The following is a 72,089-nucleotide window of genomic DNA, read 5'->3' as shown; positions in this document are numbered from 1 at the left end:
AAGGATACAAGAAAACTTGTTCAGATCATTGTGTATTCTTTTAGAAGTTCTCTGATGATGATTTTATTATCTTACTACTTTATGTGGATGATATGCTGATTGTTCGCAGAAATAAATCTAGAATTATATTCCTTAAGAAGGAGTTGAGCAAATCATTTGCAATGAAGGAGTTGGGGCCATCAAAGAAAATTTTAGGCATACAAATTAATTGAGACAGAAAGAAGAAGGAGTTATCATTATCCCAAAAGCAATACATTAAGAAGGTACTCAAGAGATTCAATATGACGGAAGCAAAAGTGGTTAGTACTCCTTTTGCTAAACATTTTAAGTTGAGTACGATCCAGAGTCCATCTACTAATGAAGAGAAGAAGGAGATGTCATGTATTTCATACTCTTCTGCAGTTGGTAGTCTGATGTATACTATGGTTTGCACTAGACCAAATATTGCACATGTTATTGGTACTGTTAGCAGATTTCTTTCTAATCTTGGAAAAGAACACTGGAATGCAGTGAAATGGATACTAAGATATTTGAAGGGCACTCCAGATATGGAGTTGTGCTTTGGTAGTAAAAAGCCTGAACTTGTATGCTACACAGACTCTGATTTGGGAGGCAATCTTGACAATTCAAAATCCACTTCTGGTTATTTGATCACTTTTGCAGGGGGAGCTATTTCCTGGAAATCTAGACTATAGAAGTGCATACCTCTATCCACCACAGAAGCCGAATATATTGCTATCACTGAAGGTGCTAAAGAATTACTTTGGATAAAGGAATTTATAAAAGATCTTGACTTTGAACAGTCAAGGTTCATCTTATTCTGTGATAATCAGAGTGCTATTTATCTCACCAAGCACTCCACCTTTCATTGTAAGTCCAAGCATATTAGTAGAAAGTATCATTGGATTAGAATGGCCGTGGAAGAGAAATTATTTGAGGTTGAGAAGATACACACTCATGAAAATCCTTCAGATATGCTTAATAAAGTGATGATCGCAGAAAAATAGGAGTTTTGTAGAACAGCGGCAGGCATGAAGCCTGTCAAGAGTTCCTCCACTTGAAGCCCATTTGGCCCCTTGGATGGAGGGGGAGTTTGTTGGGCTATGGCCCATGTTCTAGCCAAAAGCCCATGGCTTAATCCTATTTGTAAAAGGATTTGAATAATTCTCCTAATTTGGTTTTCAATTCTATTTGGAAAAGGATTGGAATTATAAACCTAATTGGAGTTGGTTTTGGCTTTAGAAAAAAGTACCACTCTATAAATAGGATGATTTGAGAGAATTATGGAATGGATCATTGGTAGTGTCTTTGAGAGACATTAGGCACATAAGAGAGGTTTTTGAGAGAGCTTTCAACAAGAGAGAAGAAAGAAGAAAAAAGTGTTTTCCGCAAGAGTTTTGCCTCTCCGATCAGCAACCTTCAAATTGCATTTTCTGATTCATTAACCGTTGGATCGGGCTGAAATTCTTACTGAGTGTTCCTACCATCGTATTGTTTGATTGGAATGGTGAAGATCGGAGTTGGAGGTCAGAAACATCCCATTTTAGGTCCTAAAATGTAGCTCTAGTTTGAGTGATTTTCTTCCTATTACTTTTGTTGGTATAACTATTGCTTCTCCTTACTTGGCAATTGTTGTGTAGCCATTTAGGAGAATATTTGTAACCCTCTTATTGTTATAGTAGATCAATTCAGATTTTGAAGATCCCGTGGCTGTTACCTTCGATTTGAAAGGTTTTTCCACGTTAAATTTGGTGTTATTTGTTTTCTTTGTTTTTGGGTTTGCGTCCTTCCATCATAACAAGAATTCCCAGCAACAAATCACTAGTTTGATATTCTTGAGATATTGTTACCAAAATATGGATGTCAAAGAGACTTGTGACTTTAGGATGATGGTACGCTTTTTTATCTAGAGTAGTCTTACCTACCCCCCCCTCCCCCGCCCAAAATTGAGATGATTTCTCGACCAGAAGGTGGCCCTGTTTGTCGCAAATCTCATCATCTTCCTCTTCATAAACTCAATCTTTTCTACAAGAGGTGGCAAGTCATAGCATAAAGGCAGGCGTGACAATCCAACTCTTGAGCAGTGCTCCAATAGATTATATTCATGTATCTTTAGTTCAATCACATTCTCTACGTTGTTCACTGCAATTCTAATCACTCTTTCCAACTCTTCAGAATTTTCAAAGACTTGTCTTTTCAAGAAAGTTTTGAAAATATCCAGCATTATCAAGGAGAGATTCCATCATTTTTCTAGTATCACCGATTATCCAACATGGTTTTTACTGCATAAGTTTCTTCAAATTTTGAATGAGAGAAACCACATTTCCATAAGCCATTTCTCACGCCAACTATAGGACAAAAAAGACTGCTTCACAAACTCAAAAACTTTTTACTAGTGAAGTTTGACAGAAACATTTTTGGCAAACTATTTTTCCCTACTTTTTTGAAGCAAACACCACCTATAACCCTCTTTTTCGACATGTTTATTTGATCAGACACAAAGAGGTACTAATCTATCAATTTAGAGAGAATAAAAAGCTGGTATTAAATAGTTTTGAACCTCAAATGCTTACATAGATTTTAATGTGTCTGCAGATTGACCCCTAAGACAGCTTGCAGGGAAATCTAAATTAACCCTGCTGTTTTTTTCTCTTTTAAAAGAGAATGTTAGAAATCATAAATATGATCTCCCAAAACAAAGAAGGAAAGAAGATGAAAGGTTGAAACTTGAAAGAGAAGTCTTTTTTCCTTATAATGCAAAGAAAATTATTACTTATACATTAACATGGATAAAAAGAAGATATTTCTAGGAGATGATAATATTCTAATGAATAGGGAGAAAAGGATATAACATTTCACTGTCAAAAATAATCATCTTCCCTTCATAGTTCATCAACTTGTCTGCAACTGATATTCTTCATACAAGTTACAGGAAGAGTTACATGACAGTTCAAACAAGTAGTTTTTTTTTATTAAAGAAGTTTAAGTAGTTGGCTAGTCCCTTTGGCTCCTCGTTCACATGCAATATTTTATGTTGAGCTGTATATTTTTGAAAATTTCCCACAAATATAATATATGGACAAACGGTGTTGAGAACAAAACTCTTTTACATGTTCTATCAAATTTTTCAATCATATAATAACAAAATTACAAATAAGTTTGTACTACAATCTTATAAAATGTTATTAGATTGCACGTCTTATATTGGCCATGAAAAGCTGATAAACTTCATTCTCATGCACATGCTCACCTCTCTTCCTAAGGAATATATTCACATTGACTGCTCTAACTAGACATAGGAATAACAACATGTTGTATGGGTTTTGAGTGTTCCCGGACTTTATCCCAACCTGGTGGAGATATAAATATTGTTTTTGAAAGACCCTTGGCTCAGGTAATGCATAATAAAATAGTTTAAAAAGTAGAATATATACAAAAGTAAAATAAGGCATAGAAAATAATAGGAAAAACATAGCATTCAGAGAAAAAATAAAAGGTTACTGAAATCAAAGGACAAATATAACTTATCATCTTCGTTTTAAATGAACAAGTAAACAAGGAAAACTCAGATTTTTGGATTTACATTACTCCTTAGCTTGTGTATTTTGATGTTATCTACAGAACATGCCCAATATTTTAAGCTTTCAACTCTTTAATAGCAACAAGGTGAGCATGATCTAACTATTTTACCCCAGAAAATATCTCTACTTTTGAGAGGTATATGTCCAAATGATTTTGATAAAGATAAGTTTGTGCTTAACATTTACTTCTTCACTTTCAAGAACTGCAATGGACTTGGAATTAGTTTGTAAACAAGAACAAACTTTGATTATGTGTAGAAATTGGCTATTGATTTCAAAGTGAGTTTCTACTGTGAATAGAAATCATAATTTACCAAGGACCTGTAACAGAATGTTTTTTGTTATAGTTGTTTGTTGGTCTGGGAAAGAACCAAGCCTACTCGATGATTGGTTCAGCTTGTTCAAATTTAGCTTTGGCCAATGAGTTTGCCACCTGATTGACTTCTCTGTAGAGGTATACTATTTTTCTTCTCCTTCCATGGCACTTTCCAGATTGTATATATACACCGTAGTGTTTCCTTGGTTCACGACAAGTTTAGTATCTATTTTGAACTCTTTCAAACTTTCACAGAAAAAATTTCTCTGCACTAATAGAGGTGGTCATATTTCATTTCTCAAAAAATACACATTTATAGAGATACAGGAGAATGTTTAGAAGGTCAATGATTCTTGTGAGATTAAGTATAAAAAATAGTTAGACTATATCATAGAGAGACTCTTAATAGTGATTGAGTAATGTTGTGGTGTTTACCATGCATTCAATTATTGTGATTGAGTGATTGATATGTTGTTGTGATTGCTCTACAATTCCAAAACCGTAAAATTTATAATCTTGAACTTGCTCTACTAAAAAGGATTCCTTGAAAAAGAAGGCTTCATGAAATATTATTAATGAAGAGAAAGTTAGAATGAAACCAATGAAATATCTATTTATGAACAATTGCATGTAATGAACCTGTTACTTGATCGTGTAAGTATGTGAACTATTCATTATGGACTGTGATTGTAGTTGTAATTTTGATATTGAATCGGGTGTCACATTCTAATATATATATATATAGAGAAAGAATCGGATGTGTCATGTTTTAAACTATATATTGGATCGGATGTCACATTTCGGTACATATATAGATTGGGTATGAATTCCATGAGAGAACCATTATGTGTCTATCATTTGTGAATTGATCTTGATTATATGGGTGATGATAAAGAAATTGACCCTAATATAATTGAACATGTCCATCCTGTGTAATAATTGATATGAAAAAATCGAAGATCCAAGTGTTACCATGTTGATTGTTGTATTTGAGATTTACCCCATGAAACTGTATATTGCTTCTGAAATTGTAAATTGATAATGTCTTCCTGTATATGTCTATTCGAATTATGTTATGGGTGCTAGATGCGTCTGCATCATAAGTATGAAGTCATAAGTAAACAAGTGGAGAGCCATTGATGTGTTATTTGGTGTGATTAGTGACTTAGAGTCATATATTGATGGGTTCCTATTAGTACATGTGTTGAATAGGGGAATTAGAAAGAATTTGGAGATTCTATCTCCGGGTAGGCCGCTTTGGTGAGAAGAATCCCATTGTAGCGAGGCTAATAGAGTGGATAGATCCCATCATGGTGGGCCAGTATGATTATAAGAGGAGCCGTAGTACACCTAAGTATTTTCCTCTTTCAAAAAATATGTTAATTATTCTAAGGTCAAGTGTTGATGTGAAAGCTAAAGATAATAGACTGGTTAAATAGAGTTAATATTGGCCCATAATTCAGAAACTCCTCTATATGATAAAAGAGCTAGTCTTTAATCTGTATTAGGGTTGGCAACAGATCAATTAAAAGGGATGAGAGTTAGGATTGAATGACTTTAATGAGGTTAATGATAATGATAAGAGATTATGTATAAAGGTTTGGCGGTGTACTTTCACAAGAGCATGTTTTCTTCTTGTCAATTTCTTTATGTTATATGGTGGGTATCGGATTGATTGATGATGCCTACCAGTATGTATTGTTTGTACTGATACTACTCTTGTTATGCCAATTAGCATAGTCTGGTTGCATGGTCAATGATGTTTCTTAGGTGAAGATAAAGATGATTCTCCAACAGTTTCTCCTCTTCCTTCCTTATGGTTGAAGTTGTGTCATTACTTTATTTATACTATATATCTTTAGAAGCTTTTGTACCTGCTTAGACTAGTATCCTTGGGGGTGTTAGATTATTTCTTATAATAACCTTAGAGTTTCCAAGTTAATATAAAGTGATTTCATAACTCTTTTCGCTTGTTATTATTTTGTGCAACTTCCGCATGTTATTTCTATTTATGTGAATGAAGGTTCTCCTACTTAGGTGTTACAGTAGGTGTGCGCACAACCCGCTACGTTGGGTCGTGATAAGTTGGTATCAGAGTCCAGGTTACCGGTCTCCCAGCATAAGAGCAAGTGTGAAATAGACTCCTGCGGATTGGTGTGTTGATGTCCACAGCTAATATTAGGAAAACTATGAAACATTCTAGGAAGTTGTTTCATTTCTTCTCTCCTTTCATGCGGTTTGTTTCTTGTGGTATGGATAGAGTTCAATTGGTATCTCCGAATTTTAATTGGTATCTTAACAAAGTAAACTTGATTTTGTTGTTGTGGCTAAGGGAACACAAGCAAGATAAATTGAAACTAAGAAGGTTCTAATTGGTATCTGTCCTTACAGGCTGAGTAAATATATAGATGATCAACTAATGGTCATCCAATAAGAGAATTAAGTTAAGAAATTTACTTGCTTGTGTGATATGGTTCCAAACTTGTGACTATGTGCGTAGTGTTGTCTGCCTAATTGGCAATGTGTAGGGTGAAATTAAGTAAATAATATGATGTGTGAATTGTGCTTGCATGGATAATACGATGTGTTGTAAATTTTATATTGCCTGGGATAAATATCTACGTGCTAAAGTTACTTGCCCGAATGGTTGAAATTATGTGAGATATGATTACTTGGGTTTATGTGAACTTGTTGTGAGAAAAAAGGTCATAACTTGGTGATTAATGAACGAATTTCTAACGTGTTAAATGATATACTTATGTGAGGAAATACAACTCTTGATTGTGTGTGGACTTATCGTTAATAAAGATGGTAAGGGAAAAGAATGATTTACGACTGTAGAAAAATTTTGATTTAAGGACAGTGGGGATTGGTTGAGAACTATGTGAGAAAAAGGACTATTGTTGCATAATAGTGAGATTTGCTGTAATGAAAGATTTCATTAACATGTTTCATAACTGGTTTTAAACAATATGATGCTAAATTATTGTCTATGCATTACTTGGGTTGATCTTGAAATTATGTTAAAGGTCTTAATACGATATTATGTGTTTATTAAGTCAAGACTTGAGATTGAGAGTCCAGGCTATGTTGTACTTATGATCATGATTGTTTTAACTATTGAATTGATTTTATGGAGACTCAATGCTTTAGTTGTTTCTAAATTATGTGTCTATCTCTCATAATTGTTTTAACTATTGGATTGAGTTTATGAGAACTCAATGCTTTAGTTATTTCTAAATAGTGTTTTTATTTATTACGATGTTATTGGTTTAAGGTGGTGATGAATAGATCCCTGTAGTATGCATGTTTGTTTATGATAAGACAATGGGGAAAATTCTTAAGTGTGTGACTGGTCATGGTTGTCTGGTGTTTTTAGAACCTAGTTAATAATAGGCATAAATGTTATTGATTTGATATGGGAATGTTGCCAGATTGAGGTGATAAGTTCTGTATTCATATGAGTTGATCTTAATAAATGAACGGAGTTAATAAAAAGACAATGTGTCATTATGATGCTGATTGAAAAGTATAAAATATTTGATATTGACGACATTGATGTAAATCTTATGACATGCCTTGTTAGTCCCATTGTGATTGTGAATTACTTGAATTTGTCATTTCCTCATTATTGTGTGAACATGCCAAATTGGATTTTATTTTTGGATACTATGATAAAATGAAGAGTGTGATACCAAGGTCATTTTTGGCGAGAGTGAGATACCGAGGTCATTTTCGATGACAGTATAATGTCGAGGTCATTACTGGTGAGAGTGTGTTGAGAGGTCATTTTTGGCGAGAGTGTGATGCCGAGGTCATTATCGGTGACTGTGACTGATGCTTATTTATTAATTGTAAATGAGCACCTTTGCATACTTAATTGTGGTGTATTGATTCTTGTGTTTGATTCGTGAGATACTTTGTGGTTGTTTCTCTTTGAGTGGGGATGATGTGCTCGTTATCGCATTGGTTAGGTTGTAAGTATCAGGATAAGGTTCTCCCTAGTATGAGAATGGACAAAAAACTAGGCTAGGATGGTCCCAATGAAATTTATAAGTTGTGTGGTTTAGAGGTATGTGATGTCTTGAGGTGTAGAGTTAGAGAAGATTAAGATGGTATCATGATATGCGAGGGACATTGTATCCTATAGAAATTTTTTGAAATGGAATTTGAATTAGTTGAACTCTAGATATAGTGTTTGATGTACAAGAGATTAGTATGGTATGTGATTTTTCCCTAAGTTATAATGGTGTCTCATCATTGGTTTCGAAAAACTTTTAGATCGGCTAGTGCCCTCTCATTCGTGTTGTCGTTCGTCAAGGTAAATTGATATCTATTGTAATGACTTAGCCCTTCATTACTAAAAATATATATGGTAAAGGTATAAGAATCTCATTTGTCATAATATTAGGATAAATTCCTTGGTATGAGAGTGCATTAGTTGTGAATTAAGGTCGTACTATGCTCCTATCTCAAAGTTAAGTTGAAAGTATTTTTTCGATTTGGTATGAGAGTGCATTAGTTATGAAAGAAGTGAAATAATTCCTAATGTCCTATAGCCTCCTGATTATAAGTGTGGTTCACGACACACCCATAAGCAAGGCTCTACTAGACACGGCTTCATAGACACCCTAGGACTCTTGAACTCTGTGCTCTGATACCAAGTTTCTCACGCCCTGAAAGGGTACCCTAGGCGTGACCGACACTCAGAAACCATCTCTGGCTTCCAAGAGAACCACTTGGTCTCATTACTCATTTGTTCATCAGCAGAAGACTTAAGAATACTAATGTGGGCTCGTCATCATCAACATCAAAGGAAAGATAGATAATTCTTAGAAGAAGTAGTTTCTAAGAAGAACTACTCCAATTACATTATCAAACTCTGTCTATGAAGCCTCTAATACTCTTAGATAGTTCCAATGACATGTCCATGGCTACCTTAAAAGAAATATAATACTCAAAAGTAATAAAAGGATAGAGAGTTCCTCCGAATACAAGAAGGACTCACCAAATAGCTGAAAAATAATGATTTTCAACGATGCATCTGTTCAGGATCTCTAACACATGTATCTGCATCATAAAACGATGCAGGTCGAATGACGTCAGTACGTTGAATATATGAGTATGTAAAATGGCAGGAAGGTAAGGACATATATCAAGAAATTCCTCTTAGGAAAACTCAGCTCAGAACTCAACATCATCTCAACATTAATATGTAATGCAAATTTAAAATAACAATAAGAAATGCTTACTCAGTTGGGAGTTTCTCTAACCGACAACCATCACTTATGATCTAGCGATGATACAATGAAGCGATGTCGTTGCCGCATTCATCCAATACCTTGCCAGGATAAAGGACATCACCATCTTGAATCCGCTCATCAAAGTCCTCTTTTTGGGACTTAAGAGGTATAGCCTCCATCCTACGTTGGTTACGTAGTTCTAGGGTTTGAATCAATTAAACTCTTATCCAACTCGATGCTCAATACTACTCCCAAAATATGTGCTCATATTAATCTCATCATCTAGTCTCATTGGACTTTAATTTAAATTATCAAACTCATCTCATTACCTCTTCATCAATCATTATACTTTAAAAACATCATTTATATTTCATCAAAACATCTTGCTCAAAACATCGTTCACTCAAATTCATTTAAACTCAACTCTTTTACTCTTTCAAAACTGAATAAAATTACATATATAGTATTAATTCATATCACTCTTTTTATCAATGAAAATATTAAAAAACCAACATCTTTACTCAAAATATGTGTAAAAATATTCATGAACATCAAATCAATTAGGATTCATGGGAAAGTAGTCATGAACAATAATTCCAATAATATGAGAGATAACAATAATAATATTAATACATAAATATATCTAACTCAATAGAAGAAGAATTAATTCATTTAGAATTCAAGATTTGGATAAAACTCAACTATAACTCAATTATAATAAATTTAAATATTGGGCGCATGGACAAACTCAATCCAATGCTATGAAAGTCTTACATACCTTAAATCCGAAGCTTTACTCCGAATTGGAACACTCTTGGACCCTTAGCCTTTTCTTCACGCCGGAGCATTTTGTGTACTACCCGGAGTATAAGAATCAACGGAGTAGTATTTTTATACTACTAAAACTAAAACTATATTTGAGAATGAGTAAAGAAGTATATAGAGAGAAGAGTTGCTTAAGAAAGCTTGATGAATAAAATGAGGAAATAAGGTGGGAATTTATAAGTGGGAAAGATGGTCCAAACAATAAATAAAATAATTATAAACAAAAATCTAAAAATTTGATGGAATATATTGATGTCATGGATGATGTCAAATGGATGGCAATTGATGTCATTAGTGATGTCAAATGTATCTAGATCTTTTTATGGTAGGTGAGATGAACTCTCGTTTAACGGAATATCCGTTTTTGAAACTGCATTTGAATAAGATACATTCCTTATTAGGATTTGGTGTCTTCATAAGAATTATAGATATAGAAATCTAATTTCATGTCAATCAAGAATCATCCAATTTTGGATCAACCTATAGTGAGATATGAATTTTCTTCTACAAACACTCAATTTCATCACAACACTATGTCTTTCAAAGATTAATTTATTTGATCTACTTACACTCTGAATATTAAGATATGGTTTTCATGAAAGTTGTAGGTAATGACATTGTGGTTACTCAAAAATTTGAATCAACTAATCTGGACAAACCTATGAAAGGTTATGCCCAAAATACAGAGGCTCTATCATTTTCATTGAGAATTGAAATACCTACATACAACGTTTTAGGGGGTGTTACAATATCTCCCCTTTGGGATCATTCGTCCTCGAATGAAGATGAAAATAGGAGACATCAAGAACGAATATCATTAATACATCAATTTCTCAAAACTCCGATACTCAAATGGTCAATGACTCAAACTCAAGAATGCACATCGACTCAAAGGTAGAAGTAAGGAATATTACCTTGAACATCGTCGTCGAAAGGCACAAATAGATGAGGATATTTAGACTTCATATCTTCTTCCGCTTCCCATGTAGCATCTTAACCAAATTGATTTTGCCATAGGACTTTGACAGATGCCACTTCCTGAGTTCTTAATTTGCGAACCTGACGATCAAGAATCTGAACTGGAATCTCTTCATAACTCAAACTCTCTTTCACCCCAATGCTCTCAGCTGGGACAACAAGTGAAGGATCTCCCAAACACTTCTTAAGAATAGAGATGTGAAACACGGGATGAATAACGGCTAATTCTGGGGGCAACTCTAATTAATAGGATATGTTACCTACCCTCCTCAATATCTGATAAGGACCAATGTAGCGGAGACTAAGCTTTCCTTTCTTTCCAAATCTCATGACACCCTTCATGGGTGAAACTTTCAAGTATACCCAATCGTATACTTCAAACTCTAAATCTCTCCTTCTAACATCAGTGAAGTTTTTGTGGTGACTCTGAGCAGTCCTCAACTTCTCTTGGATGGTTTTCACCTTCTCCATAGCTTGGTGAACCAAGTCTGGTCCAATCAACTCAGCTTTACTAACTTCGAACCAACCAATTGGTGATCTACATCTTCTCTCATACAGAGCTTCATAAGGAGCCATTTGAATACTCGAATGGAAGCTATTATTGTATGCACACTCAATAAGAGGTAAATGATCATCCCAGTTACCTTTGAAGTCAATGACACAGGATCTTAACATATCCTCCAAAGTCTGTATCGTACGCTCTGCCTGGCCATCTATTTGCGGATGAAAAGCAGAACTAAGGTTGACTCTTGAACCCAAACCCTTCTAAAATGACTTCCAAAATTGAGCAGTGAATTGAGCACCCCTATCTGAGATGATAGACAAAGGAACTTCATGCAGTCTAACAATCTCTCTAAGATATAGTTTGGCATAATTCTCTATAGTGTTTGCAGTCTTAACAGGTAAGAAATAGGCCGATTTGGTCATTCTATCCACAGTCACCCAAATAGAGTCATGTTGTTTGAGGGTTCGTGGTAAACCAGTAATAAAGTCCATATTGATCATTTTCCACTTCCATTCCAGGATCTCTATATTCTGAGCCACTCCATAAGGCCTTTGGTGCTCAACTTTAACTTGTTGGCAATTCGGGCACTTAGACACAAACTCTGCTATATCTCTCTTCATTCAACTCCACCAGTATACTTCTCTCAAGTCATGATACATCTTTGTTAAACCTAGATGGATGGAATACCTAGAATTATGGGCTTCTTTCATGATTCTCTCCCGAATGCCATCAACACTTGGAACATATAATCTTTTTTGATATTTCAACACTCCATCTCCCTCTTTGGTAAAAGCCATTACCGTCTGCTTGTGAACCTCATCCTTCAATTGAAAAAGAATGGGATCCTGATCTTGCTTTTTTTCACCTCTGCAACTAGAGATGATTCAGCTCCATTTCGGACTATTGTACCACCCTCACTAGAGTCAATAAGCTGAACTCCCAAACGTGCAAGTCTATGTACTTCCTTTGCCAACTCATTCTTTTCCTTTTCCACTTGGGTCGTACTCCCCATGGATAACCTACTAAGAGCATCGGCAACTACGTTTGCTTTATCTGGGTGGTAGAGAATGCTCATGTCATAATCCTTGAACAACTCTAGCCATCTCCTCTGCCTCAAGTTCAGCTCCTTCTGGCTGAATACATACTACAAGCTCTTATGGTCTATGAACACATCCACATGTACACCATAAAGATAGTGACGCCAGATCTTAAGAGCAAATACCACAGCTGCTAACTCAAGGTCATGAGTGGAGTAGTTTCTCTCATGAGTCTTAAGTTGTCTGGAGGCATAGGCAATGACCTTACCTTTTTGCATCAATACACGTCCTAACCCAACTCTGGAAGCATCACAATAGATTACAAAACCATCCATTCCTTCGGGTAGGGATAGTACTGGAGCAGTAGTTAATCTAGCTTTCAACTCTTGAAAACTTTTCTCACAAGCATCAGACCATTGAAACTTAGCCTTCTTCTGAGTCAGCTTAGTTAATGGTGAGGATATGGATGAAAATCCCTCAACAAACCTCCTGTAGTAACCAGCCAAACTTAAGAAACTCCTTATCTCGATTGGAGAGGTGGGTCTGGGCCAGTTCTTAACTGCCTCAATCTTTTGAGTATCAACTTGAATTCTATCACCAGATATAATATGGCCTAGGAAAGCTACAGACTCAAGACAAAACTCACACTTCAAAAACTTAGCATACAACTCCCTCTCCTTAAGAGTTTGAAGGATAATCCTAAGGTGATTAGCATGCTCACTCTTACTTCTAGAGTAGACCAAAATATCATCGATGAAGACAATTACAAATGTATCCAAGTATGGCTTGAATACTCGATTCATGAGGTCCATAAAAGATGCAGAAGTATTTGTCAATCCAAAGGACATAACAAGAAACTCAAATTGACCATAGCGGGTTTGTAAAGCCGTCTTCAAGATGTCATATTCTCTTACTTTCAACTGGTTATAGCCTGATTTAAGGTCTATCTTAGAGAAGCATGTGGCACCCTAAAGTTGGTCAAATAAATCATCTATTCTGGGGAGATGATACTTGTTCTTTATGGTGACCGTGTTTAGTTGCCGGTAATCAATGCACATTCTAAGGGACCAATCTTTCTTTAGCATGAATAGGACAGGAGCTCCCCAAGGTGAGACACTTGGCCTAATAAACCCCTTATCTAGGAGATCTTTTAGTTGTTCTTTCAACTCTTTCAACTCAGTGGGAGCCATCCTATAAGGAGGAATGGAGATAGGTTGTGTATCAGAAAGGACATCAATACCAAAGTCTATCTCTCTATCAGGAGAGATTTTGGGTAGATCCTCAGGAAAGACTTCAGGAAACTCATTCACAATGGGAACTAACTCAAGAGATTGAGCCTGATCATTAATATTTTTGACTCGTACTATATGATATATACATCCCTTAGAGATTAATTTTCTGGCCTTAAGGTAGGAAATAAATTTACCCCTAGGCACTACAGAAATCCCCTTCCACTCTAAGATAGGCTCATTTGGAAATTAAAACTTGACAATTCGAGTCCTACAATCAACTGAAGCATAACAAGAATAAAGCTAGTCCATACCAAGAATCACTTCAAAATCAACCATTTCCAACTCAACTAAGTCAGCCATGGTATCCCTGTGATAGATTGACACAGTATAATCTCTATAGACCCTCTCAGCTAAGATAGACTCACCAACAGGAGTAGACACGTTGAAAGGCTAAAGAAGACACTTAGAAAGGATCTCAAATTTACTAGCCAAGTAAGGAGTCACAAAAGATAACATAGCACCCGGATCAAGTAATGCATACACATCAAAAGAAAGGACTCGGAGCATACCAGTAACAACATCAGGTGCATTCTCTTGGTCTGGGCGACTACCCATAGCATACAAACGGTTAGTTCCCCCGCTTGCACTTGAAGCTGTACCTCTATGATTACGTCTATTCTGTGGAGCTGTAGAAGAAAACTGAGCTCTACTACTTCCATCTTCCTATCTCTTTGAAGGACACTCATTCTGGAAGTGACCTGTCTTTCCACATCCATAGCTAGCATTGGTGTCCATACGACACTCTTCCAAATGGAGCCTCCCACATCTAGCACATGGTGGTTTCCCTCTAGAACCTTGAGCCACACTTAATTGGGACTGAGAATCCTGAGTTCGGAAGTTTTGATGACTCAGCGACCTCTGATCATACCTGGTATTAGGTGTAAAAGCATTTGTTGAGGAAGGTACATAATTAGAAGACCTCTTCTGAAAGAAGGACTTGTTACCCTTTCCTTTCTTTTGCTCGTTCTCATGCCTAGCAGACTTAGACTTCTTGCTTAGGTGTTCCGCTCGGTCCCTTTTCTTGTCCTCCTCAACCTGCTGAGCATACACCATCAATCTAGAAAAATCTATGTCAGAAATCATTAGCACTGTCTTACATTTTTTCTTTACGTGTTTGCCCAGGCCAGAGACAAACTTCCTCATCTTGGCCCTCATATGAGGAATCATTTCTGGGGAATATTTGGAAAACTGAATAAACTTCAAACTATACTCTTTTACAGTCATACTCTCCTTCTTGAGGTTCACAAACTCCTCAATTTTTTCTTCACGTAGCTCTTGGGGAAAGAAGTTATCAAGGAATGCTCTTTCAAACTCATCCCAAAGAGCAGGCTCTGCATCCTCACCTCTATTTTCTTCCTATTGGTTATACCAAACATTTGCCACATCCTTGAGCTGATAAGACCCCAACTCAACCCCTTCGATCTCTGTAGCATGCATCGCTTTTAGTATCTTCCCTATCTCATCAATGAAATTTTGAGGGTCTTCATTAACCTTGGAACCCATGAAGATCGGCGGATTCATTCTCAGAAAATCTCTAATCTTCGTCTCAACAAATGACTCTTGATAACTAAAGTTAGGAGTTGGTAAATTTTGGCTACTATTTTGGGCAGCCACCAACTGGGTGAGCATAGCAATCGCTCCTCGAAAAGCTTCCTATAGAGTAGGAGTGGCCTGAGCAGTAAGTATTTGGGGTACCTCCATAGACCTTGTAGGTCGGCCCCTAGTTCTTCGTGAAGGCATCTCTGACTGTGGAACCTCAGTGCTGGCGGCATTCCTCTGACTGGTTGAACGTTTAGGAGGCATGTCTGTAATGTGTAAACGCACAAATTAGAAAGAAAGTTTTTATAGAGTGAAACTCTATCGCACGAACTCAGATTATGAAAGAAGTGAAATAATTCCTAATGTCCTACAGCCTCCTGATTATAAGTGTGGTGCACGACATACCCATAACCAAGGCTCTACTAGACACGGCTTCATAGACACCCTAGGACTCTTGAACTCTGTGCTCTGATACCAAGTTTGTCACGCTCCAAGAGGGTACCCTAGGCGTGGCCGACACTCAGAAACCATCTCTGGATTCCGATTGAACAACTTGGTCTCATTACTTATTTGTTCATCAGCGGAAGACTTAAGAATACTAATGTGGGCTTGTCATCATCAATATCAAAAGAAAGATAGATAATTCTTAGAAGAAGTAGTTTGTAAGGAAAACTACTCCGATTACATCATCAAACTCTGTCTATGAAGCCTCTAATACTCTTAGATGGTGTCAATGACATCTCCATCGCTACCTTAAAAGAAATATAATACTCAAAAGTAATAAAAGGCTAGAGAGTTCCTCCGAATACAAGAAGGACTCACCAAATAACTGAAAAATAATGATTTTCAATGATACATCTGTTGAGGATCTATAACACCTATATATACATCATAAAACGATGCAGGTCGAATGATGTCAGTACGTGGAATATACGAGTATATAAAATGGCAAAAAGGTAAGGAGATATATCAAGAAATTCCTCTTAGGAAAACTCAGCTCAGAACTCAACATCATCTCAACATTAATGTGTAATGCAAATTTAAAATAACAATAAGAAATGCTTACTCAGTTGGTAGTTTCTCTAACCGACAACCATCACTTATGAGCTAGCAATGATACAACGAAGCGATGTCGTTGCCACATCCATCCAATACCTTGCTAGGATAAAGGAAATCACCATCTTGGATCCACTCATCAAAGTCCTCTTTTTGGGACTTAAGAGGTATAGCCTTCATCCTACGCTGGTTACGTACTTCTGGATTTGAATTAATTAAACTCTTACCCAACTCGGTGCTCAATACTACTCCCAAAATATGTGCTCATATTAATCTCATCATCTAGTCTCATTGGACTTTAATTTAAATCATCAAACTCATCTCATTACCTCTTCATCAATCATTATACTTCAAAAACATCATTTATATTTCATCAAAACATCTTGCTCAAACCATCATTCACTCAAATTCATTTAAACTCAACTCTTTTACTCTTTCAAAACTGAATTAAATTACATATATAGTATTAATTTATATCACTCTTTTTATGAATGAAAATATTAAAAAGTCAACATATTTACTCAAAACATGTGTAAAAACATTCATGAACATCAAATCAATTAGGATTCATGGGAAAGTAGCCATGAACAATAATTCCAATAATATGAGAGATAACAATAATAATATTAATACATAAATATATCTAACTCAATAGAAGAAGAATTAATTCATTTAGAATTCAAGATTTGGATAAAACTCAACTATAACTCAATTATAATGAATTTAAATATTGGGCGCATGGACAAACTCAATCCAATGCTATGAAAGCCTTACATACCTTAAATCCGAAGCTTTACTTCGAATTGGAACACTGTTGGACCCCTAGACTTTTTTTCACGCCGGAGCATTTTGTGTACTACCCAGAGTATAAGAATCACCGGAGTAGTATTTTTATACTACTAAAACTAAAACTATGTTTGAGAATGAGTAAAAAAATATATAGAGAGAAGAGTTGCTTAAGAAAGCTTGATGAATAAAATGAGGAAATAAGGTTGGTATTTATAGGTGGAAAAAATAGACCAAACAATAAATAAAATAATTATAAACAAAAATCTAAAAATTTAGTGGAATATATTGATGTCATGGATAATGTCAAATGGAGGGAAATTGATGTCATTAGTGATGTCAAATGTATCTAGATCTTTCTGTGGTAGGTGAGATGAACTCTCATTTAACAGAATATCCATTTTCGAAACTGCGTTTGAATAAGATACATTCCTTATTAGGATTTGGTGTCTTCATATTTAGCCTTCATATCTTCTTCCGCTTCCCATGTAGCCTCTTCACCAAATTGATTTCGCCATAGGACTTTGACAGATGCCACTTCCTAAGTTCTTAATTTGCGAACCTAACGATCAAGAATCTGAACTGGAATCTCTTCATAACTCAAACTCTCTTTCACCCCAATGCTCTCAACTAGGATAACAAGTGAAGGATCTCCCAAACACTTCTTAAGAATAGAGATGTGAAACACGGGATGAATAGCGGCTAATTCTGGGGGCAACTCCAATTAATAGGCTACGTTACCTACCCTCCTCAATATCTGATAAAGACCAATGTAGCGGAGACTAAGCTTTCCTTTCTTTCCAAATTTCATCACACCCTTCATGGGTTAAACTTTCAAGTATACCCAATCGTATATTTCAAACTCTAAATCTCTCCTTCTAACATCAGTGTAGGATTTCTGGTGACTCTGAGCAGTCCTCAACTTCTCTTGGATGGTTTTCACCTTCTCCATAGCTTGGTGAACCAAGTCTGGTCCAATAAACTCAGCTTCACTAACTTCGAACCAACCAATTGGTGATCTACATCTCCTCCCATACAGAGCTTCATAAGGAGCCATTTGAATACTTGAATGGAAGCTATTATTGTATGCAAACTCAATAAGAGGTAAATGATCATCCCAATTACCTTTGAAGTTAATGACATAGGCTCTTAACATATCCTCCAAAGTCTGTATCGTATGCTCTGCCTGGCCGTCTATTTGCAGATGAAAAGTAGTACTAAGGTTCACTCTTGAACTCAAACCCTTCTGAAATGACTTCCAAAATTGAGCAGTGAATTGAGCTCCCCTATCTGAGATGATAAACAAAGGAACTCCATGCAGTCTAACAATCTCTCTAAGATATAGTTTGGCATAATTCCCTACAGTATTTGTAGTCTTAACAGGTAAAAAATGGGCCGATTTGGTCATCCTATCCACAATCACCCAAATAGAGTCATGTTGTTTGAGGGTTCGTGGTAAACCGGTAATAAAGTCCATATTGATCATTTCCCACTTCTATTCCGGGATCTCTATATTCTGAGCTACTCCATAAGGCCTTTGGTGCTCAACTTTAACTTGTTGGCAATTCGGGCACTTGGACACAAACTCTGCTATATCTCTTTTCATTCCAGTCCACCAGATACTTCTCTCAAGTCATGATACATCTTTGTTGAACCTGGATGGATGGAATACCTAGAATTATGGGCTTCTTTCATGATTCTCTCCCGAATGCCATCAACACTTGGAACACATAATCTTTTTTGATATCTCAACACTCCATCTCCCTCTTTGGTAAAAGCCATTACCTTCTGCTTGTGAACCTCATCCTTCAATTGAAGAAGAATGGGATCTTGATCTTGCTTTTCTTTCACCTCTGCAACTAGAGATGATTCAGCTCCATTTCGGACTATTGTACCACCCTCACTAGAGTCAATAAGATGAACTCCCAAACGTGCAAGTCTATGTACTTCCTTTGGCAACTCATTCTTTTCTTCTTCCACTTGGGTTGTACTCCCCATGGATAACCTACTAAGAGCATCGGCAAATACGTTTGCTTTACCTGGGTGGTAGAGAATGCTCATGTCATAATCCTTGAACAACTCTAGCCATCTCCTCTGCCTCAAGTTCAGCTCCTTCTGGCTGAATACATACTACAAGCTCTTATGGTCTATGAACACATCCACATGTACACCATAAAGATAGTGACGCCAGATCTTAAGAGCAAATACCACAGCTGCTAACTCAAGGTCATGAGTGGAGTAGTTTCTCTCATGAGTCTTAAGTTGTCTGGAGGCATAGGCAATGACCTTACCTTTCTGCATCAATACACATCCTAACCCAACTCTGGAAGCATCACAATAGATTACAAAACCATCCATTCCTTCGGGTAGGGATAGTACTGGAGCAGTAGTTAATCTAGCTTTCAACTCTTGAAAACTTTTCTCACAAGCATCAGACCATTGAAACTTAGCCTTCTTCTGAGTCAGCTTAGTTAATGGTGAGGATATGGATGAAAATCCCTCAACAAACCTCCTGTAGTAACCAGCCAAACTTAAGAAACTCCTTATCTCGGTTGGAGAGGTGGGTCTGGGCCAGTTCTTAACTGCCTCAATCTTTTGAGTATCAACTTGAATTCTATCACCAGATATAATATGGCCTAGGAAAGCTACAGACTCAAGCCAAAACTCACACTTTGAAAACTTAGCATACAACTCCCTCTCCTTAAGAGTTTGAAAGACAATCCTAAGGTGATTAGAATGCTCATTCTTACTTCTAGAGTAGACCAAAATATCATCGATGAAGACAATTACAAATGTATCCAAGTATGGCTTGAATACTCCATTCATGAGGTCTATAAAAGCTGCAGAAGCATTTGTTAATACAAAGGACATAACAAGAAACTCAAAATGACCATAGCGGGTTCGTAAAGCCATCTTCGGGATGTCATATTCTCACTTTCAATTGGTTATAGCCTGATTTGAGGTATATCTTAGAGAAGCATGTGGAACCCTGAAGTTGGTCAAATAAATCATCTATTCTGGGGAGATAATGCTTGTTTTTTATGGTGACCTTGTTTAGTTGCCGGTAATCAATGCACATTCTAAGGGACCAATCTTTCTTTCGCATGAATAGGACAAAAGCGCCCCAAGGTGAGACACTTAGCCTAATAAACCCCTTATCTAGGAGATCTTTTAGTTGTTCTTTCAACTTTTTCAACTCAGCGGGAACCATCCTATAAGGAGGAATAGAGATAGGTTGTGTATCAAAAAGGACATCAATACCAAAGTCTATCTCTCTATTAGGAGGTATTCTGGATAGATCCTCAGGAAAGACTTCAGGAAACTCATTCATAATGGGAACTGACTCAAGAGATGGAGCCTGATCATTAATATTTTTGACTCGGACTATATGATATATACATCCCTTAGAGATTAATTTTCTGGCCTTAAGGTAGGAAATAAATTTACCCCTAGGCACTACAGAACTCCCCTTCCACTCTAAGATAGGCTCATTTGGAAATTGAAACTTGACAATTCGAGTCCTACAATCAACTGAAGCATAACAAGAATAAAGTCAGTCCATGCCAAGAATCACATCAAAATCAACCATGTCCAACTCAACTAAGTCAGCCATGGTATTCCTGTGATAGATTGATACAGTATAATCTCTATAGACCCTCTTAGCTAAGATAGACTCACCAACAGGAGTAGACACGCTGAAAGGCTCAAGAAGACACTCAGGAAGGATCTTAAATTTACTAGCCAAGTAAGGAGTCACAAAAGATAACGTAGCACTCGGATCAAGTAATGCATACACATCAAAAGAAAGGACTCAGAGCATACCAGTAACAACATCAGGTGCATTCTCTTAGTCTTGGCGACTACCCATAGCATACAAATGGTTGGTTCCCCCGCCTGCACTTGAAGTTGTACCTCTATGATTACCTCTATTCTGTGGAGCTACAGAAGAAAACTGAGCTCTACTACTTCCATCTCCCTGTCTCTTTGAAGGACACTCATTCTGGAAGTGACCTATCTTTCCACATCCGTAGCAAGCATTGGTGCCCATACGACACTCTACCAAATTGAGCCTCCCACATCTAGCACATGGTGGTTTCCCTCTAGAACCTTGAGCCACACTTAATTGGGACTGAGAACCCTGAGTTCGGAAGTTTTGGTGACTCAGCGACCTCTGATCATACCTGGTATTAGGTGTAATAGCATTTGTTGAGGAAGGTACATAATTAAAAGACCTCTTCTAAAAGAAGGACTTGTTACCCTTCCCGTGATTCTGCTCGTTCTCATGCCCAGTAGACTTAGCCTTCTTGCTTAGGTGTTTCTCTCAGTCCCTTTTCTTTTCCTCCTCAACCTGCTAAGCATACACCATCAATCTAGAAAAATCTATGTCAGAAATCATTAGCATTGTCTTACATTCTTTCTTTAGATGTTTGCCCAGGCCAGAGACAAACTTCCTCATCTTGGCTCTCATATGAGGAATCATTTCTGGGGCATATTTGGACAATTGAATTAACTTCAAACTATACTCTTTTACAGTCATACTCTCCTGCTTGAGGTTCACAAACTCCTCAATTTTTGCTTTACGTAGATCTTGGGGAAAGAAGTTATCAAGGAATGCTCTTTCAAACTCATCCCAAAGAGAAGGCTCTGCATCTTCACCTCTACTTTCTTCCCATTGGTTATACCAAACATTTGCCACATCCTTGAGCTGATAAGACACTAACTCAACCCCTTCGATCTTTGTAGCATGCATCGCTTTTAGTATCTTCCACATCTTATCAATGAAAATTTGTGGGTCTTCATTAACCTTGGAACCCATGAAGATCGGTAGATTCATTCTTAGAAAATCTCTAATCTTCGCGGCAGCAGACGACTCTTGATAACTAGAGTTAGGAGTTGGTGAATTCTGGCTACTATTTCGGGCAGCCACCAATTGGGTGAGCATAACAATCGCTCCTCGAAAATCTTCCTCTAGAGTAGGAGTGGTCTGAGCAGTAGGTATTTGGGGTACCTCCATAGACCTTGCAGGTCGGCCCCTAGTTCTTCCTGGAGGCATCTCTGACTGTGGAACCTCAGTTATGGCGGCATTTCTATGACTGGTTGAATGTTTAGGAGGCATATCTGTAATGTGTAAACGCACGAATTAGAAAGGAAGTTTTTATAGAGTGAAACTCTATCGCATGAACTCAGATTATGAAAGAAGTGAAATAATTCCTAATGTCCTATAGCCTCTTGATTATAAGTGTGGTGCACGACACACCCATAAGCAAGGTTCTACTAGACACGGCTTCATAGACACCTTAGGACGCTTGAAATCTGTGCTCTAATACAAAGTTTCTCACACCCTGAGAGGGTACCCTAGGCATGGCCGGCACTCAGAAACCATCTCTGGCTTCCGAGAGAACCACTTGGTCTCATTACTTATTTGTTCATCAGGGGAAGACTTAATAATACTAATGTGGGCTTGTCATCATCAACATCAAAGGAAAGATAGATAATTCTTAGAAGAAGTAGTTTCTAAGAAGAACTACTCCAATTACATTATCAAACTCTGTCTATGAAGCCTCTAATACTCTTAGATAGTTCCAATGACATGTCCATGGCTACCTTAAAAGAAATATAATACTCAAAAGTAATAAAAGGATAGAGAGTTCCTCCGAATACAAGAAGGACTCACCAAATAGCTGAAAAATAATGATTTTCAACGATGCATCTGTTCAGGATCTCTAACACATGTATCTGCATCATAAAACGATGCAGGTCGAATGACGTCAGTACGTTGAATATATGAGTATGTAAAATGGAAGGAAGGTAAGGACATATATCAAGAAATTCCTCTTAGGAAAACTCAGCTCAGAACTCAACATCATCTCAACATTAATATGTAATGCAAATTTAAAATAACAATAAGAAATGCTTACTCAGTTGGGAGTTTCTCTAACCGACAACCATCACTTATGATCTAGCGATGATACAATGAAGCGATGTCGTTGCCGCATCCATCCAATACCTTGCCAGGATAAAGGACATCACCATCTTGAATCCGCTCATCAAAGTCCTCTTTTTGGGACTTAAGAGGTATAGCCTCCATCCTACGTTGGTTACGTAGTTCTAGGGTTTGAATCAATTAAACTCTTATCCAACTCGATGCTCAATACTACTCCCAAAATATGTGCTCATATTAATCTCATCATCTAGTCTCATTGGACTTTAATTTAAATTATCAAACTCATCTCATTACCTCTTCATCAATCATTATACTTTAAAAACATCATTTATATTTCATCAAAACATCTTGCTCAAAACGTCGTTCACTCAAATTCATTTAAACTCAACTCTTTTACTCTTTCAAAACTGAATAAAATTACATACATAGTATTAATTCATATCACTTTTTTTATCAATGAAAATATTAAAAAGCCAATATCTTTACTCAAAATATGTGTAAAAATATTCATGAACATCAAATCAATTAGGATTCATGGGAAAGTAGTCATGAACAATAATTCTAATAATATGAGAGATAACAATAATAATATTAATACATAAATATATCTAACTCAATCGAAGAAGAATTAATTTATTTAGAATTCAAGATTTGGATAAAACTCAACTATAACTCAATTATAATGAATTTAAATATTGGGCGCATTAACGAACTCAATTCAATGCTATAAAAGCCTTAGATACCTTAAATCCGAAGTTTTACTCCGAATTAGAACACTCTTGGACCCCTAGCCTTTTCTTCTCGCCGGAGCATTTTGTGTACTACCCGAAGTATAAGAATCAACGGAGTAGTATTTTTATACTACTAAAACTAAAACTATATTTGATAATGAGTAAAGAAGTATATAGAGAGAAGAGTTGCTTAAGAAAGCTTGATGAATAAAATGAGGAAATAAGGTGGGTATTTAGAGGCGGGAAAGAAGGACCAAACAATAAATAAAATAATTATAAAACAAAATCTAAAAATTTAATGGAATATATTGTTGTCATGGATGATTTCAAATGGAGGGAAATTGATGTCTTTAGTGATGTCAAATGTATCTAGATCTTTCTAAGGTAGGTGAGATGAACTCTCATTTAACGGAATATCCATTTTCGAAGCTGTGTTTGAATTAGATATATTCCTTATTAGGATTTGGTGTCTTCATAAGAATTGTAGATATAGAAGTCTAATTTCATGTCGTTCAAGAATAATCTAATTTGGATCAACGTACAGTGAGATATGAATTTTCTTCTACAAACACTCCATTCCATCACAGCACTATATCTTGCAAAGATTAATTTATTTGATCTACTTACACTCCGAATCTTAAGATATGGTTTTCATGGAAGTTGTAGGTAATGAAATTTTGGTTACTCAGAAATTTGAATCACCTAATATGGACATTCCTATGAAAATTTATGCCTAAAATACAGAGGCTATATCATTTTCGTCGAGAATTGAAATACCTAAATACAATGTTTTAGCGGGTGTTACAGTCTGGATGGTTAAATGATTGTCAATTATTATTTAAAGTGGAAATGTTTTTTATGGATCATGATTATTATATGACTAGTGATAAAGGTCCAATCTTTGAATATTAGTCTTGGTGAAACTGTTTACAAGGTCAATGATTTTTGTGAGATTAAGTATAGACATAACTGTTTATAACGGAATCCTGAGACTTGGGAATTATGGGATTTTGATGTATATAGAGGGATGTGTTTATACAAATAACTATGTGTGTTTATTTTGATTATTCCCTGTGAATTTCTTGAGTAATACGAATCATGAAATAAAAGGTGAATATGAATGACTTAGTGTTGATAGATCTCTTGCCATGGATCTATTTGATTATATGTGATTGTAGGTTATGGTTTAGTCTATATCATAGAGAGACTCTTAATAGTGATTGAGTAATGTTGTGATTCTTACCATACATTTAATTATTATGGTTGAGTGATTGTTATGTTATTGTTATTGATCTATAATTTCAAGATCGTGAAATCTATAATCTTGAACTTACTCTACTAAAAGTGATGTTTTGAATAAAGAAGGCTTGATGAAATATTGTTAATGGAGGTAAAGATAAAATAAAACCAATGAAATGACTATTTGTGAACAATTGCATGTAATGAACTTGTTTCTTGATCATTTAAGTATGTGAACTATTCGTTATAGACTGTGATTGTGGTTGTGAATGTGATATTGGATCAGATATCATATTTCGACACATATATTGAATCGGATGTCACATTCCAACACATATATAGAGGGTTTCACGTTCTAACACATATATAATTTGAGTATGAGTTCCATGAGAGAACTATTGTGTGGTATCATCTGTGAATTGAATGGGTGATGATAGAAAAACTGACCTGAATATAATTAAGCATGCCCATTCTGTGTAATAATTGATATGAAAGGACCGAAGGTACTGTTGTATTTGAGATTTAACATGTGAAACTGTATATTGCTTTTGAAATGATAAATTGATAATGTGTTCTTGTATGTGCATGTTCAGATTATGTTATGGTTGCTAGATGTCTCTGCATCATAGGTATGAGGCCATGGGTAAACAAATGGAGAGTAACTGATGTGTTGTTTAGTGGGATTAGTGATTTAGAGCCAGATATTGATAGTGTTCTATTGGTACATGTGTTAAATAGGGGAATTGAAAAGAATTCAGAGATTCTGTCTCTAAGCAGGCCGCCCTGGAGGGAGGAATCCCGGTATGGTGAGGGCGCCAGAGAAGGATAGGTCCCTCCATGGTGGGCCAGTATGATTATGAGAGCAGCCTTAGTCCACCTAAATCTTTTTCTTTTTCAAGAGAGATGTTAATTATTCTAGGGCCAAGTTTTGGTGTGAAAGTTAAAGATAGTAGACTGATTAGACAGAGTTAGTAGTGGCCCATAGTTTGAAAACTCATCTATGTGATAGAAGGGAAGGCATTGATCTGTATTAGAGTTGGTAGCAGACCAACTAGAATGGATGAGAGTTAGGCTTGAACAACTTTAATGAGGTTAATGAAAACGATAAGAGTTTGTGTATAAAGGTTTAACTCTATATTTCTTCAAGAGCATGTTTTCTTCTTGTCAATTTATTTATATTATGCGGAGGGTATCGGATTGACCGATGATGCCTACCAGTACGTATTGTTTGTACGGATACTACTCTTGCTCATGTTGTGGATCTCCAAAATTTTCAGAAAAATCAAAATGGATACTTGAATTTTTAATTAACTCAAATCATGAACATATATAATGTTTTTTGTCTTGACTATATCCGTCACAGAAGATACATTTGACATAATTAGTGTTACATTCTAGTTTTGATGATTCAACAAACTATGAGACTCGGTCCTATACGCAACATTTGTCAAGAATAAGAGTGGGGACCACCTATAAAGTTGTCACTGTCTATTGTGGTTGGTAGACATAGCAGAGCTCATCAAAGCTTCCAACCAATAAGATGGTACTAGTTTGTTTTGTCCAAATGTTAATACTCACTCATTGACAAGAAATAACCTAGTTTTCATATAACGGTTTCAAGAGAAAAAAGGCTATTCTCTCTCAAGCAAGAACAACTTCGCTATGACAACAAATGACTTGGTAGAGTTATCCAAGAAAAGTTTTGAGTTGTTTTGGGTTGATGTTGTGTCTTATGTTCCAAACATTTTAAGATCAATTCCTGTGTTATAAAAAAATATTGATCATTTTATACTATATTCTGAGTTATCGAGTTCATGGCTAGAGTTAGCTTTGATGGGTTTGTTTGAAGCCTACACTAACTAAAAAATTTCAACAAGTGGTATCAAGGTACGATCTTGTTAAATTATTAGACAAGATATCTTTTTTGGGATGGGTGATTATATAATGCCATAGATCCTCTGTTTTGGAGGCTGCTTTTGATTTATTTTTTTCTTTTGGCCTGCAATTTGGATTTTCCCAAATCCATTGCTCTATAGAGTTGGCCACCCACCGAACTAAGGCTTGCTAATGGCCTAGATGTGTGATTCCTCCACATGTATAGTTGTCATGAATTATTTTGATTGTGAATGTGGCCTGTGGGTAGGCCAGGAAGTTTCGCAGCATGAATGCACCAAGGGCAGTCCTCACTGGCACATTTATCAGTAAAATGTATTTTATCAGATTTTATGGTTTGAATCTGAAAGTTAAGAGCAATGGTTGTGTCACGTAATGCCCTTCAACATCGTTTGACATCAGAGAATTCAAGTATTGCTATGGATATGGATAAAGGAGCAAAAATTTGATAAAAGTTGTGTAGGAAAAATATGTACTAACACAAAAATATATATGATCAAAATAATAAAATAAAATGGAAAAATAATGACACCAAAAATTTTACGTGAAAATCCTTTTAAATAAGGAAAGAAACCACATGCCAAGTGGAGTAACTGATATCACTATAGTAAGAAATTTTACACTGGATAGTACCAAATACAATACTCAAAAAAGACTACCACATACTCAAAAAGGAATAACACTCTTTTGATCTCCACCTTACTAAGAAATATCGCACACACTCTATTTTTTTTCACAGACTATTTTCTTATACTCTATAGAATACCTCACTTTGCTCTCTAATATTCTTTCTCTCTTATCTTGATGTATAAAATAAAGAGCTGAAGAGCTTCTTTTATAGGAATTCTTCCCACCAACCTTGCCCACTTTGTTGACAAAGAAAAAATGGGCAACTGTATTTTATTGATAAAAAAGAAAGTGGCCAGCTACACTTTGCTGAAAAAATAGGGGTTGGATCCCAAAAGTTGGAGTTTCATATTCTCCATTATGGTTGTTGTAAGGCTTTTTTAAAAGCTTTTGTGAATTTTGCATTGGTGAATTAAGTTCATTACACTGATTGCTTTCACAGTTTTTAAATGGAGGAAAAGGAGAGCTTTCTTTTTTTTAAAAGAAGTTGGATATAATATTTTTTTCCTTTCCTCAACTAAATTGGATCAAGTTTTTACCTTTTTTATTTTTCTGCAAGATATTTTCACATTTTTTAGGTCCTTTCAATTATATTTTTAATTGTTATAAATAAAAGGGTTTTAAAGTGGAATTGTTAAATTTGAATACCCTAATCGTGTTTCTTATTTAAAAGTGAGTAGATTAAATCAATATGTTGTCAAAGTAATCTTTATTGTTTGAAATTTATTTATTTTGTACATGTAAACATGTTATATTTATGCGAAATAATCATCCCAAAGAAAGATTAGTTTGGGCAGATTATCAATAGTCATTAATATGTGATTCATTTGTAATGCATGATAGTAATATGTCGGTCCAAAGAAAGGCATATTATTATGCCGCTTTAGTAATCAATGTTTATGAACTCTGTATAATAGTATCACTTACAAGTTATTAAGTCTGTCCAAAGACTAAACAATAATGTTGTGCTAGGTATTTTGAGTTGGGCGCACCTTTATATATATTTGTGTTTGATGAATGTTAAAAGTCAAAGCACATTCACCTTAAATTTTTGATTGTGAAGGAAAGAGTTCAGAGTTGTCTTACGTCAGTTGAGAATATTAGTACAAACTCATTGATTGTGAATCCACTCACGACAAGTTTACCCGCCTAAAGTGTTTCATGGTATGTGGCTTATATTGGTGTTGTTAGATTCGATGATATGTCACTTTAGTGGGAGTTTGTTATTTTATTTATGCTTTTGATATGTTAAAGTTTATTTTCTATATAAATTAAAGTTTTATGAATTTTAAGAATTTCACATGTTTACTGATAACTCTGGAAAATAAAAATATTAATTTTGTATTGCAATTTTGCACAAGGTATAAGAAAGTGTTTTTGGTCTATTAAAGTCATAAAGTAGGAACAGTTGGAAATAGACATGATTAAGATCATTTTACATGTAATTTTCGTATTTGATCTATGTAATTGGTATTACTGATATTTGTGATCATTGATGAATTTAGTTACGACTAAATGTTTCAAAAGCCGCTTTGATCCCATATTGATATTATTAATGGACCAGAGTGTTTTGAGATATTTCAAGTAAGATAGCAAAAGTTTATACACAATAAAATTTCATCTATGTACGATTCTTCAGAAATATATGTGGTCCAAGTGGGAGATTATTAGTAATTTCTATTTTATGGACTTACACGTTAATATATTAGTATTAGATATGTTGTCATTTAAAGGAGCCCATTTTATGATCTGATAAAGTATTAAACTATTGTGGGCTAAAAATAAATACTATTTATAATATGGGAGTTGTTTTAAATAAAAAGAAACCCATAAATATTTATATGTCTGATGGAGACATATTGAAAATATGTCTTTTAACATGAAAATGTGACTTTTAATCTGAAAAGACACTTTATATTTTTTTTAATTGAACGGTCCCTAAATCAGAAGAACATTGCTCTTCTGTTTTCTCTTCTCTCTCCATCTTAGAAAAAAAACTAAAGAAAGCAGTCTTCAATGTTTAGAAGATCGTATCTTCTTCAACAAGTTATTACAATGGAACAAATTTAGTTCCCTTTTTATTCTTATAAATTGATATCTATGTATAGTAATTTACTTGTGATCTTGGGTGGATTATTTGAAGTTTTCCAATAACTTGAAGCCTTATTCAATTTCTAGTTGCATAGATTAATAAATTAAAAAAAGTTACTTGTAATTTAGTATGATGACCTAACACATCTTAATTCATGAGTGGCGACTCATTCTCTTTTATCAAAAAAAAAAAGAGTTGTCACATGTAGAATGTGGTCTTTTGCAAGAAAATATTCTATTTTGTATTCATATCAGAAGTTACAATTACATTGTTATAGATTCAGATCGAAAGTTAACAATCTATATTGTAAATTCTTTGTTTGTATTCAGTTTGACTATAACCTTAAAATTTATAAATTTAACATATTACACGTTGGTATTTCAATGAAAGTATTTTGTATTCATGTGAATTTTAAATTTTTTTGAAGATTCCTACCCATTTAATGTTTTTAGGTAGTAGCTTATCATACACGTAAGTGAAAATATATTTGATCTCTTTTTTAATCATTATATAATTATAAGAAAATTGAAAGAATCAATTAAAATCGGAATCAAAAAAAATTGACTTTATATTGATTTAATTTGATTAATAAATTTAATAAATCGACATAATTAATTTAATTATTTTTTAATAAAAACCAAATCAAATCGATCTATGTACACTCTTACGGTCATCTAATGGATCCTTCAGTTGCCAAAATATGTGCCACCTTCCTGTCTTTTCTTATAAAATGTCGAGACGTACTTGCATTCCAGAATTATTGCCTTCAAAAGGCTTAGTCTCTGGTGAATCTGTTTCAATTTCAGTGGGATATGATAGAGTTAAGAAAAGTTTTTTTAAAAAAAAGTTATAACAAGAACAGATCTAAAATAGAGAAAATCATGTAACTAAAATCTTTACAGGTAAAGCCAAAAATCAAAATATTGAATAATGAAAGAATTTTAAGTAACATTGAAGATTTAATAAAAATATAATTTCTCATGTAGGTAGATCAGAAATTAAATTTAAAATCTTATGTAGATAATGAAAGAGAAAAGAGATTCATTGCCAATTGACGTACTACAAAAATTACAATGATAAAATAATGGTAAATGTTTTAATAAAATAATTAGACGAATTCTCTATTCGCTAGACTAATTAAAATTACAATATAGAATAACACATGACAAAAAAACGTCTTTTGAATTATGATGAAAAAAGTCATATTATGGATAACATTATATAACTGAAATTTTAATAGATAAAGATAATAACCAAAGTTTTAAATAATAAAATTATTCCAAGCAACAAATTAAAATTTAATAATATAACTAAAAACTTTCGCTCGTTATTTTCTAATTAAATAGAAGTAATTGTTAAAGGTAGGGTATATTCACTTGTTGAAAAATAAATTAAAACCAAAATTATTTAGAATTTGATATTTTCTAACTTATTTAATTCATGTCTACTTATGATTTGTATTCATATAGGAATAGGAATAGACCGTCCAACTTCAAGTTAAAGTATGATTTGTACCATTATAAATAATTGTTCTTCTACTTATTTTCTAGTTTGTGATCAATTTATTTTCCTTCTCACATAACTGCATCATTAGCTTCCATGACTAAGTATTGTTTCCAAACTTCTTATCTAAGTGTGATTCTTTCCATTCTTTTTCTTCATTCCTGTTATAGGTGAAGGAGTATGAGGTAGGGGCATTTCTGTCTTTGTCTATTATCTGTTAAAACTAATTAGTTAGTTAATTAGGTGAGTTGGTTGTAACTGATTAGTTGTTAAGATTCTGTTGTTAGTATTGTATATTAATAAATATACACTGATGTAATGAGGCACAATACACAATGAAAAAGATATTTTCATCTCTCTCTCTTCTCCACATTTCTCTTCTTCTTCTTCGTCTGATTTCTCTCTTCTTTCTTTGTTTCTTCTAAGCTAAAATCTGCTTTAACAAAGCAGTCTAAGCTGAGGTTAAGCTTAGAATGAGTTTGTTCATGGTATCAGAGCCTGTATCGCAGTGATTTACTGCGATAGGCGTTCGATTTTTTTTCAGTCAAAGAGCCTAGTTAGGTTCACAGATTCATCAAGTTTTTTTTAGTCGATTTACAGATCTAAGCTCAGGTGAAGCTCAGATCATTCCTACAACTACAGAAATCAAAGGAATTTCTTGAAACATGACAGGTGAAGAAACCCTAGGTCAACGGGTTCAGCCGAATCAAAGTAACAATTTCATGTCTGGGCAAGGTATTGATTACAATCATCCTGTTTTCTTAAGTCCTACAGATGTAAGTGGAATCAGTATTATCTCGTTTCAGTTGATTGGTGTGGAGAACTAAACTCTATGGAACCGATCGATTAAGCTAGTTCTACTAGGAAGAAACAAATTAGGGCTGGTTGATGGTACATGCAGAAAGGAGATGTATGGTGAGAAACTGTGGAGTCAGTGGGAGAGGGTAAATGCTATCGTCTTGTCGTGGCTGATGAATTCAATGTCAAAACGTTTGCTCAGTGGAGTTGCATTTGCTTCAAGTGCAATGGATGTGTGGACTGATTTACAAGAAAGGTTTGATAGAGTGGATGGTTCAAGGACCTACAGCTTGCATAAAGAAATTACAACTCTGCAGCAGGGGATAACTTCAGTTTCTGTATATTACACAAAGTTAAAAGCTTTGTGGGATGAATTTGAGGTGTTAGTACCTGCACTTGGCTGTAACTGTGAGAAGTCCAGAGGCTTTGTTGCTCACATGAATAGGCAAAGATTATATCAATTTTTAATGGGACTTAATGATTCGTATCATCAGGCTAGAAGCCAGATACTCATGATAGATCCACTACCAACTGTTAATCAGGATTATGCCATGGTAGTAGGAGATGAAAATCAAAAGTCTGTTGTTGCAGGCATCAATACTTTGGGCCTAAATTCTTCTGTCTTAGAGTCAGCAACAATGTACTCTAAAGGTGTTAACAACTCAAGTGCAAATCATAAGTTCAAGAAAAATACACTGCTAGTTTGTGATTTTTGTAAGTATAGAGGTTACACTAAAGAATACTGCTACAAAGTTGTTGGATATCCACCAGATTTTAAGTCAAAGAAGAAGATACAAAGTGCAAACACTGCATATATTGACTCAAGTACCAGTCAACAACCTGCTCATGCTCATTTCTCTTATGGATTGAACACCAATGTATATGACAAATCAGTATGGGAAAGGAACATCAAGGAACAGCATAATACAGTAGAAGCCACCATACCTGCTACCACTACTAATCAAGCTGAAAAGGATGTGAAACAATTACTTCAAGGCTGCACATTTATAAAAGATTAGTATGATCAAATCCTGAAAATGCTGAATCAACAGTCACACTCAAAAGTTACTGCCTCTGATGAAAATAAAGCAAATGTTGCAGGTAAAACATTGTTTGTCACTAAAAATAGTGATGTCTGGTTGTAGATACAGGTGCAACAAACCACATGGTGTCAAACTTGGATATGCTGAATAAGGAGTCTGTGTTAAAGCTAGATATTCCTAAGGATATGTCCTTACCAAATGGAAGTACCACACAAGTAACACACATTGGTTCATGCAGCTTGTCAACTAGAAGCCTTATTACTAATGTGTTTCACATACCAGAGTTCAAATATAATCTGATGTCTGTCAGCAAACTAACAAAGGAATTAGGATGCTCAGTCTCTTTCTTTCCTGACTTTTGTGTTTTCCAGGAGCTTTACACAGGAAAGGTGAAGAAAGTTGGTAAAGAATAAGGGGGCTTGTATCTGCTGTGGAGGCAGTTATCTCAAAGCAACAATAAGGAGTCTGCTCTGGCTGTTGATTCTTCTCATGTCACTAAAGTAGAGTTATGACATCAAAGGATTGGCCATGTCTCCTCAACAATACTTGCAAAAATGTTTACTCTGACTAAACACACTATGTGTCAAGTTTCTAAATGTCTAGTTTGTCCAATGGCAAAACAAACCAGGTCTACTTTTCCTTCTAGTAGTATCAAAAGTACTGACTACTTTGAATTGTTACATGTTGATCTTTGGGTGCCTTACAATACAACTACTTTTGATGGCAACAAATATTTTCTTATAATAGTTGATGATCTTTCAAGGATGACCTGGTTATTCTTGCTTAAACAAAAATTAGATATTTGTGTATCGCTTCCAATATTTTTGAAGTATGTTCAGACTCAGTTTGGAAAAGTTGTCAAAGCTATAAGAACTGATAATGGTACAGAATTTGCTAATTCAGTTTGAGCTAATCTATTTAAAAAACTAGGTGTCATACATCAAAAATCTTGTCCCTACACTCCTCAGCAAAATGGTGTTGCTGAAAGGAAACATAGACATTTACTTGAAGTCACAAGAGCACTAAGATTTCAAGGTAAAATTCCTATTATGTTCTGGGGTCACTGTGTCCTAGCTGCCTCCTATCTTATTAACAGACTTCCTAGCAGTGTGCTTAGGTTTAAATCTCCTTATGAAAAACTATATGGTGTAAAACCTGGACTTTCCCACTTGAGGACATTTGGCTGCTTGGTTTTTGCAAAAAATCTCACTGAGCATGATAAACTCCTGCCCAGATCAAGGTCTGTTGTCCACATGGGCTACTCTGAAGTGCAGAAAGGCTACATATTATTTGATTTTCTTAACATGTCTTTCTTTGTGAGTAGAGATGTTCTCTTTAGGGAAGATATCTTCCCATTTGCCACAGATGACAGGTCTACACATCAGAGGTTGTTTGTAGATACTCTTTATGATTCAGTTATCCCTACATTGGATCTTGTACTCTCACCAATTCCTGACCAGGCTGCTGTCTCACCAGGTGTTGCTTAGCCTTCTATACATACAGATGTTGAGCAAGCTGAAGTGCAGCTGCAGGTTGCTCCAATTATTCTTGAGGAGCCTCCTGCAGTAGTTTCTCATCTTACTAGAAAGTCTACAAGATCTAAACAATCCCCTGCCTGGTTGAAGGACTTTGTCTCCTTCAACACACTTCAAGATGTCCCTTATCCTATATCTAACTATGTCTCCTATTCTCATCTATCCCCCTCTTATCAATGTTATATTGCAGCTACATCCACTGTGGCAGAACCTGCCAGCTATGCTGAAGCAATCAAAGATCCTAGGTGGATTGAGGCCATGCAAGCAGAGATGCAAGCCCTGGAGAGAAATCATACCTGGGAGATTACACCACTCCCTGCAGGCAAGAAGGCTATTGGATGCAGGTGGGTTTTCAAAGTCAAATATAAATCCACAGGTGAGATAGACAGATTTAAGGCCAGGCTAGTTGCAAAGGGGTATAGCCAGCAGGAAGGAATTGATTAAACAGAGACTTTCTCTCCAGTGGTTAAGATGGTGACAGTGAGGACTGTTTTATCTATTGCAGCAGCCAACTAATGGCACATCCATCAGATGGATGTCTTTAATGCTTTCCTACATGGAGACTTAACAGATGAAATCTATATGCATCTTCCTTAGGGTTTTGTCAGTCAAGGGGAGAATATGTGCAGACTGACAAAGTCTTTGTATGGTCTCAAGCAAGCCCCACGATAGTGGAATCAAAAACTCACTGAAGCCCTCCTAAGACTAAAGTTTACACAGAGTCAATATGACTACTCCCTGTTCATTAACAAATCATCAAAAGGAGTTGCTATAGTACTGGTGTATGTAGATGACATGCTGATCACTGGCAGCAGCTTGAAGCTAATAGAAGAAACTAAGAAAGCCTTACAAAAGGACTTCAAGATGAAAGACTTAGGGGAGCTTAAATACTTTCTTGGAATTGAGTTTACAAGGTCCACAGAAGGAATACTTATGCACCAGAGAAAGTATACACTGGAACTCATAGCAGGAGTGGGAATGTCAGCAGCTAAACCAGCAAGCACACCAATGGATGCAAATATTAAATTGACATCCAAATAGTATGATGAACATGTGAACAAGAATCAAGAGGAATCAGATGATCCCCTAAAAGATCAATCAGCATATCAAAGGCTTATAGGTAAGTTACTGTATCTCAACATGACAAGGCCAGACATATCCTTCAGTACTCAGACACTGAGTCAATTCTTAAATCAACCAACAAAATCTCACATGGATGCTGCACTAAGAATAGTCAGGTATCTAAAGAGACAACCTGGACAGGGCATACAGCTCTCAAGCCACTCAAACAACCAGGTTAGTGCATATTGTGATACAGATTGGGCTGCTTGCCCTCTAACCAGGAAGTCAGTCACCGGATACATGATAAAACTTGGAGAGTCACTGATATCATGGAAGGCCAAGAAGCAATCCACAGTGTCAAGAAGCTCAGCTGAATCTAAATATAAAAGCATGGCCTCAACTGTGTCAGAGTTGGTCTGGCTACTGGGTTTGTTAAAAGAAGTAGGAGATGAAGTTGAAATGCCAGTACAGGTGTATAGTGATAGTAAAGCTGCGATTCAGATTGCTGCCAATCCAGTGTATCATGAGAGAACCAAGCATATAGAAATAGATTATCACTTTATTAGAGAAAGGCTGCAACAAGGCTTAATTCAAGTACACTATCTCCCAACTCAATAGCAGCCAGCAGACATACTAACCAAAGGTTTGCCTAAAGCTCAGCATGAATATCTTTTATCCAAGCTAGGGGTGTTGAACATATTTACACCACTTTGCTTGAAGGGGAGTGTTATAGGTGAAGGAGTATGAGCTAGGGGCATTTTTGTCTTTGCCTATTATCTGTTAAAACTAATTGGTTAGTTAATTAGGTGAGTTGGTTGTAACTGATTAGTTGTTAATATTCTGTTGTTAGTATTGTGTATTAATAAATATACACTGATGTAATGAGGCACAATACACAATGAAAAAGATATTTTCATCTCTCTCTCTTCTCCGCATTTCTCTTCTTCTTCTTCGTCTAATTTCTCTCTTCTTTCTTTGTTTCTTCTGAGCTAAAATCTGCTTTAACAAAGCAGTCTAAGCTGAGGTTAAGCTTATAATGAGTTTGTTCAATTCCTTAGTCATATTTGGAAGCCATGAAAACAATAGAGAGATTTACATTATACATCTAAAGTCGTCACCTGATCATGACTCAAATTTTGAAGATTTACATAAATGGCACCATTCATTTTCGTCCCTAAACGAATCGTCACGCATCGCTTACTCTTATCGCAATGTCCTAAATGGTTTTGCTGCTATGCTAACTCCTGAAGAAGTTGCAACTTTGAAAGACAAGAAAGGGATCATATCAGTCCAACCACGAAAACTTTTTCATCCACAAACTACTTATACTTTAAATTTCTTAGGGCTACAACAGAGCAAGGGATCAACAGGCAGCTTGTGGGAAAAATCAAATTATGGGAAAGGTATGATAAACTGAGTTTTAGACACGGGAATTACGCCTGATCATCCTTCCTTCCACGACGAAGGAGTGCCCCCTCCACCGGCTAGGTGAAAGGGCAAGTGTGAATTCTACTCTCGGACGTCCTGTAATAATAAACTCATTGGAGCTAGATATTTCCATGAATCGGGTAATGGGACACCACTAGATGTACATGGTCATAGTACACATACTTCAAGCATTGTTGCTGGAAATTTCGTGAATGGGGCCAATGTTTTAGGCATGGCTAATGGCATAGCATCTGGTATGGCACCCCTGGCACACGTTGCTATGTATAAAGTCTGCTCAAGTATTGGTTGTCCTGAGACTGATGTATTGGCTGCAATAGATGCTGCAATCCAAGATGGGGTTGATGCACTATCTATTTCCATTGGCACAAAGTCTAACCAATTTTGGACGTTAGACGTTATTGCACAAGGCGCATTTACCGCTATGCAAAAGGAGATTCTAGTCACTTGCTCACCTGGCAATGTAGGTCCAATACTAGGCTCTATAGTTAATGCAAAGAAACGTCAAAAGTAAAAAGCAAAAGTTAGGCAGTAGAAGTCAAAAAAAGGAAAAAAGTAGGCAGGAAAATAAAAGAAAGAAATGGAAGAAAAGTAAAAGGCACCAGCAGCAATTGTTGAAAAAATTGTCAACAGCCTCATTTTACGCATTTTGAAAATGCGTAAAAATTTTTATGCGTTTTCATTCTACTATAAATAGAGAGCATCTTGCCCTCATTTCATTCATTTAGAAAAAGTGAGAGTAAAAATACAAAGAGAGTTATACACCAAGATAAATATTGTAGTCTTGAGTGTCCTCTTTAGTAGTTGTTTCTTTTACAAGAGAGAAGTGTTAATTATTGTTTTCTCCTTATATTTGAGAGCAGTGTACTCCCATATTTTCATAGTAAGATCCTTCTACCCCATAGTTTTTCCCCTCTATCTGTTTGAGGGATTTCCATTTAAATTCTCGTGTATAATTTATTTTCATTATTTATTATCATATAAAATTTTAGTTGTGGTGCTTCCCCCCCCCCTAACAGTGGTATTAGATCTCTCAATTATTCTGTCTATTTTATGCGAAGGTACTATTTGTGAATAGTATTTTTTTGTGAATAGTAAAATTCAGTGAAAAATAATATTCACGTGAATAGTAAATTTTGGTGACGGTACATTTTGTCACGATTGTTCGCAAAAATATTTAGAAACAATCTAGAAGGGTGTGAAGCAAATAAGAATGTAAAATATAACAAAGTTTGACATTGAAAAATTCAATGGGACTAATTTCTCATTGTGGAAAATGAAAATAAAAGTGATATTGAGAAAAGATAATTGCTTAGCTGCACTTGAAGGCAGGCCCACAGACTTCACTGATGATAGCAAGTGGAACGACATACACAACAATGCAGTTGCTGATTTACACTTGGGACTAGCTGATCAAGAGTTATCTAGTGTGGCTGAAAAAATGGATTGCGAAGAAAATATGGAATACTCTTACGGGATTGTATGAGACCAAGTTTTTGCATAATAAAATCTTCTTAAAAAGAAAATTATATACTTTTTGAATGACAGAGTCCATGTCAGTTACTAAACACATCAATACTTTGAATACTCTGTTTTTGCAACTTACAACAATGGATTGCAAAATAGAGAGAATTGAACGTGCGAAGCTTCTACTTCAAAGTCTGTCTGACTCATATGATCAACTCATCATCAACCTGACGAACAATACAGACAGTCTAGTTTTCGATGAAATTACAACTGTCGTCTTAGAAGAAGAAAATCGGTGCAAAAATAAGAAAGACAGACAAGCAAGTTCGCAGCAAGCTGAAGCTTTGATAATGGTAAGAGGAAGACCAACGGAATGTGGCCCCAGTGGGAGCACAATCATGGTAGATCTCAATCAAGAAATAAGAAGAATATTAAGTGTTACAACTGTGGCAAGAAAGGGCACTTCAAGAAAGATTGTCGGTTCAAGAAAAAGAGTGAACATCCTGAGTCATCAAATGCTCAAGGAAATGTTGCAAGTACGTCGGATAATGGAGATATTTTATATAGTGAAGCAATATCAAATAATGAAGGCAGAAAATGTTTCACTGATGTCTGGATTATGGATATAGGAGCAACATGGCACATGACTTTCCGAAGAGAATGGTTCCATCAATATAATTCTATCTCAAGAGGGTCTGTGTTCATGGGAGATGATCATGCTTTAGATGTTATTGGTATTGGGTCCATCAAAATAAAGATGTATGATGGCACGATACGCACTATCCAGTAGGTATAACATGTAAAAGACTTGAGGAAGAATCTATTATCTTTGGGACAATTAGATGATAATGGATATTCATATAAGACTCATGGTAGAGTCATGAAAATATCTAAAGGAGCGCTTGTAGTGATAAAAGCATAAAAACTTGCTGCAAATATATATGTGCTTAAAGGTGAAACACACCAAGAAGGAGAAACATAAACCGCGTCAGCAAGATCATTTTAAGAATCAACGATGATATGACATTGTAAACTTGGCCATATGTCAGAACAAGGTTTGAAGATTCTTGCTGAGCAAAAGCTTCTTCCATGGCTCAAAAAGATTTCACTACCCTTTTGTGAGCATTGTGTTACCAGTAAGCAAAATAGGCTGAAGTTTAGCAGTTTCTCTGCTAAAAGCAAGAAAATATTAGATCTGGTCCACTCTGATGTATGGCAAGCACCGGTGGAGTACCTAGGAGGAGCGAAATATTTTGTGTCATTTATCAACAATTACTCCAAGAGAAGCTGGGTGTATCCAATCAAGAGAAAGGCAAATATTTTTCCAGTCTTCAAAGAGTTCAAAGCGTGGGTGGAATTTAAATCTGAGAAAAAGATCAAGTGTTTAAGGACAGATAATGGAGGAGAATACACTAGTGATGAATTTGATAACTTCTATAAATAAGAATGTATGGCATATACTCCACAACAAAATAGAGTAGTAGAGCGGATGAACAAAATCTTGTTGGAACGGATAAGAGCTATGTTGGCAACTGTAGGGTTGAAAAAATTATTCTAGGCAAAAGCAGTCAAAATCGTCTGTTATGTGATCAATCGGCCACCATCAACTGCAATTAATCTAAAAATGCCAATGGAGATATGGACAGAAAAACCAGCTGATTATTCTCGCCTACATATATTCGGAAGTCCTACTTATGTTATGTACAACACCCAAAAAAAATTGAAGTTGGATCCAAAATCCAGGGAATACATTTTCTTAGGGTATGCTGATGGAGTCAAGGGGTATCGCTTGTGGGATACCACTACCCGCAAGGTGGTAATCAACAGGGATATTATATTTATTGAAAACAAGATATAAGCAAAAGAAGGTAGCACTTCAAAAGAAAAATCAGAGACTACAACAATTGAAGTTAAAGAAATAAAAGAAGTTCTAATTTCTTCTGAAGCAGCACCAGAGCACGAAGAACAAGAGCAAGCTGAGATCGAAACTCCACAAGTTCGATGGTCAACTAAGGAGAGAAGGGAACCAGCTTGATACTTAGATTATTCTATGCAGAGAAATATTGCATACTGTCTATTAACAAAAGATGGAGAGCCTTCAACTTTTCACGAGGCTATGAAAGTCCAAGAATCATCTCTGTGGATGACAGCAATGCAAGAAGAAATTGAAGCTCTTCATTAAAATAAAATATTAGATCTTATTCAATTACCACAAGGAAGGAAGATCATTGGAAATAAATTGGTCTACAAGATCAAACGCAATGGTAATGATCAAATGGAGAAGTATCGTGTAAGATTGGTGGTAAAAAGATTGGCTCATAAAGAAGGTATAGACTTGAATGAGATATTTTTTCTGGTGGTTTGACTCACAACAATTCGAGTGGTCCTGACAATATGTGCTATATTTAACTTGTACTTGGAGCAGTTAGATATCAAAACTGCATTTCTTCATGGAGAACTTGAAGAAGAAATTTACATGCTGCAACTAGAAGGTTTTGAAGAACAGAGAAAATAGAACTTGGTTTGCAGGTTGAACAAATCTCTATATGGTCTCAAACAGGCGCCGATGTATTGGTATAAGAGATTTGATTCCTTCATTATAAGTTTTGGATACAACAGACATAGTTCAAATCCTTGTGTTTATTACAAGAGATTTGGTGATGACGATTTTGTTATTTTACTGTTGTATGTTGATGACATATTGGTAGCAGGCCCCAACAAAGATTGTCTCACAAATTTAAAGGCACAGTTGGACTACAAGAGGTCTCACCCGGCTTTTCTCCTCCTTGAGAAAACTAATTAATTAATGGCATACCCCAGCCAGATTGTTTACGATTTCTGGAACCAGTCCTCTAATTCCTCCACCGCCTTCCCCACAGATATGGTGGATCATCAGCACCCACCCATAATCCCTAAACCAAAAGCAAAGGTTCCATCTTCTAGAATGTTCTCTTGCCTCTACTGTTCTCACAAGTTTTGCACTTCTCAAGCTCTTGGAGGACACCAGAATGCTCATAAGCTTTCGCCCATTGTCTAAGATTCCCCACTGCTTCCCCCCCTCCGGTTACTCTGTACCTGGCATCCCTTTCTTCCCCTTCATCTTCGGGAAAGTGGGTGAACTCAGGGCCTATTCCCTATTTGATAGAGGGGACACCAAAGGCCTCTGCCCTTCCATCCCTTGGATATATAAAGAGGGAGGGGTTTTTATATTCGGTGGAAGACAGGCTGAAACTCTGCCCCAACCAAGTGAAACTAAGGGTCTGAAAGAGTTCACGATCTGATCTATGGGGTGTTAACCCTCGGAGGACGGCTAAGAATGTCCATTAAAAGGAGCGGACCGATGGGGTCGTTTTAAATCTTTCTCCTGTTACATAAATCAAGTTTTCATTTTATCCGAAAAAGCCCAGAAAGATTTGGCTTTCTCAAATGAACTACTTGAAGAAAATCTTGCGACGCTTTAAGATGCAAGATTGTAAGTCAATTTCTACCTCACTTCCTATTAATTTCAAGTTATCCTCAAGTATGTTTCCTAGAAATGAAGCAGAGAGGATGGACATGTCTCGAGTACCGTATGCATCAGCAGTGGGAAGTTTAATATTTGCCATGATATGTACAAGACCTAACATTGCACAAAAAGTGGGAGTGATCAGTCAATATATGGCTAATCTTGGTAGAGAGCATTGGAATACTGTTAAGAGGATCCTGAGATATATCAAGGGTACCTCAGATGTTGCAATATTTTATGGAGGATCAGACTTTACTATTAAAGGTTATGTTGATTCAGATTATGCAGGTGATCTTGATAAAAGCAAGTCCACCACAGGTTATGTGTTTACTCTTGCTGAAGGAGATGTAAGCTGGGTTTCAAAACTGCAATCTATTGTGGCTATATTTACGATGGAAGCAAAATATGTAGCAGCTACACAAGCTAGCAAAGAGGCAATATGGATGCAGATGTTACTGGAGGAACTCGACCACAAATAAGAGAAGGTTGCTCTATTTTGTGACAGTCAGAGCGCTTTGCATCTTGCAAAGAATCCGGCATTTCATTCAAGGACAAAGCACATACGAGTTCAGTATCACTTTGTTCGTGAGAAGGTGGAAGAAGGCAGTGTGGACATTCAGAAAATTCACACTAATGAAAATATAGCAGATATGTTTACGAAGCCGGTCACCAGTAACAAGTTTAAATTGTGTCGATCTTCTATTGGCCTAGCAGAAATGTAACATTGTAATAACTGGGTAGAAAAAATGATGTGAAGACTTAATTGATTCTCAATTAAATCTTCAAGTGAGAGAATGCAAAGAAAAGTCAAAAGTAAAAAGGAAAGGTTAGGCAACAGAAGTCAAAAAAAGGGAAAAAGTAGGCAAGAAAACAAAAGAAGGAAATCCAAGAAAAGTAAAACGCAGCCAGCAGCCTCATTTTACGCATTTTCATTCTACTATAAATAGAGAGCCTCTTGCCCTCATTTCACTCATTCAGAAAAAGTGAGAGTAAAAATATAAAGAGAGTTATACACCAAGATAAATAGTGTAGTCTTGAGTGTCCTCTTTAGTAGTTGTTCTTTTTACAAGAGAGAAGTGTTAATTGTTGTTTTCTCCTTCTATTTGAGAGCAGTGTACTTCCATATTATTATAGTAAGATCCTTCTATCCCGTGGTTTTTCCCCTCTATCTGTTTGAGGGGTTTTCATGTAAAATTCTGGTGTCCAATTTATTTTTATTATTTATTATCATATCAAACTTTAGTTGTGGTGCTTCCTCCTCCAAACAGTTAATCGAGATCCATGGCTTCTCACTGTTTGTGCAAGCACTACTGACAGAAAACTAAGATCAACAGTACGCCTTGGAGATGGACAAGAAATTGATGGCGAATCAGCATTCCAGTCCAAAGACTTCTCGGAGACACTCTTACCCCTGATTAAAAATGTTAGTGATGCATTTTGCAGCGCGGAGTCACTGGAGAATATGGATGTCAAAGGAAAAATTGTATTGTGTATATCCGATGGTACTATTACTAGAACTGGCAAGGGACATTTTGTGAAGGATGCTGGTGGTGCTGGAATGATACTCGTGAATGATGAATCACGAGGGTTCACTATCTTTGCCGAACCACATGTTGTTCCAACAGCACATGTCAGCTATACAGAGGGACTAAAGATCATATCGTACATGAATTCAATATCAAACCCTCTCGCCACATTTTTCTTCAGTGGAACCATATATGACTCAAGAAGTTGCTAGCTTCTCAGGCAGAGGCCCAAACTTGGTTAATCCTGGCATCTTGAAACCAGATATTGTTGCTCCGGGTGTTAATATTCTTGTTGCGTGGCCGACTAAGAATATGGATTCCAAATCTACTTTTTCATTGCATCTGGCACTTCAATGTCTTGTCCTCACGTATCTGGAATTGCGACATTAGTAAAGAGTGCACATCCTGACTGGTCTCCAGCTGCTATTAAATCAGCAATCATGACGACTGCTGATCTTGATGAAAGGAGTGACTTATTCGCGACTGGTGCAGGACATGTTAATCCATTAAGAGCAAGTGATCCAGGCTTAATCTATGACATTAAACCCGAGGATTACGTTCATTATTTACGTGGTTTGGAATACCCAAACAAAGCAGCTTATATGTTTGTATTGAGAAAAATGAATTGCTCATCAAATATTCCTGAAGCAGAATTAAATTATCCTTCTTTTTCAATTGAACTTGGATCAGAACCTCAAACATATACGAGGACAGTGACTAATGTTGGTGAAGCTATCTCGTCGTATGTTGTGGAAATTGTGCCACCCCAAGGAGTCGATGTGAAAGTGAACCCTCCTGTCTTGAATTTCTCCGAGTTGAACCAGAAGAAAACATATCAAGTAACATTTAGCCGCTGATCAAGTAGTTCAACCACTAATTTTGTTCAAGGATACTTGAGATGGACGTCATCCAAGCACATTGTTAGGAGCCCAATCGTAGTTACCTTCAAGTAGTGATCGATCAATGTGTATTTTTCATAATGCACTTTTTTATGTTTTCTAGTAATTAGTATAGCAGATTTTCCTTTGAGAATTTGGTTTCATGTTTTACTTGTCCATCTGATGATGCATATCGAAATAAGTATCTATTCATTTCAATTCTTTGTAACTCTTAAATATTCTAGATTTTTCATTGATATGTCTTGGATATTATTTGGTGATGATTTTCCAATACGATCCATCAGGCTCTCTCTCAAAATGGAGGAAGGAAATAGAAAGAAGCAAAATGCATATCTATATATATCTTAAATGAAACAAGGCGAACAGAATTCCAATTTAGTTTCAATTACTAGAACAATTTGATAACAGAAAAACAGAGTGATAAGGTTTCAGCCTACAAGATTTAAGTAACCAATATGAAATTAGATGAGGTGAAGTTAAGGTTTATACCTGGAATCAACAAGTTCTCATGTCAGTGGTGAGAAACTTGAAATCGATTCCATCGTTCTGGCTTGTCTACAGGTGAGAAAATGTTCCATACCTTCTAGAACTACATTGGTTTTTATGTATTGACTTCTCATACCGAGATTTGTAATAATGATTTATCAAAATGCCAAAGCTATTCGCGTATTGTTATTACTAAAATTGTATAATTATACTGCAGTTCATGTTTATCTTAACCACTGATCCTAGCGACAAATACTCTCCTTCAAAAGATAGAGTATGAAGGAATCCCCGGATTTTGTAACAAGTGTGAAATTTGGGGCTTCTATGTTGATGAATGCAAATCAGAGAAGTAGATATGCTGCAAAATGAAGAAGCTTTCATTCCTGTTAAGGGTTAAACAACAGACTATGAATGGTTGATAATGCTAAGGAGGAAATTGATATTCTACCCTACCTAAATTTAACTTAACTTTTTCACCTAAAGGAAACAGATTGCCTAACCTGTTTCAATGAAGCAGTAAAAATAGTAAATTCAAAACACAGTATTTTAAATGGAAACAACCAACTCAAAAGATGTAAAAACCACTATGTTTACTACTATAGGATTTACTCCCAACTGTTGGGGGAGGAAGCACCACAACTAAAGTTTGATATGATGAAAATAATGAAAATAAATTGGATATGAGAATTTTACGTGGAAACCCCTTTAAATGATAGAAGGGAAAAACCACGGGGTAGAAGGATCTCACTATAAAATATGAAGTACACTGTTCTCAAATACAAGGAGAAAACAACAATTAACACTTCTCTCTTGTAAAAGGAACAACAACTAAAGAGGACACTCAAGACTACAATATCTATCTTGGTGTATAACTCTCTTTGTATTCTTACTCTCTCTTTCTGGGATTTTTGGATGATCTAAATGAGGGCAATAGGCCCTCTATTTATAGGAGGATGAAACGCGTAAATGCGTTAATTAAAAGAAAAGTTGGGCAGTACACGTTTTCTGTTTTTCAACAAAACGTGTTGTTCCCTTTTTGCATTTTCAACTTTTCTTTTTGACTTGCCTCTTTTCTTCTTTTTCTTCCTCCTTTTTTTGACTTTCTGTCTTCTCTGTTTTCTTTCATTCTCCCACTTGAAGATTTAATTGAGAATCAATTAAGTCTTCACACCATCCTTTCTACCCAATTACTGCAATGTTATGTTTCTGCTAGGCCAATAGAAGATCGACACCATATGAATTTGTTACTGTTGATCGGTTTCGTAAACATATCTGCCAGGTTGTCATTAGTGTGAATTTTCTGAATATCCACACTGCCTTCTTCCACCTTCTCACGAACAAAGTGATACTGAACTCGTATGTGCTTTGTCCTTGAATGAAATGCCAGATTCTTTGCAAGATGCAAAGCGCTCTGACTGTCACAAAACAAAGCATTCTTCTCTTGTTTGTGCCCGAGCTCCTCCAATAACATCTGCATCCATATTGCCTCTTTGGTAGCTTGTGTAGCTGCTACATATTCTGCTTCCGTCGTAGATGTAGCCACGATAGACTGCAGTTTTGAAACCCAGCTTACAGCTCCTCCAGCAAGAGTAAACACATAACCTGTGGTGGACTTTCTTTTATCAAGATCACCTGCATAATCTGAATCAACATAACCTTTAACAGTAAAGTATGATCCTCCATAACACATTGTAACATCTGAGGTACCCTTGATGTATCTCAGGATTCTCTTAACAGTATTCCAATGCTCTCTACCAGGATTAGCCATGTATCGACTAACCACTCCCACTGCTTGTGCAATGTCAGGTCTTGTACATACCATAGCAAACATTAAACTTCCCACTGCTGATGCATACGGTATTCGAGACATCTCCATCCTCTCTGCTTCATTGCTAGCACACATACTTGAGGATAACTTGAAATTAATAGGAAGTGGGGTAGAAATTGACTTACAGTCTTGCATCTTGAAGCGTCTCAAGATTTTCTTCAAGTAGTTCTTTTGAGAAAGCCAAATCTTCCTATTATCTCTGTCTCGGTGAATTTGCATCCCTAGAATCTTATTTGCTGGTCCCAAGTCCTTCATTTCAAACTCCCTATCCAACTGGGCCTTTAAATTTGTGAGATGATCTTTGTTGGGGCCTGCTACCAATATGTCGTCAAGATACAACAGCAAAATAACAAAATCTTCATCACCAAATCTCTTGTAATAAACACAAGGATCTGAACTATGTCTGTTGTATCCAAGGCTTATAATGAAGGAATCAAATCTCTTATACCAACATCTCGGCACCTGTTTGAGACCGTATAGAGATTTGTTCAACCTGCAAACCAAGTTCTCTTTTCCCTGTTCTTCAAAACCTTCTGGTTGGAGCATATAAATTTCTTCTTCAAGTTCTCCATGAAGAAATGCAATTTTGACATCTAACTGCTCCAAGTACAAGTCAAATGTAGCACACATTGCCAGGACCACTCGAATTGTTGTGAGTCGAACCACCGGAGAAAATATCTCATTGAAGTCTATACCTTCTTTCTGAGTGAATCCTTTCACCACCAATCTTGCACGATACTTCTCCACTTGATCATTACCATTGCGTTTGATCTTGTAGACCCATTTGTTTCCAATGGACTTCCTTCCTTGTGGTAATTGAACAAGATCCCATGTTTTATTTTTATGGAGAGCTTCAATTTCTTCTTGCATTGCTGCCACCCACAGAGATGATTCTTGGCCTTTCATAGCTTCTTGAAAGGTTGAAGGCTCTCCATCTTCTGTTAATAGACAGTATGCAATATTACTCTCCATAGAATAATCTGAGTGCCAAGCTGGTTCTCTTCTCTCCCTAGTTGACCGTCGAACTTCTGGAGTTTCGATCTCAGCTTGCTCTTGTTCTTCGTGCTCTGGTGCTGCTTCAGAAGAAACTGGAACTTCTTCTATTTCTTCAACTTCAACTGTAGTAGTCTCTGATTTTTCTTTTGAAGTGCTATCTTCTTTTACTTGTATCTTGTTTTCAACAAATACAACATCCCTGCTGATTACCACCTTGCGGGCTGTGGGATCCCACAAGCGATACCCCTTGACTACATCAGCATACCCTAAGAAAATGCATTCCCTAGATTTTGGATCCAATTTTGATTTTTCTTGGGTGTTGTACATAACATAAGCAGGACTTCCGAATATATGTAAGCGAGAATAATCAGCTGGTTTTCCTGTCCACATCTTCATTGGCATTTTCAGATCAATTGTGGTTGATGGTGATCGATTGATCACATAATAGGCGGTTTTGACTGCTTTTGCTCAGAATGGTTTTTCCAACCCTGCAGTTGCCAACATAGCTCTTGTCCGTTCCAACAAGGTTTTGTTCATCTGCTCTGCTACTCCATTTTGTTGTGGAGTATATGCCACCGTGAACTGTCGTTTAATACCTTTTTGTTTACAGAAGTTATTAACTTCATCACCAGTGTATTCTCCTCCATTATCTGTCCTCAAACACTTGATCTTTTTCTCAGATTCAAGTTCCACCCGCGCTTTGAATTCTTTGAAAACTGAAAAAACATCTGCCTTCCTCTTGATTGGATACACCCAACTTCTCTTGAAGTAATTGTCGATAAATGACACGAAATATTTTGCTCCTCCTAGAGACTCCATCGGTGCTTGCCAGACATCAGAGTGAACCAGATCTAGTATTTCCTTGCTTTTAGCAGAGGAACTGCTAAACTTCAGTCTATTTTGCTTACTGGTAACACAATGCTCACAAAAGAGTAGTGAAACCTTTTTGAGCCCTGGAAAAAGTTTTTGCTCAGCAAGAATCTTCAAACCTCGTTCCGACATATGGCCAAGTTTATGATGCCACATCATCGTTGATTCTTCAAATGAACTTGCTGACGCGGTTGATGTTTCTCCTTCTTGGTGTGTTTCACCTTTAAGCACATATAGATTTGCAGCAAGTTTTTCTGTTTTCATCACTACAAGCGCTCCTTTGGATATTCTCATGACTCCACCATGAGTCTTATACGAACATCCATTATCATCTAGTTGTCCTAAAGACAATAGATTCTTCTTCAAGTCTTTTACATGTCGTACCTCCTGGATGGTGCGAACCGTGCCATCATACATCTTTATTTTGATGGACCCAATACCAATAACATCCAAAGCATGATCATTTCCTATGAACACAGACCCTCCTGAGATAGGATTATATTGATGAAACCATTCTCTCCTGGAAGTCATATGCCATGTTGCTCCTGTGTCCATGATCCAGACATCAGCGAAACGTTTTCTGCCTTCATTATTTGATATTGCCTTACTACATAAAATATCGCCATCATCCGAGGTACATGCAACATTCCCTTGAGCATTTGATGGATCAGGGTTTTCACTCTTCTTCTTGAACCGACAATCTTTCTTGAAGTGCCCTTTCTTGCCATAGTTGTAGCACTTGATATTCTTCTTACTTCTTGATTGAGATCTGCCATGATTGTGACTCCCACTGGGGCCACGTTCCATTGGTCTTCCTCTCACCATCATCAAAGCTTCAGTTTGCTGCGAACTTGCTTGTCTGTCTTCCTTATTTTTGCGCCTATTTTCTTCTTCCAAGACAACGGCTGCAATTTCATCAAAAACTAGACTGTCTGTATTGTTCGTCAGATTGATGATGAGTTGATCATACGAGTCAGGCAGACTTTGAAGTAGAAGCTCCGCATGTTCAGTACCCTCTATTTTGCAACCCATTGTTGTAAGTTGCGAAAATAGAGTATTCAAAGTGTTGATGTGTTCAGTAACTGACATGAACTCTGCCATTCGAAGAGTATACAATCTTCTTTTTAAGAAGATTTTATTATGCAAAGACTTGGCCTCATACAACCCTGTAAGGGTATCCCATATTTCCTTCGCCGTCCGCTTTTCCGCCACACTAGACAACACTTGATCAGCTAGTGCCAAGTGTAGATCAGCAACTGCATTGCTGTCTATGTCGTTCCACTTGCTGTCATCAACAAAGTCTGTGGGTCTGCCTTCAATTGCAGCTAAGCAATTATCTTTTCTCAATATCGCTTTTATTTTCATTTTTCACAATGAGAAATTAGTCCCATTGAATTTTTCAACATCAAACTTTGTTGTACTCGACATTGTTATTTGCTTCACACCCTTCTAGATCGTTTCTGAATATTTTTGCGAACAATCGTGACAAACTGTACCGTCACCAAAATTTACTATTCACGTGAATAGTACTATTCACCGAATTTTACTATTCATGAAAAGTTACTATTCACAGATAGTACCTTCGCATAAAATAGACAAAATAACCGAGGGCTCTGATACCACTATTGGGGGGAGGAAGCACCACAACTAAAGTTTGATATGATGAAAATAATGAAAATAAATTGGATATGAGAATTTTACGTGGAAACCCCTTTAAATGATAGAAGGGAAAAACCACGGGGTAGAAGGATCTCACTATAAAATATGAAGTTCACTGTTCTCAAATACAAGGAGAAAACAACAATTAACACTTCTCTCTTGTAAAAGGAACAACAACTAAAGAGGACACTCAAGACTACAATATCTATCTTGGTGTATAACTCTCTTTGTATTCTTACTCTCTCTTTCTGGGATTTTTGGATGATCTAAATGAGGGCAAGAGGCCCTCTATTTATAGGAGGATGAAACGCGTAAACGCGTTAATTAAAAGAAAAGTTGGGCAGTACACGTTTTCTGTTTTTCAACAAAACGTGTTGTTCCCTTTTTGCATTTTCAATTTTTCTTTTTGACTTGCCTCTTTTCTTCTTTTTCTTCCTCCTTTTTTTGACTTTCTGTCTTCTCTGTTTTCTTTCACCAACCTCACTAAATTCAATGAGTGTTGCACAACTCTTCATAAAGTTTTTTTTTCACTTCAAACTCCACATTGACTTAAACTCTCTTGACTTAAAATTCTACTTGAGACTCCTTCTTTAATTCAAACTCCTTGATTCTTTTGAGTTCTGATTGAACTCCAACTAATTAGTTCTGCTCCTTATTTACTTCCTGGATTTTCTCAAAATTCAGCTTTATCCATTCTTTGATTCTTTCTTTCCTGTCTTTATTTATTTCTCAAAATTGGAGTTGGCAAATTACCCTAGCAGAGGATCGAGATTCATTCAAAATCTTGTGCATACAAATAAATAATTTTATTTCACCAAATTCGATATTTCGGACTCAACGGATATGTCGAAACATCTATCAGATGTCGCCTCGATAAATACCTAACGAACGGTTCAGTGATCGAACTGTTAGTCCCAAAAGTCTTAAATGACATGGAGCCTCTATAAAAAAAACTCTAAATGCCGAAAATATCGAAAAACAGAAAAAGGGACCTAGAGAATCATTAAATTCCTCACTTTCATATTTTAGTATTCTTGTCTTATAGTGCTCTCATTTTATTACAAAGTGAAATCCTATCATTGCTTTTTGCTTATTTGAATTATTTAAGATTTTTAATTACTTGAGGAGCCATAAATAATGACAGGATCCCAACCATTAAATATTATGTAGACACATGGCATGAATCCATTGTATCATAGAACAATTACTGGATAACTTTCTACTAGAGAGGAATCTCAATCGTTCATTGATGCACCGTTTCTTTTGTATACGACATCGACAGAATATGACAAGTCAAATCAAAAATATTTTCTCCCTGTTTTCTCTGAGTGAGTGAGTCCAGATGGTTGATTCTCAAATAAGCATTGTGAAATGAGCGTACAAAATTTAAAGTTGATAATTTTTTATAATTATCTAATTTAATATTTGATAATAACAACTAACTTTATAAATATTTAATAAATATTTTCATATTTTTTATATCTCAATTTATGTGATATTTTTTGTTTATGAAGATTCAAAATTCACTTTGAATTCAACATAGAATCTATAAGTTTTCTGAAATTAAATTTACATATTTAAAAATTACTTTAAAAATAATATAAATAACAATAATTAACAATTTAAAAAAAACATAAAAGAATTATGGATCAAAGAAAGTTTTGTCTGAATCTCAAAATTTGAACATCATAACATAAATTAGGATGCAGAGAGTGTCTATATATATAAAAATTATACAAAAACTATTGAGTTCTCATAGATTCGTCCTGTTAGATCGAAATAGATGGCCGTCCTACGCAAAGCTAATATTACAATCCTAAAAAGCCCGGGGTGGTGAAACGACCCGTAGATGCTCGAAAAGGCAATGAGATTCAAATGATCGAGGACATGAGAATATATTCACTTTGCAAGTATATATACAGAGAGAGCAATCTATGACCACTCCATGAAAGATATTTATTGAAAGAAAATGAAAATATTTATATTATTTCTCTGTGGAAGAAAATTTACATGAAGAAAATGGAGAGTGGATTGTAGCCAGGAATGACTTGCCGATGTTCTCTTAGTCATTATTCTATTAAGAATTTTGTATCGGCATGTTGTTCGTGGCTACATTTCGCTCTCTTCTTCTCATGCTAACCTCTTCACACCTATTTCTTATGTTCATTCAAGCATTTGCAAATTATATAGAATACAAAATCATAAATAAAGAAAAAGAAATGAAATATCAACACAACTGAAACAACTTCTACAAAGGAAAGAAGAACGCTCAAGGAAGTTGTTAGAAACATTATGCTATTATAGTCTCTTCCCTTTCTTCTCTATCATTTGGAGCATAGACTCACAGTGCCAGCAAAAATCTTGATATAACCCTGTGAAGCTACAGGTGACATAGTACTTTCCCACACTGCTGATTTCTCCTTCCCACTCCCTTTTGGCCCACATAATAACAATACTTTCCCTGGCTTCTAACTGAGCATAATTCACCCATTTATTCCCCATACTTCCTTAATAATACTAGCAATTTTCCCTTCCACCTTTGTTTCCTAAAAGCAAACCACATCAGCCTTCCAGCTCTTCATAAAATTCTTAATCACTCCCCTCTTTCTAGCACAGTTCATACCCCTTATGTTCCATGAACATAATGCTATTATGATAAATGATGAGATACTAATAGTTATTTTTCGAAATGAAGTCTAATGCGGATATTAGACACCAGTAAAAATAATAATTAAAAAAAACTTTTGTTACTCTTTTTTCAATTTTTCTTACTCTTTCCGGATTTTTGTCGTAACAAGTCTACTCTGCCAAAAAGTAAAAAGAATTAACAACACATTGTGGCGAATTATGAACCTGAAAAATACACATTGTAATCTACTAAGCATAAGTGTATGATAAGAAAGTTGGGTATATAAAAATCTTACAAAGGACAAAATAATCTCTTTGACCTCTCCACCTCAAATTAGTTGGTAACGAACCATAATTCATCAAAAAGACATAAGGCGTTGGTAACGAACCAAAATTCATCAAAAAGACATAAGGCGTGTATTCTGTAGAGATGGAAGAAAATTTCTCAAATAACCATTATAATAAATATAATTAGGTTTTTTTAGTTATAGTTTGTAAATTTATGGGTTGTAGCTATAGTTTAAGTTGTCTTGTTTGTATAATTCACAGATACGTTTGTATAATTGAACTATTTTTTTATAAATTTGAAATAACAAATTTGTACAAACACAAACATCTGAACTTTAAATAACTATATAAATTGTATCATACAAAATTATATTATATAAAAAATATACAAATTTCGAATTATACAAATTCAAATCGTAATTCACGCTAAATATTAATGCCGAATTATAAATTAGCTAAATTATTGTCATATTAACTACTTAACTGAGATATATTTGTTTATTTACATAATTTTTCCTCGTTAGAAATTATCGATCCATTTTCTCTCCAGCCCATCTAAACTTCAGAAAAATTAGAACAAAATTAGGAAAAAGAAAGGACGCGGTAGGCCAGGGCTGAGGGATCAGTCACACACATAAGGTTTCACTAAAGAAACAAAGTCAGTCTAGGACAAGTGCTCACAATTTATTTGATAAGGCGATAATTAGCCAAAAACTGCTAATATATACATACATATATATTTCTTGTACATTACATTCATGATTGCGTTGTTTACACATCATTTATGATAAAATCCTTGACCTTCACCATGTTAGCACAACTGCAAAATGAGAGAGATCGAAAAGAGAAGAAAGGAAGAATGAGAGAAATGTAACTATTTGATTCTATTCGTCATAACTTCCTCATTGATACATGTCCTATATACAATTTTGTGTACATTAACATCTCACCAACTAACAACATCTTAACAAACTAATCTCACTACATAGCAGTGTATAACTGACTCACACACTTTGTGTGACTAACTCTAACAACCTGCTGAGCTCTTTATTCAACACCCTCTCTCAAACTGATGGATGAAATAGTGAAGTCAAAACTTCAAGCTTGGAAAGGGAACATGCTGCTTATGGAGGTAAAGAAGTTTTGATAACCAGGGTGTTACAAAGTATTCCTATTAATATTTTATCTGCAATAGTTCCTCCTAAATGTGTTATAAAGGATCTTTATAAGATTTTTGCTAAATTTTTCTGTAGTAATAAAGTTACAGGGAGGAGAGGAGCAAACATTGGGCTGCCTGGATAAAGTTTGTGTATCCAAGCAAGAAGGGGGATTGGGTTTCAGATCCATGTTTGATGTTTCACAAGCCATGTATTCCAAGCTTTGGTGGTGATTTAGAACTCAAAATACTTCATGAGCTAATTTTATGATAAATATTGTAAGAAGCAAATTCCTACTTTGGTTCAGTGGAGAGGAGGTTTCCAATTGTGGAAAAATATGTTACAAAACAGGGAGTGTATTGAGAAGCATATCTGGTGGGAGCCTGGGGGGGGGGGGGGTTACTTCTTCCACTTGGTTTGATAATTGGTCAATTTTAGGCCCGCTGCAGAGGTACATTCTAGTCATCCACTAACAGATATTGAAGTTTTTATAAATGACACAGGTTGGGACTATGATATCATGCAGAGTCAATTGCCTAATCATGTCGTTGAACATGTGAAACAAAATATGAATCATTTTAGGCAATTTGACATGACGGATAGGCCTTGGTGGATCAAAACAAGTTCTAGGAAGTTCACAGTGAAGAGTGCTTGGGAATTGCTAAGAAAGAAATGTTAGGAGGAGGAAGCACCACAACTAAAGTTTGATATGATGAAAATAATGAAAATAAATTGGACACGAGAATTTTACGTGGAAACCCCTCTAACTGATAGAAGAAAAAAACCACGGGTAGAAGGATCTCACTATAAAATATGGAGTACACTGTTCTCAAATACAAGGAGAAAACAACAATTAACACTTCTCTCTTGTAAAAGGAACAACTACTAAAGAGGACACTCAAGACTAAAATATTTATCTTGGTGTATAACTCTCTTTGTATTCTTACTCTCTCTTTCTGGGATGGGATAAATGAGGGCAAGAGGTCTTCTATTTATAGGAAACTAGAAACGCGTAAAATCCGCGTATTGAACCTCCCTTTTTGACTACGCGTTCAAAACGCGTTTTGTTCTTTTTTTGACTACGCGTTCAAAACGCGTTTTGACTATCTTGCATTCTCCCACTTGAAGATTTAATTGAGAATCAATTAAGTTTTCACACCATCCTTTCTACCCAATTACTGTAATGTTACGTTTCTGCTAGGCCAATAGAAGATCGACACCATATGAACTTGTTACTGTTGATCGGCTTTGTAAACATATCTGCTAGGTTGTCATTAGTGTGAGTTTTCTGAATATCCACACTGCCTTCTTCCACCTTCTCACGAACAAAGTGATACTGAACTCGTATGTGTTTTGTCCTTGAATGAAATGCCGGATTCTTTGCGAGATGCAAAGCGCTCTGACTGTCACAAAATAGAGCAATCTTCTCTTGTTTGTGCCCTAGCTCCTCCAGTAACATCTGCATCCATATTGCTTCTTTGCTAGCTTGTGTAGCTGCTACATATTCTGCTTCCGTCGTAGATGTTGCCACGATAGATTGCAGTTTTGAAACCCAGCTTACAGCTCCTCCAGCAAGAGTAAACACATAACCTGTGGTGGACTTGCTTTTATCAAGATCACCTGCATAATCTGAATCAACATAACCTTTAACAGTAAAGTCTGATCCTCCATAACACATTGTAACATCTGAGGTACCCTTGATGTATCTCAGGATCCTCTTAACAGTATTCCAATGCTCTCTACCAGGATTAGCCATGTATCGACTAACCACTCCCACTGCTTGTGCAATGTCAGGTCTTGTACATACCATAGCGAACATTAAACTTCCCACTGCTGATGCATACGGTATTCGAGACATCTCCATCCTCTCTGCTTCATTGCTAGGACACATACTTGAGGATAACTTGAAATTAATAGGAAGTGGGGTAGAAATTGACTTACAGTCTTGCATCTTGAAGCGTCTCAAGATTTTCTTCAAGTAGTTCTTTTGAGAAAGACAAATCTTCCTATTATTTCTGTCTCGGTGAATTTGCATCCCTAGAATCTTGTTTGCTGGTCCCAAGTCCTTTATTTCAAACTCCCTAGCCAACTGTGCCTTTAAATTTGTGAGACGATCTTTGTTGGGGCCTGCTACCAACATGTCGTCAACATACAATAGCAAAATAACAAAATCTTCATCACTAAATCTCTTGTAATAAACACAAGGATCTGAACTATGTCTGTTGTATCCAAGGCTTATAATGAAGGAATCAAATCTCTTATACCAACATCTCGGCGCCTGTTTGAGACCATATAGAGATTTGTTCAACCTGCAAACCAAGTTCTCTTTTTCCTGTTCTTTAAAACCTTCTGGTTGGAGCATATAAATTTCTTCTTCAAGCTCTCCATAAAGAAATGCAGTTTTGACATCTAACTGCTCCAAGTACAAGTCAAATGTAGCACACATCGCCAGGACCACTCGAATTGTTGTGAGTCGAACCACCGGAGAAAATATCTCATTGAAGTCTATACCTTCTTTCTGAGCGAATCCTTTCACCACCAATCTTGCACGATACTTCTCCACTTGATCATTACCATTGCGTTTGATCTTGTAGACCCATTTATTTCCAATGGCCTTCCTTCCTTGTGGTAATTGAACAAGATCCCATGTTTTATTTTTATGAAGAGCTTCAATTTCTTCTTGCATTGCTGCCACCCACAGAGATGATTCTTGGCCTTTCATAGCTTCTTGAAAGGTTGAAGGGTCTCCATCTTCTGTTAATAGACAGTATGCAATATTACTCTCCATAGAATAATCTGAGTGCCAAGCTGGTTCTCTTCTCTCCCTAGTTAACAGTCGAACTTCTGGAGTTTCGATCTCAGCTTGCTCTTGTTCTTCGTGCTCTGGTGCTGCTTCAGAAGAAACTGGAACTTCTTCTATTTCTTTAACTTCAACTGTAGTAGTCTCTGATTTTTCTTTTGAAGTGCTACCTTCTTTTGCTTGTATCTTATTTTTAATAAATACAATATCCCTGCTGATTACCACCTTGCGGGCTGTGGGATCCCACAAGCGATACCCCTTGACTCCATCAGCATACCCTAAGAAAATGCATTTTCTGGATTTTGGATCCAACTTCGATTTTTCTTGGGTGTTGTACATAACATAAGCAGGACTTCCGAATATATGTAAGCGAGAATAATCAGCTGGTTTTCCTGTCCACATCTCCATTGGCATTTTTAAATCAATTGCGGTTGATGGTGACCGATTGATCACATAACATGCAGTTTTGACTGCTTCTGCCCAGAATGGTTTTTCCAAACCTGCAGTTGCCAACATAGCTCTTGTCCGTTCCAACAAAGTTCTGTTCATCCGCTCTACTACTCCATTTTGTTGTGGAGTATATGCCACCGTGAACTGTCGTTTAATACCTTCTTGTTTACAGAAGTTATTAAATTCATCACCACTATATTCTCCTCCATTATCTGTCCTCAAACACTTGATCTTTTTCTCAGATTCAAGTTCCATTCGCGCTTTGAATTCTTTGAAAACTGGAAAAACATCTGCCTTTCTCTTGATTGGATACACCCAACTTCTCCTGGAGAAATTGTCAATAAATGACACAAAATATTTCGCTCCTCCTAGGGACTCCACCGATGCTTGCCAGACATCAGAGTGAACCAGATCTAGTATTTCCTTGCTTTTAGCAGAGGAACTGCTAAAATTCAGTCTATTTTGCTTACTGGTAACACAATGCTCACAAAAGGGTAGTGAAACCTTTTTGAGCCCTGGAAGAAGTTTTTGCTCAGCAAGAATCTTCAAACCTCGTTCCGACATATGGCCAAGTTTACGATGCCACATCATCATTGATTCTTCAAATAAACTTGCTGACGCGGTTGATGCTTCTCCTTCTTGGTGTGTTTCACCTTTAAGCACATATAGATTTGCAGCAAGTTTTTCTGCTTTCATCACTACAAGCGCTCTTTTGGATATTCTCATGACTCCACCATGAGTCTTATACGAACATCCATTATCATCTAGTTGTCCTAAAGACAATAGATTCTTCTTCAAGTCTTTTACATGTTGTACCTCCTGGATGGTGCGAACCGTGCCATCATACATTTTTTATTTTGATGGACCCAACACCAATAACATCCAAAGCATGATCGTTTCCCATGAACACAGATCCTCCTGAGATAGGATTATATTGATGGAACCATTCTCTCCTGGAAGTCATGTGCCATGTTGCTCCTGTGTCCATGATCCAGAAATCAGCAAAACGTTTTCTGCCTTCATTATTTGATATTGCCTCACTACATAAAATATCGCCATCATCCGAGGTACATGCAACATTCCCTTGAGCATTTGATGGCTCAAGGTGTTCACTCTTCTTCTTGAACTGACAATCTTTCTTGAAGTGCCCTTTCTTGCCACAATTGTAGCACTTGATATTCTTCTTACTTCTTGATTGAGATCTGCCATGATTGTGACTCCCACTGGGGCCACGTTCAGTTGGTCTTCCTCTCACCATCATCAAAGCTTCAGCTTGTTGCGAACTTGCTTGTCTGTCTTCCTTATTTTTGCGCCGATTTTCTTCTTTCAAGACAGTGGCTGCAATTTCATTGAAAACTAGACTGTCAGTATTGTTCGTCAGGTTGATGATGAGTTGATCATACGAGTCAGGCAGACTTTGAAGTAGAAGCTCCGCACGTTCAGTCCACTCTATTTTGCAACCCATTGTTGTAAGTTGCGAAAATAGAGTATTCAAAGTATTGATGTGTTCAGTAACTGACATGGATTCTGCCATTCGAAGAGTATACAATCTTCTTTTTAAGAATATTTTATTATGCAAAGACTTGGCCTTATACAACCCTGTAAGAGTATCCCATATTTCCTTCGCCGTTCGCTTTTCTGCAACACTAGACAACACTTGATCAGCTAGTGCCAAGTGTAGATCAGCAACTGCGTTGCTGTCTATGTCGTTCCACTTGCTGTCATCAACAAAGTCTGTGGGCCTGCCTTCAATTGCAGCTAAGCAATTGTCTTTTCTCAGTATTGCTTTTATTTTCATTTTCCACAATGAGAAATTAGTCCCATTGAATTTCTCAACGTCAAACTTTGTTGTACTCGACATTGTTATTTGCTTCACACCCTTTTAGATCGTTTCTGAATATTTTTGCGAACAATCGTGACAAATTGTACCGTCACCGAAATTTACTATTCACGTGAATAGTACTATTCACCGAATTTTACTATTTATGAAAAGTTACTATTCACAGATAGTACCTTCGCATTAAATAGAAAGAATAACCGAGGGCTCTGATACCACTGTTAGGAGGAGGAAGCACCACAACTAAAGTTTGATATGATGAAAATAATGAAAATAAATTGGACACGAGAATTTTACGTGGAAACCCCTCTAACTGATAGAAGGGAAAAACCACGGGTAGAAGGATCTCACTATAAAATATGGAGTACACTGTTCTCAAATACAAGGAGAAAACAACAATTAACACTTCTCTCTTGTAAAAGGAACAACTACTAAAGAGGACACTCAAGACTAAAATATTTATCTTGGTGTATAACTCTCTTTGTATTCTTACTCTCTCTTTCTGGGATGGGATAAATGAGGGCAAGAGGTCTTCTATTTATAGGAAACTAGAAACGCGTAAAATCCGCGTATTGAACCTCCCTTTTTGACTACGCGTTCAAAACGCGTTTTGTTCCTTTTTTGACTACGCGTTCAAAACGCGTTTTGACTATCTTGCAAGAAAAAGGAAGAAACTGATTTTTTAAAAAGTATTTGGGTGCAGGGACTCCTTTTTAAAATATCTTTATTTGTTTGGAAGGTATGGACAGTCTTTGTAGCTATTTTCATGGCTCAATGGAACCCAAACAATTCTCAAGTATGTCAATGTTGTAAATTTCTACCAAGGGAGTCTATGGAACATCTATTTCTTAAAGGAGATATTGCATCATATGTTTGGAATTATTTCTCAAATGTAGCTGGTATTATAGGACCTTAGATACAAGTGAAGCAAACTATAAAGAAATGGTGGGATACACAAGGAAATACTAGAAATAAGATTGTCTTTCAAGTTGTTCCTAATATCATTTTATGATTTCTTTGGAAAAGGACGAATATGGTATTGCATGGAGGTGTTTATTCTACTGGTAAGGTGATTTGGGACATCAGTAGTACTATTAAAAATTTCATTCAAATGAAATTTAAGTATTCAAACATTCCAAAATATTGGCCACGCATGGTTGCACTGTTGGAGGGGTACAGTCCTAAGTTTCAGTTCAAAATGGTTAAGTGGTATCCACCACCTTTTGATTGGTGGAAATGTAACACAAATGGAGCATCTAGAGGAAATCTAGACCTTAATGCTGCAGCTTTTTGTGTCAGAAATCATGAAGAAGATTTAGTTGGTGCTAAGGGATTGAAAATTTCTGATACAACAAATCTAGTAGCGGAGGCTATTACTATAAGAGAAGGTTTACAGTACTACTTTGAGAATAACCTTATAAATATTATCTTGGAAACTGACTCTCTCGCTATGGTACATATACTTATTGGAGAATGGGAGAATCCATGGAGTGTGACAATGGAGGTCAACTCCATCAATAGATTGAGGGATTTTATGTCAGTAAGAGTACAACACTCCTTAAGGGAGGGAAATACTCTTGCTGATTTTTTTGCTAACCTAATTTTTTATTTTGTAGGTACGTATGAATTTAATCAGTTTTAGGAAGTACTAAGTGAAGGCAGAAGAATCATCAATTTAGATAAGCATGGTATTCCATAGTTCAGAATAAGGCAAACAAGTATGACAACATAAAGTAATTTTTACTGTATCAGGTCTCAGTTTCATATAAATTTCAATATGTATTTTAGATTAAGTACTCTACTAATATACCTCATGATGTCTGAATTAGTTTCTGTTGGTTAATATATCATACACCTAGTGAGAGCTTTGAGGTGTTGCATATGATATAAAACGAGGACTCATGGGGCTGAAGTGGTATATTTAATCTATAATTGTGTTAAATTCATAAACAACTCACTCAGGTTTACATACAAAGGTATCATTGAAGACTGATGAATGTATATTAGATGAGAAAGATGAGAAGAATACCTGAATTGATCGATGAACTGAAGTTTTTGTTGCTCAAACAGACGGACGGAGATGAAGTAGAGCTAAACAGAAAAATTAAATTAGTAATCTTTTTATGTAGTTGGGTTTGGGTGATGGTATTAAATCTTATTGGATTTCAATCCACTGACCTCAGATCTGTAAAAGGAAAACTAATTTTATCCGAGCTTCATCTTCATCCTAGCTCAAGAAAATTGATTTGGCAGCGTATATAATCATGCACAGTAATTTGAGAAAGAAAGTGCAGCTCATATAGCATAGCTTAGAATATGAATTGGAAAATAAAACAACATCGCGTAAAGACTTGTGAAATTTCTTGATTACGAGATAGCAATCTTTGCGAAGAAGTGGGAGTAACTGAGATGATGCCGAGCCGCTATGATGCAACTTCATTTTCCTCCGATGGTTTTTTTGGAAAGCACTGCTCATTTTACATTTCCAATTCCTTTTTCCCAGAAGCATCCGTCTCTTTTGTTTTTTTTCTTTTCTTTTCGCTTATTTCCACTAGTGGGCCGGTTGGGCCTATTGTGTATATATGTTAAGTTGGAAATAAAAGAGGCTTTAAGCCTCATACTTTTAATTAAAAAAAAAGAAGGAAAGAGACACAACTATTTAAAAAGTTGTACTATCCCTTCGGGATTATAAAATGTTTTCCTTAAAGAGAAACAAAGTATTTTTTCAACAGAAAAACAAAACGTTTCTTTCTTCCCTCTCCTTCTTTCTTCTCCAATTCCTGTAAAGTTCCATCGAAGATTCTTGTGAAAATTTATTTCCATTGAAGATTCTTGTGAAAATTTATTCTCCGGAAAAAAAGGTAACTTTTGTAACAGGTACGCGATTATAGACTACGACTATTTTGGTTCACGTTTCATAAATATGTGATTATACTACTAGACTAGTAATTAAAACAAATTCAATGATCCTACAAATTAAGTGTCTAGTAATGTTAAAATTATCAACTAACTATACTACACTAACTACTTAATGAAGAAGATGAGAGAATAGAGAAGAGAACTTTCATTGATCTTTCTGAATGAGTACAATACACTGCACATGATCTTTTATATAGAGTCCCATCTACTTGTCTCACAAGAAAACTAACTAACTGATTCTGTTAAAATACTAACTAACTATGCTGACTCGGATAATCTCCAACTAACTATGTTGACTCAGCTATACTTAACACCCCTCCCTCAAGCTAGTATCTGGAAAGCATTGAACATACCAAGCTTGGAGATCAGTAGCTTGTGTTGAGCAATCCCCAAACTCTTAGTAAAGACATTTACTAGTTGAGAAGTTGTAGGAATAAACTTTGGTTGAACTAGACCACTTTTGATCTTGTCTCTCACAAAGTGACCATGAATTTCTATATGCTTATTCTCTCATGGAATATAGGATTAGAAGCTATTTGTATAGCTGTTTGATTATCACAATATAAGGCAATAAGAGTAGGTACATGGCAATTCAGTTCTTCTAGGAGGCCATACACCCAAGTCAGTTCAGCAACTGCCACTGTCATACTCCTATACTCAGCTTCTGCTCAACTTCAACTAGTTGTTTGTTGTATCTTGGATTTGAAGGATAAGATAGCACCCCCTAACTTCATAACATACCCAATGATTGACCTTTTAGTGTTAGGACAAGCTACCTAATTAGAGTCACAATAGATGGCTAACTCTTATTCCATTGCCTCAACCCACCTCTGGTCTTTAGATGCCTCACGGAAGGATTGTAGTTCAAGGGATGTTGAAAAAGCACTTAAGTATGCTTGGTATTTGGTTGTCTTCTTTGGCATTACATAGTCTTTCATCCATATAGAAGGCTTAACTACCCTACTACTACTTCTTGTCACCTACGATTCCACTAGTGCAACTTGAATAGATTCTTGAATGAGTTCATCTGCTGAATGAGTAGGCTCCTCTACTACAGTGTTTGTATTGCTTGTCTTAGTTGGTGTCTCTCCATTTATTTCCTCTAATACTTCTGAGGATACCATTTCCATCTCATCTATTGATAAATCATTAATATTCTCTTCCTCTGCAGTCTATTCTCTAACAGTGATAGGTGTTACAGGATTTTCATGTATATGTTCTGAAGATAGTGAATAGAAGATGTCATTAAGGTCCTCTTTTTCTCCCTTGAAAGGGAAAATAGTTTCTCTAAAACTGACATCCCTACCCACAAAGAAGGTACTAGCTTCTAAATCAAACAACCTATAACCTTTATGTGTCTCTTAATAGCCAAGCAAGATAGTTTTCCTAACTATAGAATCAACCTTGCCCCCTCTAGGTAACATGGTTACAAAACAAAGACAACCAAACACCCTGAGATGATAAAAAATTGTAGGTTTATATTATAAAAGCTCAAATAGAGATTTTTCCTACAACACCTTAAATGGTAGTTTATTTATGAGATAAACAGTTTTTCTCACACAATCACCCCAAAATCTATATGAAACACCACTTTTAAACTTCAAGGCTCTTGAAACCTCTAAGATATGTCTATTCTTTTTTTTTTACTATACCATTATGTTGAGGAGTGTATGGGCAACTACTTTGATATACAATGCATAAAGAAGAGAACAATTTGAAAACAGCTTGAATTAAAAAACTCTTTGCCATTATCAGATCTCAAAACTTTAACACTGACATCATATTGAGTTTTCACTTTATATAGAAAGTCTTTCAACATAAAAACTACCTTACACTTAGAATGGATCAGACATACCCAAGTATATCTACTGAAATCATCAATAATAGTCATAATATAGGACTTTCTATCATAAGTAGGAACCTTAAAGGCCCCCCACACATCAACATATACTAAATGAAAACAACCAATAGTTGAAGATGAACTAAATGAAAACTTGACTCTGATTTTTTTATCCATAGGACACACTATGCAAAAATGTTGTTGTGTCTCACACATCTTGACTTTCTAAATATCAATGTGATTGAATACTTCCATAGAGGGATGACCAAGCCCTTTATGTCATAGCACTGAATCTGATTGATCTTTTATTACTATTCCTGCCTTGATTATTCCATCATCTTGTAACCAATACAATCCATTATGTTATCCACCAATTCCTATCTACTTGACATAGTAGAGTCCCTAAAATATATAAAATTTTGGATAGAAATGACTAAACGACAAAACTCTTTAGTTATCTTGGATACTAACAACAAACTGAATTTGAAATTCGGCACATATAAGATATTCTTAAGTGTATGATTTTGTAAATTAACTATTTCTTCTGTTTGTGTCATATTGCATCTATCTCCTCTAAGGACTTGAACTCCATTACCTTATTGCCTATCAATAGCTTTAAGATCATTTAACACTTTTTAAAGAGGTTTTATGTGATGAGAGGCTCCCGAATCTATAATCTGGTCACACTTTTCTACTTTGAATATTAGAGAGGATATACCTGTAAAATTGCAGTGATAATCACTTATATGTTCCTGTGATGGTGTGTCCTGTCCCTTTCCATTCAAGCTCATGTAGTGTTGATACTACTCATCTGAGATATTGTGACCTCCTATGGATCCAGAACTAGGTTCACCTCATTTTATAATAGCATTGTGTGCATGTGGATAATTCTTCCCTACAGAATTTGATCCAGTATCCTTTCCTCCTTGTGTTGCTAAGTTCTTCTTACTTTTAAAGTTAGGAGGTTAATCAATTAATCAGTAACAATTCTTCTTCAAATGACCTTTGTAACCACAATGATCACATACAGTCCCAACGATAGTCCCTATAGTTCCACCACTCATTGGTCTGAAATCATCATATCTATTAGCAACTAGTAAGCTTAATGAATATCGACTAAGATCAACTACTCCCAATCTCCTTTGACTCTCTTTCTGGATTACTACAGAAAGCCTGATTCACAATTAATATTGTATTCTTAAGAAAAATGTCTCTCCTTACATGACTGTAAGTCTCATTCAGTCTTATGAGGAATTGCAATAATCTCTAATTGTTTAATTATAAGATATATGCACCTGATTCTACACACTCACATATAAAAGGATATGGTGCTAACATATCTAATTCATCCCATCAATTTTTCAACTTAGAGTAATACACTGTGATTGAGTCTGTACCTTGTATTTTCATTGCAATTTCTCTACATAACTGAAAGATCCTGGTAAGATTCGATTTGTGAAATCTCTCTTTGAATTCATATCAAACTTTCTTTGCAGTCAAAGCAAGCACTTTACTTAAAATCAACTCTGGTGCAACTACTCTACTAATCCATGAAAGATCCTTGTAAGATTCGATTTGTGAAATCTCTCTTTGAATTCATATCAAACCTTTTTTGCAGTCAAAGCAAGCACTTTACTTAAAATCAACTCTGATGCAACTACTCCATTAATCCATAAAAGCATTAATGCATTACATTTATCCCTTGTACATGCTTCGATTGCAGTTGTCATCTATAAGACCTAGCTTATTTTTTTGCAATAAAGCCAGTCCCATTGATCTACTCCATAATGTGTAGTTTTTCGGCCATGTTAATTTCAAATCAATCAATGTAGCTCCTGGCATACCTGAAGGTTACAGAAACAATGGATGATTGTAATCGAGTTGTGAGATCTGTGTGGTTTCTCCTTGCGATATTTCTAAATTAACCATGTCTACTATACTTCTCAAGCTCTAATAACGGTACTCGTGCCACATTCAGAACCTCTTTACTTCTACAATGATCGCTGCTCTAATACCATGTCAAAATTATCAACTAACTACACTACACTAACTACTAAATAAAGAAGATGATAGAATAGAGAAGAGAACTTTCATTGATCTTTCTGAATAAGTACAATACACTGCACATGATATTTTATATGGAGTGTCATCTACTTGTTTCACAATAAAAATAACTAACTGATTTTGTTAAAATACTAACTATGCTGACTCGGATAATCTCTAACTAATTGTGCTGACTCAGCTATACTTAACACATCCCCTCAAGGTAGTATGTGGAAAGCATTGAACATACCAAGATTGAAGATCAGTAACTTGTGTTGAGAAATCCCTAAAATCCTAGTCAATACATCTTCTAGTTGAGAAGATGTAAGAATAAACTGTGGTTGAACCAGACCACTTTTGATCTTGTCTCTCACAAAGTGACAATCAATTTTTTTATGCTTAGTTTTCTCATGGAATACATGATTATAAGATATCTATATAGCTGCTTGATTATCACAATATAAGGCAACAAGAGTAGGTACATGGCAATTCAGTTCTTTTAGGAGGCCATACACCCAAGTCACTGTCATACTCCTATACTCAGCTTCTACTAAACTTCTAATGATTTTTTGTTGTATCTTCGATTTCCAAGATAAGAGAGCACCCCTTAAGTTCACAACATACCCAATGACTGACCTTCTAGTATTAAGACAAGCTACCTAATCAGAGTCACAATAGATGGCCAACTTCTGTGTTGTGTTTGATGGAAAAAATAAACCAAGACTTGGTGATCATTTCAAGTACCTTACTATTCTCTTAGCTACTTCCAGATGGGACTGTTTAGGTCTCTACATGAATTGAATTAGCACTAGCACAACAAAACATATATCTGTTCTAGTGATGGTCATTAGGTATATCAACTTGCCAATCAATTTCTGATATCCAACTATATTTTTTAGTTCAGGATCTGTTCTATCACCCACATGGACATCATAATCCATTGTTGTGAGTTTGTGATTCGCCTCTAATAGTGTATGAGCTAGTCTGGCACCACTAAGTCCTATTTTTGAGATCAGTTCCAAGCTTTATTTCCTTTGATTCAAGAGGATTTTCTTTCTTGACCTCATAACTTTTATGCCAAGAAACAAATCTCAAGTCTTCTGAGTCCTTCACTTTGAAGTGATGATGTAGAGTTTTCTTCACCTCTTGTATCACACCAGGTGTGCTGCCTGCGATAAGTAAATAATCTACATACACAAGTATAATAAAAATGTCCATCTCTTCCTCCTTTGTAAAAAGAGAAAGATCATAAGCACTTTGTGAGTACCCTTCAGTGACCAGTGCATCTGTAAGTTTAATATTCCATTGCCTTTAGGAGTGGTTCAAGCCATAAAGAGACATGACAATCTTGCATACTTTCTTCTCTCCTTTCTCACTAAAACCTTGTGGCATATATATGTACACATCTTCATATAAATCTCCCTGTAAGAAAGCATTACTGACATCCATTTGGGAAATAGACCGTTACTTGCTTGCAGCTAAACTAATAACAGTCCTAACAGACACCATCTTAGCTACTAGGGAAGAAGTATCATGAAAATCAAACCCTTATTTTTTACTATATACCTTTGCCACCAGTCTAGCTTTGAACCTTTCTACCTCACCATTGGACTTATACCTGTTCTTCTTTAACAATTTAGATCTTATAGCCTTCTTATCAGTTGGAAGATCTACTATATCCTAGGTATGATTTTCTTCCAATGCCTGTATTTCTTATTCCATTTCCTCAACCCACCTCTGGTCTTTAGATGCCTCATGGAAGCATTGTAGTTCAAGGGATGTTGAAAAAGCACTTAAGTATGCTTGGTATTTGGTTGACAAAGAGGAATAAGAAATGTAATTAGAAATGTGAAACAAAGAATATTTACTGGTTGTCTTCTTTGGCATTACATAGTCTTGCATCCATATAGGAAGCTTAACTACCCTACTACTACTTCTTCTCACCTCCGATTCCATTAGTGCAACTTGAATAGATTCTTGAATAAGTTCATCTGTTGTATGAGTTGGCTCCTCTACTAAAGTGTCTGTATTAGTTGTCTCAGTTGGTGTCTCTCCATTTATTTCCTCTAATACTTCTGAGGATACCATTTCCATCTCATCTATTGATAAATCATTAATATTCTCCTCCTCTACAGTCTGTTCTCTAATAGTGATATGTGGTACAAAATATTCATGTATATGTTCTGAAGATAGTGGATAGAAGATGTCTTCACGGTCCTCTTTTGCTCCCTTAAAAGGGAAAATAGTTTCTCTAAAATTGACATCCCTACTCACAAGAAATGTACTAGCTTCTAAATTAAACAACCTATAACCTTTTTGTGTCTCTTCATAGCCAAGAAAGATAGTTTCCTAGCTCTAGAATCAAACTTGCCCCATCTAGGTAACATGCTAGCAAAACAAAGACAACCAAACACCCTGGGATGATAAAATAACTATAGGTTTACATTGCAAAAGCTCAAACGGAGATTTTCCCTTCAACACCTTAGATGGTAGTTTATTTATGAGATAAATAGTTGTTCTCACACAAACTCCAAAATCTATGTGGAGCACCACTCTTAAACTTCAAGGCTCTTGCAACCTCTAAGTACATGTTGATGTTTATGGCCCTTCAAGGGAGTATTTTTGGAGCAACACTCTTAAACATCTCTCTTTGAATTCATATTAACTTTTCTTTGCAGTCAAAGCAAGCACTTTACTTAAAATCAACTCTGGTGCAACTACTTCACTAATCCATGAAAGCACTAATGCATTACATCTATTCCATTGCTTTGCCAATTCTCCCTTGTACATGCTTCGATTGCAGTTGTCATCTATAATACCTAGCTTATTTTCTCGCAATAAAGCCAGTCCCATTGATCTACTCCATAATGTGTAGTTTTCCAGCCATGTTAATTTCAAATCAATCAATGTAGCTCCTGGCATATCTGAAGGTTACAGAAACAATGGATGATTGTAATCGAGCTGTGAGATCTGTGTGGTTTCTCTTTGCGATGTTTCTAAATTAACCATGTCTACTATACTTCTCAAACTCTAATAACGGTACTCATGCCACATTCAGAACCTCTTTACTTCTACAGCGATTGCTGTTCTGATACCATGTCAAAATTATCAACTAACTACACTACACTAACTACTAAATGAAGAAGATGAGAGAATAGAGAAGAGAACTTTCATTGATCTTTCTGAATGAGTACGATACATTTCACATGATCCTTTATATAGAGTATCATCTACTTGTTTCACAAGAAAACTAATTAACTGATTCTGTTACAAGACTAACTATGCTGACTCAGCTATACTTAAGAAATTAGATTCTTTAGTTTCATTATTTTTTTGAAGTAGGGGTGAATGGAAAAAAATAATTTTTTGATCGAAGTAAGGCATTATTCAAATTAATTCATTAACTAGTATTATTTTCTTAAAATTTTTTACAAAGTTAGAATAAACGTATTTGACAATAACGTATTAGGCATTATTTTATTTTAAAAATTCAATGGGCAAAAAGACTAACGGTTAACGACGTTGAGTATAAATACGTTGTTGGAAGTAACGTTTTACGCATAAGTTGTAATATACGTCCACGTCTAATAGCAGCCCCCTCATTTAAGAGAAGGATGTCGTCTTCTTTACATTTGTTAGCCACGAGTGCATGTTAACAGGTTGTATACCTGGAAGTAATGATTCAATTCAAATTGAATTTAGTTTGAGGTACACACATTTGTTATTTTGATTTTGATAATTACGAATTTAATTTTAATTTTATAAAGTTCGTATATATTGTTGAAACAAACCTGCTTGTGTGAGAATTTTTAGCTCACAGAGAAAACAAAGAATATGAGCAGGGGCGGATCAATACTTTTGGTGGCCTAAACTCGAACTTCAATATGAGGTCTTAAAATAACTTTTTCAATTTTTTTTAATATGTATAGATTATTTTTAATCTATTTTTTTTGGTTTTTTAAGATGCAGAATTTTGAATAATCATCTTATATAATTTTTTTCCTGATAATTCTTTTTCAATTGATAATATCCCTAATTCATTAAAAAAAAAAGCATAATACAAACAATGTGTCCTTTAACTTGAACCCACCTGACAATAACTGTAACACCCCTCAAAATTTTTTCCTAAAATTCGGACCCTTCTTGTATTCGGCTAGGGTCAAACTCGAGTATTGTGGAGCATTTGCATGAGTTAAGACAAGTCCTTGAGAAATTGAGAAGGGTTAGAGGTGATGTGGGGTCACAAAGGACCCCTAGGACCAAAGAAAATCCAAAAGATTCGTTGTGGCTAAGTTTGAGGAGGAGTTCTCATAAGGGGTGGACTTCTAACGACCCTATCTTTTGAAGGACGACAATCTGGGTGTCCCACGACCTATTAAATTAAAGGTCATCGAGTCTTCCTTCCAACGCCACCAAGAATGTAAAATTTGGAGTTCGGAGTCAAAAGATATGTCGATCCTAAGATGAACTAGCACAGCAGGGATTTTTAGGCCTGGGGTTCAACTACTGGAAATCTGTGCTTGGTGCCGCAGTGGCGCGATGCGCCACTATCGCGCCAGGAACATGCCTTAGTAGTTTGGCCACTAGCGCGGTGCGCCACTATGAGGTGTGCAGGGTTTTCAAGCCAATTTCCAGAACCTAGAAAGATTTAGCCTTGGCGCTGTAAGGGCGCGATGCACCACTATCGAGCCAAGAATGTACCTTAGTAGTTTGGCCTCTAGTGCGGCACGCCACTAACCGATGTGCAGGTTTTAGGCGTAATCGGCCTGGCGCTGCACTGGCGCGATGTGCCACTATCGCGCCAGGAGCATTTTTAGCCTATTTTCAGAACTTTTGAGAAGGGGCAATTTGGGAATTCACCCAAATTATATATGTATCATCCTTGGGCATTTTGGGATCACAATTTGCAGCCTCACTCTCTCTCTCTCTAAAAATCCCTAGAAATCCCTCTCTCTTCTTCTTCTCTATTTCCATCAAGAATTCTTCCAAGAGCTTTAAGATTTGAGTTCTCCATTGAAGACCCAACCACAAGTTTTTCTTTAAGTCTTCACTAAGGTATGTAAGGCTATCTAAAATATGGGTTGAGTCCACCCATGTGACCTATACCTTCTTTGAGAATAAATGTCCATATGAATGGAGTTTCTTGCTAGGGTTATGTTCAATTGAGTCTTGTCATCTATTAAATTGATTCTTGCTATGTTGATGAGGTTGAGTCAAGAAACTTCAAAAAAAGAGCTTTTATGTGAGTATGAGTTAATGAAGATGATGTGTTAAATATGCTTTATTGATCTTCTTAGCTATGTAGATTATGATAAAGGATGTTATTTTTCGTTAAAATGTTGCTTATTTTGAAGTGTCAATTTAAAGCCTTGAAATTGTGATGAGTCTCAAAGATTAATTAAATGGATGGAGGAAATGATTGGTTATGTCTATTTGTTGCTATAAATGTGCATTTAAATTTCTCTTAAAAGATATGATTGGGAGGGGTTTGATTGTGATGGAGTTGATGAGTTGACAAGATTGTAATAAGACTTGTCGATATGTTTTGATTGAGTTGATTGGATGGAGTTTTATGAGCATTGAGTATTGGGAGGAGTATCGAGCACCGAATTGGGCAAGAGTATAGTTCATGCTCGAACCCAATAACTACGTCGCCAAACATAGGAGGGGATTGAACCGTTAAAGTCAGATGCTTCCCCAAATTTATTGTCCTAACATTATAGGACTTGGTTGGATTGGATCCGTGATTGGTTAATTTGTCCATGCCCTGGAAAAGTATGAACGGATGTGGAAACAACGTCGGTTTGTTATACTTTCACT

The 72,089-nt window shown here is 36.0% G+C and overlaps 1 protein-coding gene and 2 pseudogenes across 1 annotated transcript; 2 read left to right on the top strand and 1 right to left on the bottom strand.

Moving 5' to 3' along the window:
* Window positions 1-2,336, bottom strand: part of LOC129892910 (putative late blight resistance protein homolog R1A-10) — a 17,296-nt pseudogene extending 14,960 nt beyond the window's left edge.
* A 29,759-nt stretch (window positions 2,337-32,095) lies between these two features.
* LOC129892909 (uncharacterized) lies at window positions 32,096-33,004 on the top strand. The gene has a single exon (XM_055968426.1). The coding sequence runs from the start codon at window positions 32,096-32,098 to the stop codon at window positions 33,002-33,004; it is 909 nt and encodes a 302-aa protein (XP_055824401.1).
* Window positions 33,005-36,661: 3,657 nt separating this feature from the next.
* Window positions 36,662-44,522, top strand: LOC129892908 (subtilisin-like protease 4; annotated as a pseudogene).
* Window positions 44,523-72,089: the final 27,567 nt, after the last annotated feature.

This window comes from Solanum dulcamara, chromosome 6, assembly GCF_947179165.1.
Source record: "Solanum dulcamara chromosome 6, daSolDulc1.2, whole genome shotgun sequence".
NCBI lineage: Eukaryota > Viridiplantae > Streptophyta > Magnoliopsida > Solanales > Solanaceae > Solanum > Solanum dulcamara.
Note: the sequence above shows the minus strand (reverse complement) of the source record. Positions and strands in the feature narration are given on the sequence as shown.

Bases quoted from the DNA above. Each gene is read 5' to 3' on its own strand.
- LOC129892909 (XM_055968426.1), top strand. From the start codon at position 32,096: ATGTATGGTGAGAAACTGTGGAGTCAGTGGGAGAGGGTAAATGCTATC.